The 72,089-nt window shown below is 38.0% G+C and overlaps 1 protein-coding gene across 17 annotated transcripts; it reads right to left on the reverse strand.

Annotated features, from left to right (window-relative positions):
- Positions 1-19,410: 19,410 nt before the first annotated feature.
- On the reverse strand, positions 19,411-53,386 carry CYSLTR2 (cysteinyl leukotriene receptor 2). 17 transcript variants are annotated; one of them, XM_036228582.1, is made up of 8 exons: positions 52,902-53,237; positions 50,272-50,351; positions 40,804-40,997; positions 34,993-35,158; positions 31,742-31,802; positions 30,283-30,333; positions 26,130-26,250; positions 19,411-23,652 (listed from the first exon to the last, which is right to left on the reverse strand). In XM_036228582.1, exons 7-8 carry the CDS (start codon positions 26,147-26,149, stop codon positions 22,626-22,628), a joined length of 1,047 nt encoding a protein of 348 aa, XP_036084475.1. In that variant the 5' UTR covers positions 26,150-26,250; positions 30,283-30,333; positions 31,742-31,802; positions 34,993-35,158; positions 40,804-40,997; positions 50,272-50,351; positions 52,902-53,237; the 3' UTR covers positions 19,411-22,625. The 17 variants fall into 17 exon arrangements, 15 of the variants coding, with proteins under 15 accessions (XP_036084475.1, XP_036084471.1, XP_016020707.2 ...); XM_036228578.1 differs by having other exon boundaries at positions 31,645-31,802; XM_016165221.2 differs by lacking the exons at positions 26,130-26,250; positions 34,993-35,158 and adding an exon at positions 23,914-24,013.
- Between the last annotated feature and the right edge of the window lie 18,703 nt (positions 53,387-72,089).

Genomic DNA, 72,089 nt, shown 5'->3' on the forward strand with positions numbered 1-72,089 from the left:
GCAAATAAGTTTACAGACATAGAAATACACGGCTTAAATGACAGAGAATTCAGGATGACACTTATGAAAAAACTCAATGAGATCTGAAATAAATTATAGCAACAATTTCAGGAATTGAAAAAAACAACTAGATGAACAGAATGAGTTCTTTAACAAGAAGATTGACACTCTCAAAAAGAACCAAATAGACCTTCTGGACATAAAGAACACACTGCAAGAGTTGAAAAATGAAATATCAAGCTTGGAAAATAGAGTCAACCAAATGAAGGATAGGATCAGCGATATTGAAGACAGAAGTCTAGAAATAAATCAGAAAAAAAAGAGAGAGAAAAACTGAAGATGACATATAATGAAAGAGAAATAGAAGAACTAACTGATATCATCAGGAGAGAAAACATAAGAATAATGGGAATTACCAAAGCCGAGGAAAAGGAGCAAGGACTAGAAAGCATTTGCAGACAAATAGTGGATGAAAATTTCCCAAATCGAAGGAATGAGCTAGAGCTTGGAATTCAAGAAGTTAACAGAACACCCATTTATCTCAACCCAGAAAGGCTTCCACCAAGACACATTGTATTAAAGTTATCTAACATCAATGACAAAGATAGAACTCTCAGGGCAGCCAGGGAGAAGAAAATGGTAGCATATAAAGGAAAACCCATTAGATTATCATTGGATTTCTCAGCACAGACCTTAAGCCAGAAAGGAAAGGAACCAAATATTTAAACTACTAAGTGAAAGGAATTACCAGCCAAGAATAATGTATCCAGCTAAACTCTCCCTTAGATATGAAGGAGAAATAAAAACCTTTCTGGACATATAAAAATTGAAGGAATTCTCCTCTACAAAGTCCGTACTACAGGAAATACTGAAAGGGGTCAGCTCACCTAAAATAAAATGACAAAAAAAAAAATACATAATTAGGACTAAGGTGACCAGCACACTGATAAAAGCAGAGGAGTGCAACCCTTACTAAGAACAGGGCATTATAAGCTTAAAATATGAAGAGATTTGCTATAGCAATATAAAAATGAATGTTCAGCATACATAGGGACAAATTGAGAGAACAAGAACAAAATGGGAGGATTCAAAGATCCAAATTCGCAAAGGAGAATAGAGATAAGGTACACTCAGAAGAAAAGGGATAACTGTGTGTGTGTATATATATATATATATATATATATATATATATATATATATATATATAACTATACTTTACATATACGTAATGGCAACCACATGCCAAAGACTCAGAACCAAAATATATAACATAAAACAAGAACCAGAGGGAAAACCCACAAAAGCCAACCAAAAAAAAACAAAAACAAAAACAAAAACAAAAAACAAAAAAACCCCAGAAACACAAAGGCAAGGAAGCAATGGAAACACCAGCTACCAGAAAGCAAAATGATAAAATGGCTATAAGAAGACCTCATATTTCAATAATCACCCTAAATTTAAATGAACTGAACTCGCCTATAAAAAGGCATAGAGTTGCACAATGGATTGAAAAACAAAACTCAATCTTATGCTGCCTCTAGGAGGCACATCTCAGCTCCAAAGACAAATATAGATTCAAAGTGAAAGGGTGGAAAATGGTATTTCAAGCAAATGGCATTCAGAGAAAAGCGGGAGTAGCAGTACTGATATCAGATGAAATAGACTTCGAAAAAATAAAAATGTAAAGAAAGATACTGAGGGGCACTTCATAATGAATCATGCACCCAAAAGACACAACACTTAATAATATCTGTGCTCCCAAACAGGAAGCCCCAAATTATATAGAGAAATTACTAACAGAACTAAAGGGAGAAACAGACCAAAACACTACCATAGTAGGGGACCTAAACACCCCACTGTCAGATATAGACAGATCATTCAAACAGAAAATCAATAGGGAAATAACATCTTTAAATGATGCATTAGACCAACTGGATATAATTGACATTTACAGAGCCTTTCATCCCAAAACAGCTGCCTATACATTCTTCTCTAGTGCAAATGGAACATTCTCAAGGATTGACCACATACTGGGACACAAGTTAGCCTCAACAAATATAAGAGAGTTGAAATCATACCAACCATATTCTCTGGTCATAATGCTTTGAAACTAGAAATCAACTGCAAAAATAAAGTGGAAAGAACCAAAACAAGAATGAGCCCAAATAAACAATCTAACACTTCATCTTATGCTGAAAAGGAAGAACAAATGAAGCCTAAAGTCAGCAGAAAGAAAAAAGTAATCAAAATTAGAGCAGAAATAAATGAAATTAACAACAACAGCAACAACAAACAATAGAAAAAATAAATGCAACAAAGAGCTGGTTCTTTGATAAGTTTAATAAAATTAACAAAGTCCTGGCTAGACTCACTAAAAAAAATGAGAAAGGACATAAATAAATAAAATCAGGAATGAAAGGGGGAATTATGACAGACACTGCAGAAATTCAAAGGATCATATAAGAATAATATGAAAAAGTATATAACACCAAATTTAATAACCTAGAAAAATGGACCAGTACTTAGAAAAATACAACCTTCTTAGACTGAATAGACCAATCAGCAGTATGGTAATTGAAACCATTGTCAAAAACCTACCAAAAATTAAAAGTCCTGGACCAGATGGCTTCACCAGTGAATTCTACCAAACATTCAAAAAAGTCTTAATACTCAGTCTCCTCAAAGTCTTCAAAAAAATTGAAAAGGAGTAAACACTTCTCAGCTCATTTTATGAGGCCAATATTACTCTGATACCAAAACCTGGTAAAGATAACAGAAAGAAAGAAAGAAAGAAAGAAAGAAGAAAGAAAGAAAGAAAGAAAGAAAGAAAGAAGAAAGAAGAAAGAAGAAAGAAAGAAAGGAGAGGAGGAGGAGGAGGAGTGATGGAGGAGTGATGTTAGTGTGTAGGGTTCATTAATTAATGACACGCATCCTCACGCCCTCAAACTCATAAGAAAGCACCGATACGAATGAAAGAAAAGAAAGAAAGAAAGAGAAAAGAAAACTACAGACCAATATCTCTCATGAACACAGATGTAAAAATCCTAACCAAGATACTAGGAAACCAAATACAGCAACATATTAAAAAGATTATACACCACAACCAAGTGGGCTTCATTACAGAAGCACAGAGATGGTTCAACATACGCAAATAGATTAATGTGATATACCACATAAACAAATTAAAAATAAGAATCATATGATCATATCAATAGATGCAGAAAAAGCCTTCAAAAGATACAGCATCCATTTATGGTCAAAACACTTAATAAAATCGGTATAGAAGGAAAGTATCTTAACATAATAAAGGCCATATATGACAAGCCCTCAGCCAACATTATACTTAATGGTGAAAAACTAAAAACCTTCTCTCTAAGATCAGGAACAAGGCAAGGCTGTCCACTGTCGCCATTGTTATTCAAAATAATATTGGAGGTCCTAGTGAGTGTAGTCAGGCAAGAGAAAGATTAAAAAAAATATCCAAATAGGAAATGAAGAAGTCAAACTGTCACTATTTGTGGATGACATGATTTTCTATATAGAAAACCATAAAGACTCCACAAGAACACTATCAGAAATAAGCAAATACAGTAAAGTTTCTGGATACAAAATCAATGTTCAAAAATCTATAGCATTCCTATACTACGATAATGAAGCATCAGAAAAAGAAGTGGAAAACACAATTCCTTTTGCAACTGCAACAAAAAGAATAAAATACCTACGGATAAATTTAATGAAACATGTGAAGGACCTATATAATGAAAACTATAATACCTTATTAAAAGAAATCGAAGAAGATGCAAAGAAATGGAAAGATATTCTGTGTTCTTGGATTGGAAGAATCAACATAGTTAAAATGACCATATTACCTAAAGCATTATACAGATTTAATGCAATCTCCATCAAAATCTCATTGGCATTTTTAAAGAAATAGAACAAAAAGTCATCAGATTTGTATGGAACCACAAAAGACCCCAAATTTCCAAAGCCATCTTGAGAATAAAGAATGAGGCTGGAGGCATCACTCTGCCCAACTTCAAATTATACTACAAAGCTATATAGTAATCAAAATGACATTGTATTGGCAGGAAAACAGAAACACTGACCAGTGGAACAGAATTGCGAGTCTAGAAGTAAGCTCATATCTATACGGGCAAATAATTTTCAACAAAAAAGCCAAAACATACAATGGAGAAAGGAATACCTCTTCAATAAATGGTGCTGGGAAAATTGGAAGGCCACCTGCAAAAGAATGAAACTAGATTGTTGTCTATCACCACACACCAAAATTAACTCAAAATGGATTAAGAACCTGAATATAAGACCTGAAACAATAAAACGCATAGAAGGAAACATAGGAATGAAACTCAAGGACCTGGGACTTAAAGAGGATTTTATGAATTTAACCTCAAAGGCAATGGAAGTAACAGTAAAAATAAATGAATGGACTACATCAAACTAAAAAGCTTCTGCTCAGAAAAGAAATTGTCAACAAGGTAAAGAGACAGTCATCTCAATGGGAAAATATATTTGCAAGCAATGCCTCCGATAAGGGCCTAATACCCAAAATATACAAAGAGCTCTTACAACTCAATAACAACAACGACAAAAAACAATCCAATCAAAAAATGGACAGAGGATCTGAACAGACACTTGTCCCTAGAGAACATACAAATGGCCTACAAACATATGAAAAGATGCTCAACATCGCTAGCTATTAGGGAAATGCAAATCAAAATCACAATGAGATACCATCTCGCACTTGTTAGAATGGCTATAATCAACAAGACAAGCAATAACAAATGTTGGAGAGGATGTGGAGAAATAGGAATCCTCACACACCGCTGGTAGGACTGCAAATTGGTACAGCCACCATGGAAAACAGTATGGAGATTCCTCAAAAAACTAAGAATTGATCTACCATATGATCCAACAATTCCTCTACCCTACTGGGTATTTACGCCAAAGACTTGGAAACTCATTTCCAAAAAGATATTTGCACACTGATGCTCATAGCAGTATTATTAGCAGTGGCCAGGGCATGGACGCAACTGAAGTGTCTTACAATAGATGATTGGCTAAAGAAGCTGTGTCATATGTGTACAATGGAATATTACTCAGCCATAAGAAGAGTTGAAATAGTGCCATTTGCGACAGCACGGATGGACCTCGAGATAATCTTGTTAAGCGAAATAAGCCAGACTGAAAAAGTAGAAAATCACATGCTATCACTTATATGTGGAATATAAACCTAAAAGCAACAAATGAACAGGACAAACAGGGACTCGGGAACATGGACAATGGACTAGTGGTTACTAGAGGGTAGGGGGTGAGTGAGGATGGGAGCCGATGAGGTAAAGGGAGTCAAATATAGGGGGTAAGAAGGGGAAGGTGAAGTGGGTAAAGGGGATCAAATATATGGTAGCTGAAGGAAACTGGACTTTAACTGGTGGTAATCACACAATAGAATATTTAGGTGTCAAATTATAATGTACACCTGAAAATTATATAATTGTATTAACTAATGTTACCCCAATAAACTTAATAAACAAACAAACAAACAAATAAACAAATATTTCCTGCGAGATGACTGTGCCCACCTTGGTTTATATACAGAGGACAGTGGTATTTAGATTAGAGCATCTCAGAAAGCCCATAAAGGCTGTTAGTTGTATCTTCCATCCAATGCTTGAATGTTTCCCTTTCGACTTACAAATTATCTTACACACACACACACACACACACACACACACACACACACACACACACACTGAGCTGGAATGATTTTTGGTCCCTCTCTCATTATTATTGTGCCTTATAATATTTCAATTTTTCTGGCCCTGTGGTTTGATGGGGTTCATAACACACTATATCAAAATATGGTACCTTAACATGTCGACTATTTCTGGCTGAGGGAGTTTAGAGAAGGGTAGAAGCAGAAAGGTCGCTCTGACCCTTCCCTCCCCCCTTCTCTCCTGAAACAAGTTATAAAAATGTAACATGATTTGAGCACCTACACCTACCCAGTATTTTGCTAGTTGCGTTTACATATGTTATGTAATCTTTACAACACCGTGAGGTATTTTTTAATATATTAAGTTTTACAGATTATAAAATGGAAGCTTTGAAAGATTGCCTTCCTTGCCTGAAGACTCAGGAGCCAGAGTTCAGATGCCGGTCTCCCAGAGCTTCCCCATTGCACTGAACTGCTTCCAAGAACCTTAGCCTTGAGTCTTCTGTGTGACCCAGAGCCTCATCCTCACCGTTCTGTAGCTTTCTCTATCTTGCACCCATGTGGTAAAATAAAAACAAACCAACACAAAATAAAACCCTTCATCTTTGGTTTTAGGTTATGGATTTCACCATCCCTAAGAACAGGTTTAACCAGGTTTGGGCTACTCTTGATTTTTAGCACACAGTTTTGATAGTCTAGCCTTTATCTTTTGAAATTGTGGCTTTATTCCCTTATCTCTGGAAGTTACTAAATATATTTACATAAGAAGCTGTTTATAGATTTTGAGAGGAGGTTAAAGAGACCCAGAGTTGCTTTGAGTCATAAAGACTTTGGCTTTCATGACATCAGTTCTTATGCAAAGAAGATCAAAGTCATTTGTTCCAGGAGCCCCCGCAGGGCATCTGGAGGAGTTCCAGGATGCTCTCCTCTCCCTCATTACAAGGGCAAATGCCGACTTCCCGACTTCTGAGCTTCCTTCTGTTCAGCACTGCATAATCATTGCAATCTTTTAAGTAGGAACATGAGCATGTCCTATATTCAGAACAGTCAAAATAGAAAACTTTAAATACAAAGAGAAGGCAAACAAGGGACTGACTCATCACGAAATAAATATTTGCTTTAAGTAAATATTCACTGACCATTTCATTTGTGTGACAGACTTCCTTAAGACATTCAAAATTTAATTTGATTAATAAAATGTATATAAAATTCTATATGTATACGGAATACTTAGTAGCATACGATAGCATGCATTTGACTTGTGTTTTCATATTTTATATTGTCCTCATGACTACTTAGCAAAATGGGGCAAAATCATTCTAATGTTACAGACGAGAAAACTGGCAAAGAGAGCTAAGTCCTTTACCCAAGGTCACATAGCTGAATAGTGTCAGAGCTGAGGCTAGATCTCATGTCATGTGATAACTTGTTAAAACACTCTTTCCTTATTAGCGCATATCTTTTCAGTTTATATTTTCCCTCAGATAGTTAGGAGCTATTTTGGAGTATATTCAAATTTGAGATGAAAAACTGTTTTTATAAAATGATTTGACCTTACAAAGAGGGTAGTTCGAGATCTGCAAGGTTCTGGAATGAGGATAAAAAAATGTACCCCATCAGGATTACTAGAGATAGTTTTAAAAAACAGGTGATCAGTTCAGACTACAGATATATTCAATAAGAATTTCCAGGTATGGGTTTGTTGGTTTGTTTGTTTTTTAAATCTAAAGAGTTGATGCAACCAAAACTGAAAAGCACAAGTTCAAATGTGTCCAGAGTGAGGCAATCCGAAGACTGGTGAAAAGAGTTAGACTTTCAAAGCGAATTGGCTCCTGCGCTCAAAGATTTATGCCATTTCCTTGCAGCCAAACCTAATAAAATTATTCTGTACTCATCTCCTTTAGCAGAGAAGAGAGGATGAATCATATGCAATTGAAGACGATTAAGAATAAATTCTATTTAATTTTAGGACTCGGTTCTATATTCATATGGAAGATCTAGGCTTTCTGTTACTTCTAGAGTGATGTTCCTCATACATGGATGGCTCTAGTCATTATACTGCTTCCCTCAGAACTCTTCTGTGGCTCCCCACGGCCTCCTGAATTGCAGCACTCCTGTTCTCATCACATTCACAGCCCTCCATCGCCCCCTGCCCCTGCTCTTCTAGCCTTTATGCATTTCTACGCCCCCTCCAGGCATCTGTATGTCCACCAATCTGCATCGGAGTGCTCACAGTTTTCAAAAGACACTAGATTGGGGCGGAAGTCTTAACAATGTGCCTCAATTGAAATTCTATTCTCTTTTCCTTTCCTCAGTGTCTTCCTACTAAATTCTGCCCGTTCTTTAAGGGCAAATAGCCAAAAAACTATTTCCCACAAAGCCATCACTTGAACTAAAATTCTTTCTTCTCTGTGCTCTGCTGGTGGTTCATCTGTACCTCACTCGTAACACCCATCACTTTCTGACTTACATCTTAGTGTTTGTGTATGTGTTTTAGGTCCTTTGCTAGACCTTATCTTACTCATCTTTACACCTGTAAGGGGCCTAGCATAGTATCTGATTCATAACCAGTGAGTTCCCAGTGAAATAACTTGTGGAATTGAATTGAATCGTAGTTCTTGTATTTTGGAATTTTATTCCAAATAAAATTCTGAAGGCTTCCCTTAAAAGTCTTGCTTGTGAGAAGATGAAATTCTTTTCAATTTCTTCATCTTATAGCCAGCAAAAGAAGTGAAGTGTAAACTGTTGTGCGGGGGGGGGGGGGGGGGGGGGGGGGGGAGGGCGGCGGGCGGCTGGAGAAACTGGTCAGGCCACTAAGGTTGACAAAGGATGAGACAGCAGGGGAAAGACAACCTTTGTCAGCACTACAAATCAGTTGATACCAAGATATTTAAGCTTGAGAGCACAATTCAGTGGTGGTACAATTCTCAGAAAATCTGCTTCTATTCACTGGGATCCCTGGTTACTGGATGAGTGAAATCAGGCTGAACTGAACTGCCAAAAAACAGAAGCTGGCAAAAGGTAAGCAGAGCTTGAGAGCTCAAAGAAATGGATCGGGATTCAGTCTATGGTACTAGCTGAATGAATCAAAGAACAAAAAGAAACAACAAAATCCACATAGGTGCGTAAATGAAAGTTTGTTTGAAGGAGCAGCCGGATATAGAATGAAAACCAAGAGACCGTGCTGTCACAAAGCCCAAGAAAATAGTTACAGGTGTAAAGTGGTTGACTGTTTCCAATACAACAGAGATCGTGGAAGATGAAGCTAAGGAAGTTGAGGTTAAGAAAGGGACCAGATCTGACAACATGGTAGTCATTGGTGACTTTGGCAAAGCCAGTTTGAGTACAATGTTGGAAACAGAAACTAAATTGCAGGGGATTGAAAATTGTGCCACAGGTTTGTACTAAATTTGTAACAAAATCCTAGAGCAGAACCTTACTGCCTTTCTTACAAAGTAGCTGAAAGACTTATATTCCTGACATTTGAAGGTAGATATTCCTTAAGTTCTCACGTAATAAAAATGATGTAATATTAATTTTTAAGTGCACTGCAGAGTGCAATATAAAGGGAAAAAATCCAGAGAGGTCAAACAAAGTAAAAATGTGAACTTTGAGAAATATAGGAGGGCCTAGAACCACTTTTACCCTGAGGGCGTTTTTTAAACCACAAGGAGCTTTGTGATGATTTGACAACTTCTTGGAATGAAGGAAATTGGTGATAAAGCCTAGGTCCCGCCCAAAATGGAAAATCTAACAGATAACCCTTTGTTGTATAAAACACCACCCCAAGATTTAGTGGCTTAAAATAATGTATTATTACATTATATGGGTTGACTGGGCTAAGCTGTGAAGTCCTCACTTGGGGAGACTCCTGGGTTGAATAGCCAGAAGAGGTTTTAGTCATCTGAAGGCTTAGCTGTGACCCAGGAGGGCTCACTCACATGGCTGGCTGTTGGCTAGGAGCTCAGCTGGGGCTATTAACCAAAACGTCTTCACATTATCTCCAGGTATCTTGGTCTTCTCACAGAAACACAGTTGAATTCTAAGAGGAAGCATCTCAAGAGAAATGTTGCAAGAGACTCAAGCAGAAACCACAAGGTTTGTTATAACTGAGCCTTGGAAATCCCCGAATGTCACTTCCGGCTGTATCTTATTGGCTAAATAAGTCATTAAGCCCTGCCCGGATACGAGAGGAAGGGATTTAAATTCCACTTTCTGAGGTGATGAAGAGCATGTACTTACTGGCAGAGAATGAATCAATGGTGACCATTTTGGGAGATCTACTATACGCCTGAATAAAGCTAGAATGATATAAGCTCCACTTTCAGGCTAAGGGTATATAAGCAACAAACATCATACAGGAGAGAACAGAAATGGACCTTACTTGTCTAGACCCTTCCTTCAGGTGAAGGTGGAAAAATATATCTCCTAAAAATTTTGAATAACAGACTGATTCTTGGCAAAGTTATGACCAGAATTTTCACTATCTATGTGGCATAAAAACAATCAAGTCCTGAATTTAATTTAATGTGGCCCCAGGATTGTAATGTATCCAAGAACCTTACAGAAATAAATATAAAACTTCTCTGGAGGAAAGTCAACATAAGCCTCAAAATATTTTTTTTTTCCACTGATAAAATCCTAAAGAACAGGGGCCCATAGTCAAAAATCAGAAAACATATCAAGTCATGGCGAGAGGCAGCAGAAACAACAGATAGCAGAATTGTACTTGCAAAGACTTCACGACTTATTTTACACCTATATTTCAAGAAATGAAGAAGAAGCTTGAAGAGATCAGAAAGAGCAAGATACTGTAAATTACAACCATGTCACTTTGAAAAAACACATTTCTAAAAATGAAAAGTAAATAATTGAAATTAATAATGCAAAACTGGGTTTAACAATGAATCCAAATCAGAATAATTAAAAATAAATCTCTACCTCAACACTTCATAGTAATATTCCAACACACACACACACACACACACACACACACACACACCACAACAAAGAGAAGATCTCAAGACTAACGAGACAGAAGATGAACTCATCTCTGAAGCATTCTCATACCATAGTGTAATGTAGTAGATAAAATTAGAAGGTAGTGCAGTGGCAAATGTGGTTGGTAAGATTGTGAGCTCTGGAACTACCTGATTTGATTTTAATACTGGCTCTATCACTTACAATTACATTTTTTCAAATTAATTCACCTCTCTACGACTCAGTTTTCTCATCTATAAAATATGATTAATAATATAAATTTCTTATATTACATGAAAAAGTATATACATTTTTTAGAAGAGAGTCTAGCATTAATAAATGCTAGCTGTTATTATAAAGGAACTGGATAGCAGATTTATCACCAGCAACAATAAAAAACAGAAGCTAGTCAACCTAGTTATCAACTTAGAATTTTTGACTTATTAATATATTTATCTTTATCTTTATTCACTATAAATTCTTGCATTTCAGACTGTTCGTCTGTTATCATTTTTCTTTTACCAAAAGTACACCTTTAGAATTTCCTTTTGTGAAAGTTCATTGGTAAAGTTTGAACCCCTTTAGTTTAAATAATATATGAATCACAGTGAAATATGAAAACCACAGTGAAATTCATTTAAAAGCCACTAGGGTTCAACAGGCTAAAAGTCTGATCATCTTAAATGCTTCTAAGGAGGTAGATACGTTGCTGTCAATGGTATTAATGTGTAAATCTAGTTTATTTATTTATTTATTTTTGGCAGAGGACTTGAACAGACACTTCTCCCTAGAGAACATACAAATGGCCTACGAATGTATGAAAAGATGCTCAACATCGCTAGTTATTAGGGAAATGCGAATCAAAACCACAATGAGATACCATCTCACACCTGTTAGAATGGCTATAATCAACAAGCAATAACAAATGTAGGAGAGGATGCAGAGAAAAAGGAATCCTCACACACTGCTAGTGGGACTGCAAATTGGTACAACCATTATGGAAAACAGCATGGAGGTTCCTCAAAAAACTAAGAATTGATCTACCATATGATCCAACAATTCCTCTACCTTACTGGGTATTTACCCCAGAGACTTGGAAACATATCCAAAAAGATATTTGCACACTGATGCTCGTAGCAGTATTATTTGCAGTGGCCAGGGCATGGAAGCAACTGAAGTGTCCTACAATAGATGATTGGCTAAAGAAGCTGTGTCACATGTGTACAATGGAATATTACTCAGCCATAAGAAGAGTTGAAATAGTGCCATTTGCGACAGCACAGATGGACCTCGAGATAATCATGTTAAGCGAAATAAGCCAGACTGAAAAAGTAGAAAATCACATGCTATCACTTATATGTGGAATATAAACCTAAAAGCAACAAATGAACAGGACAAACAGGGACTCAGGGACATGGACAATGGACTAGTGGTTACTAGAAGGTAGGGGGCGGGCAAGGATGAGGGATGTAGATGGCCTAAAGGGGGTCAAATATAGGTGGGTAGAGGGAAGGTGAAGTGGGTAAAGTGGGTAAAATATATGGTGGCTGAAGGAAACTGGATTTTGGGTGGTAATCACACAATCGAATATATAGGTGTCAAATTATAAACGGGAAAATTATATAATTAACCAATGTTATCCCAATAAACAATAAAAAGAAAGCAGTTTATTTATTTATTTTTTAAACTTTAATTAGTTTCAGGTATACAATACATTGGTTAGACATCTCTATATTTTGTAAAATAATCCCTCCCAGTTGCTCCCTCGCCTCCTTGACCCTCTAAATAGCCAATGTATTAATGCTAACTGCATTCCCTATGCCGTGTTCCCCATCCCTGTGACCATCCATCGGCTACTAATTTGTACTTCTTTAACCCTTCACACATTCCCCCAGCTCCCCAAACCCTCGCCCCTCTGTCTGTCATCAAATTGTCTACTATATTTGTGAGTTTGTTTTTGATTAGCTTGTTCTTTTTATTCTTTAGATTCCGCGTATAGGGGAAACCATATACTGTTTATCTTTCTTTCTCTGATTTAAATACTTTCTAGGTCCATCAAAGCAATAATTTTTTCCATCCCCTTCCTTTTCAAATGTAGGGGTCTTGTTTTCTAATCCTTTCAGCCATTCTATCTTTTGATTGGAGCACTTCATTCTTTTCCATTTGAGGTACTTATTGATAGCAATGTAGTTGTTACCATTCTTATTCCTGTTTCTGATACATGTTTTTTCTTCTTAAAGAAGTCCCTCCAACATTTCCTGTAATATTGGCTTGGTGTTGATAAATTCCTTTAGCTTATTTTTGTCTGGGAAGCTCTTTATCTGTCTTTCAACTCTAAATGAGAGCTTTGCTAGATAAAGTCTCCTTGGTTGTAGATCATGGGTCTTCATCCTGTCAAATATTTTCTGCCAAGCTCTTCTGTCCTGTATAGTTTCTTTTGAGAAATCAGCTGCCAATTATATGGGTGTTCTCTTATAAGTAATTATTTGTTTTTATCTTGCTGCTTTTAATATTCTTTCTTTGTAGTTAAACTTTGGCATTTTAATTATGATGTGTGGGCCTCTTTGGATCCCTGACTTTTGGAATTCTGAGTTTCTTGGGGTTTTATGTCCATTTCTCTCACCAGGTTAGGGAAGTTTTCCATCATCATTTCTTCAAACAGCTGTTCAAGTTTAGATTTTCTTCTGTTATGCCAATCAGACTAATATTTGAAGACTTAATAGCATCTTATATCCTCCTTAAATTATTTTTATAGCCTTGGCATCTTTTTTCTTGCTGTTCTGATTGAGTGTCCTGATTGGCGTTCCTGTCCTCTAGACAGGGCATGTGATCCTCTTCTTTATTCACTTTGTTTATTCCATTTAATATACCTCCCATCGCAGATACTGTGTCCTTCATTTCAGACTGGTTCTCTTTTATAATTTCCATTTCTATTTTTATGTTTTTTATCTCTTTATTGAAGTTCTCATTGAATTTATATACAGTTCCCAAAAGTTCACTGAGCATCTTTATAACCAGTGTTTTGAACTCAGCATCTGTTAGATTACTTGACTCTATGATATCTGGATCTCGGTTCTGTTCTGTCATATGGTTTCTTTGTCTTTCCATTTTGGCTGCCTTTCTGTGTCTATTTTTATGTACTAAACAAAGGTCCTAAGTCTCCTGGTCTTATTAGTGTGGATTTGTGAAGTAGATGTTGAGTGGCGCAGTCCTGAGAAAGGTTCAAATTTAGCCCGAGCCTCTACCCCTCTGGGGCCACCTGTTAAGATTAGCAAGCAATCCACAGATGCTGAACTTATAGTTACCTCAAAAGGCCACACCAGAATCCAAGGCTGCCTCCAGTGTGAGTCTCAGCAAGGAGCACCTGACTCACTGAGGATACACCTGAATGTGGCTTGGGTGGGGCCATAAGTTGGGGAAGGCAGGGTTTCAGGGAATCATCTGGGTGGAGTGAACTCTGTTATTCATTTTGATGACGTCACAGCTATGGCTGCGCAGTGTCTCAAGCACTGGTGGGGGGAGGGCTCAACAGGGAACAATGAATATTACCCCATACTTCTGTACAGAGCAAGTCTCACCTCAGCCCTAACTCCGACAATGTCTCCTTGTAAGTTCCTGGTGCCCCGTGCGTGCAGCCAACTCAGCCCTGGTGCTCAGAGTGAGCAGGTCTATCACTGCAAAAATCCGCTTGCAGACATGGCTCCTTTAAGAAGCATCGGCTGCTGCTGCTGCCACAGCCTTCGTCTCACTCAGCCTCTCGGAACCAGGCAGCCCCGCGTCCTTGCCCTGTCCTACGTTCTGCCGTTGCAGGATGATTTCTTGAATTTCTCCCTACTTGTATAGCTTGTTTATCCCAGGCAGTTTTTCCTTGCCTCTGCTCCTTGTTTCCATCACAACTTTGATTTGGTTGCCAGATGGATGAACAGAGCCTCTATCATTTCTGCCATTTTTTCCCTCCTGGGTAAAACCAGTTTAAAAAAGAGTTACCTAGAAATGTTGATCGTGAAACATTCCAAAATGTATAATCTGGAGAAGCTTTTACATGTGTACACTAAAAGACGAGTATGAAACTATTCATAGTAGCATTGTTCCTAATAGCTAAAATCTGACAATCCTCAAAGTCTCCATCAACAGAAGTATGGATAATTAAATTGTGTTACTCTCATACCAGCAGTAGTATCGTGACTGAACCTCAAAAAGACAAAACTGAATAGAAAAAAAATAGTTTACTATATTATTCCATTTATAGAAAGGGGAAAACATGCCAAAACTAAATAATATTTTGCTTAAGGATGCATTTATGTGCTAAAAGAATCATTAACACAAAATTCAGAATAATGGTGCCCTCTAGAATCAGGGGTGCACAAAAGAATGTGTAGGTACTAATAATAATCTATTTCTCAGGCTAAGGAGTAAGAACAGAGGAATTAATTTTATTCTTCTTCAATTTTTACATTTTTGTTTGTATGAAAGATCTTGTGACTAAGGAAAGCAACATGCTTAATTTTAAGAAAATAAATGTATATTAGATTTAAAGCGCACATCCTGCAAGGCTAATGGGAAATTCTGTCTTGGTCATTACAAGCGTTCTCCAGTTTGAGAGTTATAAAACTGTTTTCCATAACTTGAGGGTAATGCAAAGATCCTGAGATACTGCATGAGAAAAGCACAGCAGGGCGGTTCCTCTGGTCAGCAGCCACTGTCCGCACTGGTCCACCGACCCAGACCGCAGGTTCATTTTCTGTCCAGCCTGGTATGTTTACCCGTGCTTGGAACACAGAGCTATTTGGGGACAAGGGAACGGGGGAGAGGCTAGAGGTCCCTGGGCCTAGATTTCAGTCTCCTTAGCACATCACACAGCTAATCTTGTGTGTGTGTGTGCGCGCGCACACATGCGTGCGTGTGTGTGTGTATGTTTTTCTCTCTGAGGATTCTTAAGCCAGTGCCATACTCTTTTTACTTATTAGAGATTTGAAATACATGTTAAGGTTTATTATTGTTATTATTATTAGTTTCAGGTATATAGTACAATGGTTAAACATTTACATAGCTTATGAAATGATTCCCCCTAATTACTTTAGCACGCATTTGGCTCCATACATAACCTTGACAATACTATTGACTATATTTCTTTTTAACAAGATCTTTCTCATTATATTTCTCCTTGTGGCTTTTATTAGCCTTAAGTAGCTGCCTCTATCTATTTTGGGATAAAATATCCTCAGAATAAAGATCTTCTATCACCATATGCCCTGGGATACCTACCCCCACCCCAATTCTCTCCTGACAGGGTCCCTATTTTCAAGCTCTTTTCCAAAAAGAAAAGTGAATTATCTATAGAAATCCACCTTCCTTACTAATTTTCCATCCTAACCCTTCTTTGGCCAGTTTGACATCATCTTTACTAAAGAATAAATTGCAAATCAGCTTAAATTTAAAACAGAGAATTAGTGATTTAAAATTGTTACAAAAAATATAATGGTATTCACTTGGTAGGTCCCTTCTGAAAAATCGCAGTTCTAGTATCATAATTCTATTAAAGTTTACACAACAAAAATCCTTTCTCTCAGTTGAACTTATGCACTTGCTTGAGGGGATACTAATATCTCAAACAAAAAGAACTGTTACTAAAACTTGGGGACGCACGTGACTTTCACTTTGGTAAATAAAGAGTTCCATTTTATTTTCTTTCTCAAGGACAAAATTCTTCACAAAATGAGAAAATGAGATGCTTCACCTTGGCTAGAAAAAGGAACAGTCTTAGAATTCCAGTCAGGATGGTGGCGTAGATAAACACTGTGCTTGCTTCCTCCCACAACCACATCAGAATTACAATGAAACTACAGAACAGCCATCTTTGAGAACTGCCAGAAGAAGCCACGTGAAGACTGGTAAGAGATGTGAAGACACAAAATGGGAAGGTCCCATACCTATGATGCGACAGTTAAGAAAAGAGAGGATATCTTGGCTGCAGAGATCCCCCACTGAAGAGTGAGGTGTTTCAGCCCTATACCAGCCTCCGAAGCCTGGAAAACTAGTGCAGAGAAGTGAAGTCCCCATAACTTCTGGCTGTAAAAACCATGAGGGATTGTGGCTTAGAGAACTGTGGCTGAGTGAGACAGAGGTCTGCTGGGGAGCCAGGCATTCCTCTTAAAAGGTAGCACAGACTTACTCATTGACGGACTCACCTGCTCTGTTGTCCAGAGCTGGGGCAGCACCTTGAAAAGCACCAGGAACATACGGGGAGAAAATAGACTGGCTTCAGGGCAAGGGCTGCAAGGGCAGCTTTATCCAAGACAGAAGTGCTGGTAGAAGCCACTGTTTTTTTGTTATTAAGCCTTCTCCACATCCAGCCTGTAGGTGCAAGTGGGTTCCAAGTTTGAGTCTCTAACAATCTAGCTAACACTGTTGGCCCCACCATAGCGATTTCCTGAGACCCCAAATCACCAATTTGTGGGCTAACCAAGTTTTTTATAATTGTTTTTCCATACAAATGGTCTACCTTGGTTAATAGTGTGGACTTTCCTAAAATCTTTCAAAGGTTTACAAACTCCAAATAAGCAGTATGCCCCATATATCTTGCGAAGTGGCTTGAAGCCCAGTATCAGTGACAGCCAGCCTTGGTTCACAACTTAGCCTCTCCCGGGAACCTCCGAGCCCAGCACAAGTGACAATAATATGAAGATTTTTTTTTTTGTACTTCATATCAGTGGCTCCTGGCAGGGCACAGGCAATAGCTGTACTTGGCCTACACCAGATCCCCTCCCAGAAGGCCCCAGAATCAACAAACCTGGTGGCCACCTTAAGCCTACACCAGTACACTACCCAACCACTTCCATAAACAACACATCCAAAGGGCAAACTTAGCATGCACCACAGCCCCGGTGAAATAAATCCTACTCTGCAGGATCAGCCGCTGCACAAACAGATCCTCCACTCTAGTCAAGGCCAATCCTCACAGCCAATCGGTCTGAGGGTCTCCTATTAATGTACCTATTAATGTACCAACAGCAATAGGATCAACTACAACAGAAGAGCACACGCAACCCACATACATAAGGGAGCTATCCTGAGCAACTGGCTCAAGTGACCAGGGAGGCTGCACCGCTGGGCCCCACAGAACATCTATTGCATAAGTCTACTCTACCAAGACTGGGAGATGTAGCAGCTCTGCCTATTGCATAGAAATCAAAGCAGGTAGGTAGACAAAATGAGGAGACAAAGAAACATGTCCCAAATGAAAGAACAGAATAAAACTCAAGAAAAATAACTAAACAAAATGGACACAAGCAATCTACCAGATGCAGAGTGCAAACACTGGTTATAATAATGTTCAATGAACTTAGGGGAAGAGTAGATAAACTCAGTGAGAACTTTAACAAAGATTGAAAACAAAAAAGAACCAGTTAGAATTGAAGAATACGGTAGCTGAAATAGAGAATACATTAGAGGGAATTAATAGCAGATTAGATGAAGCAGAGGACTAAACCAACAATTTGGAAGACAAGGTAGAGGAAAACACCCAACCAGAAAAGCAGCAAGAAAAAAGAATCCAAAAAAAATGAGAATAGTTATCCTCTGGGATAACATCCAGTGTACCAACATTTGTATCATAGGGGTACCAGAAGGAAAAGAAAGAGAGCAAAGAATTGAAAACCTGTTTGAAGAAATACTGACAGAAAACTTTTATAACCTGGCAAAGGAAATAGACATACAGGTCCAGGAAGTGCAGAGAGTCTTAAACAAGATAAACCCAAAGAAGCCCACACCAAGACACATCATAATTAAAATGCCAAAGTTTAAAGATAAAGAGAGAATCTTAAAAGCAAGAGAAAACAGTTTGTTACCTACAAAGGAACTCCCATAAGACTGTCAACTGATTTCTCACCAGAAACTTTGCAGGCCAGAAGAGATTGGCACGAAATATTCAAAATGATATTCAAAATGATAAAGCAAGATGACTCTACACAATAAGGCTACCATTTAGAATTGAATGACAAATAAAGAGCTTCCCAGACAATAAAAAGCTAAAAGAGTTCATCACCACCAAACTAGTATTATAAGGAATAGTAAAGGGATTTCTTAGAGAAGAAAAGGAAAAAATTAAAAGATGACAAATATGATTAAGAAAATTCCAATAACTACATACCTATCAATAATTACTTTGAATTAAAATGGATTAAATTCTCCAATCAAAAGACATAGAGTGGTTGAATGGATAAGAAACCAAGATCCATATATATGCTGCCTATAAGAGACCCATTTCAAATTGAAAGACACAAAGAGATTGAAAGTGAAAGGATAGAAAAAGATATTTCAAGCAAATGGAAATGAAAGAAAAAAAAAGCTGGGCTAGCAATACTTATATGAGACAAAATAGACTCTAAAACAAAGGCTATAACAAGAGACAAAAAAGGATCCAGCAATTCCACTTCTGAGTGAATGTGAAGAAACCCAAAACACTCATTCAAAAAGACATATGTATCTCTATGTTCATTGTAGCATTATTTACAATAGACAAGATACAAAAGCAACCTAAATGTCCATTGATAGACGAATAGATAAAGAAGAGGTAGTACATATATACAATGGAATATTACTCAGCCATTGAAAAGAATGAACTCTTGTCATTTGCTAAGTGAAATAAGAGAAAGACAAATACCATATGATTCCACTTACATGTGAAATCTAAAATAAATAAATAAATAAACAAACAAAAAAACTGGAAACAAACTCAGATACAGAGAATATTTTGATGGTTGACAGATGGGATGGGTGTGGAAGGGGTTGTTGAAAAAGGGAAAAGGATCAAGATTTGAAAAAAAGCCAGTTGCAAAAATAGTCATGGGTACGTAAAGTACAGCTTAGGGAATATAGTCAATAATATTTTAATATTATTAATATTACTATTATTGTGGTGTCAGATAGGTACTATCATGACTTATCATGACAAATTATGTATCATATAAATCATGATACATGACTTATCAGGGGTGATCACTTTGTAACTTATGTAAATGTCTAATCACTACATTGTACAAAGGAAATTAATATATTATATGTTAACTGTAATTGAAAAATAAATTATTTTTTAGTTGTTTAAAAAGTTAAAAAAAAAGAAGTCTTAGAAAAAGGGAAGTCTTCAAGCCCCTCCACTGCCTGCCCCACAACACACTCACACTACAGACTTAAGGACACTAGTAACTCACAACCCCTGCATTATTGCTCATCCGAAGGATCATGATTGCTCTTAGTTATTCCCAGCTCTGTCTGGGCTCTTAACCTTGGGGAATTGTTGAGATTTCTAGTTGCAATGTGAATATCCCTATGACTTTACAATCTAAACTCATATTTTAGCTGTCATCCTTCTTCCTTAAGTGTTTCGTTCCTCCCACCCTTCCTCGACTTCTGAGCCTATTGCTTAGGTACAAGCTACACCCAGCATGGATGCCTGGTTGGCTGGCGGTTCTCTTTCCACCTCACTGCAATGCAGAATGTGGTTTCTGCAAGCCCTGTCGCACCTCTCCCTCAGCTAAGATTTTAGTGGTTTAACCCCACCTCTAGCCCCAGATATAGATTCTGAGCATTTTCACTCAGAGCAACCTTTTCTTCCTTGGTTTAACTTCAGAGCTGGTGTATAATCTGATTAGGTAGGATTAAAAAGAAACGCAGGACTTTTGTTAGTGATTTGAGTAGGCAATATCTTCTTTCTTCTCCTGGATACAAATAAAGAATCATGTGGCCTCAGGATGCTTGCAATCCACTTGTCCCCATGAAGGGGTTTTGCAGTGGAACAAGCCAATGCCTAGAGGGGTACACTCACAGAACTCTGGTTGAATAGAGCCTCAAGTCCAAGTCTAGCTTCCTTTTGTATGTTTCAGTAATATGAAATCATAATTGTTTAAGCCTCTTAGAGGTGGATTTTCTGTTATTTGCAACCCCAGGAGAGGACTCTCCTAACTTGGTAGGGCTGAATGGGCATCCCTCAGAGCCCCAAATCTAAGTCTAGTTTTTTTCCTCTTTTCCTTTCTGCTGTCAGCATCCAATTTTCATTTCAAATGGCTTTTCTCCACCTGCCCCCCCCCACTTTAAAAAAAAAAAGATTAAATAAATTTTTATTTTTATTTTATTTCAGCCTTATATATTCACAAATCAGAGAGTTAAATAGTTCTTAAAAGAAAAAGAGAAATCACCACCCTATATTCTCACCCACAACTTCTCTCCAGAAGCAGTCCCTGTTAATTCTTTTCACTGTTTCTTCTGGTCTTTAGTTCCTATTGTTAAATAACATTTTTATACAACTATTCATCATTCTCTAGGTTTAGTTATTATGCATTTTGGGGGGGATGGAAGATGGGAACTTAGATATCTTACACCCTTTCTTCCCCATATACAAATCCTCTCCTTCATTTCTTGAAAAAAAAAAAGTATTTTGCAATTTATATCATTCTCTATACAAATATTGCTCACAGTTAAGCCACATAGTATACTATTTCCTTTTTTAAACAAGTTTCTGTTCCCCTTGTTTTTAATAATTGCTTTGTATTTTCACTTGCGTCTTTTTTTCACTAGTTTATCCTAAGTTCTCCAAGAAAAAAATAAATGCCTCCAATGTGTGCAAATTAGTTATTTTCTTCTTTTTCTGCTGTGTACCAATATCTTGGGAATTCTTTTCACCTTTCTCTTGTGATGGATTCCTTATTTCTTAGATGTCATGTTTTACTCTACCTTAGTTTAATCTGTTATTTTGGAGGAGCTCATCCTCCAGTAGGTTTCTGATAAACCTAATAGATAATCTTCTGATAAAAACAGCAAGGGTCATAAAAATGTTGAGACTTGTCATACTGAAAATGTCTATCCTTTCATTCATTTGTTGGTGTTTTCCATGTCTGGGCCTTTCCCTCCAATGTGTAGTAGTCATTGATTGTTCATAATTAAGAGTTTCCAACAAGGAAATGGAGACTTGTTGGAAATGGAGACTCCAACAGGTTAATCTCTGTGAGTGAAGGAGCTTAACTGCAGTGTGGGCTTCCCTGTCAAGTAGGCAGGCCCTGACTTTTGTGTTGGGGAATTCCCACCAGTCTGTGTCTGTTGGTCTTTCTTCTTGGGTGGAGAGGTTTCTCCATAGGAGCATCCTCCAGGCTCCCCTCTTAACAGAATATGAATCTGGCATCATTCTTGTTGCTAAGGGAAGGGCTCTGGGGCTCTTGCTCACCATGAGGACTTTCATTTAGTCTCTCCCCAGCTGAAGAATATCATCTCCCTCCCATGTTTCACTGTGCCTGGGGTCAACAAATCCAAAGGGAAAACTTTGGTCTTCAGTCTTCTCGTGAGAGTGAGGAGGCTTAGGAGCCTGGTTGGAGAAGGGAACACTTATTTTGACTTTCAACCAAATTTCCTGGAGGACTGTAGGGAGAACAGTCGGAGAAGCTCTTGGCACAGTCCGTCCAGCGTGAAGAAAGCATTCAGTTGCTGGTGATACAATGGTGATAATAGTTGGTAGTCTCCTGAGCCTTGTTTTGGTGAACAGAAATGATCCCCTCCCACTATCTTGTGCTTTTCCTTCTCTTGAAAGGAATGCTACCTTACTTATGTTTTTACCAAAATGTTAATAGAATTTCAGGGGTATAGCAACCTCTGCAACTTGTCTTCCACACCACTCTCTCTCTGAGGGGCCAACCAAACCCTTAGAGCCATCTCCTCTATTCTGGCTCCCATCCTAATAGATTAACATGTAGGACTGAAAAATGCAGTGACGTTAGTCTGAACCCAAATCATATCAAGTAAATGTTGGGAATCAACCTTGTTGGAAATGGTGTAAATACATGCTCATTTGGAGACTACGTGTGAATAAAGGCAGACGCAAGAACACAAGCACAGGCCTTACCTAATAACCCCTTCCATTCTTGTTTCATTTTTTAAACCACACACAACCAGGAAAGCTGTACTTTGTCTTCTGTGAATGGCCTTTTCTGAATGCAGACCTTAGTCTCTCCTTAAAATTCTCCCCAACGAAGTAATAAAGCAAAGGGTTGAAGCAGCTATTTGCTGCCGCCAAGGCCAATGTGATGATCACGGCCTTATGCAGCCTTTCTCTGCATGTGCCCGCTTCCCACACAGCCAGGTGGAAGGTTCTCAGTACGTGATAGGGCAGGAAACACAGAAGGAAGATGATCAAGGCAATGGCGATGGTGGTCAGTGCCTTCCTATGAGAAACTCGTAGCCCTGACTCTGGGACTTCCACCTTTAACAAGGCTCGAATGATCAGCAGGTAACAGATGTTGAGTGTGCAGAATGGCAGCAGGAAGCCCACCACCAAGGAGATGTAGTTCATGGTCTTCAATTTAACAATTTTATTTAAATTCAGCTCCAAGCATAATGTGACATTACCCTTCTGCTCAGAGCCACTGTTCAGAAGCACTGTTGATGAAGTCATGATAAAGATCCATATGATCCCACACAGAATCCAGGCACCTCTGATGCTGGTGACATGGAGGAACCGAAAGGGATGAACAGTTGCTAGGAAGCGCATAATACTCAGCACGGTCAGGAAATAAATGCTGCTGTACATGTTGACATATATGGAGTAAGACATAATCCTGCAGGCCAGGTCCCCAAATATCCAGTTGGAGCCTCTGAGGTAATAGTCAGCTCTGAAGGGCAGTGTAGTTATAAACAAGAGATCTGAAATGGCCAAGTTTAGCATGAAAACATTCACAGACGTGGACTTCTTATAAGGCTGCAGAAAAATATATATGGAAAAGCCATTTCCCAAGGCTCCCCAGACAAATATTATCAGATACACAATAGGATAAAAGTCCCTCTTGAAGTTTTCATTTGTGCAATTCTTATAGCTGTTGTTATTGCTGAAGGTGCCATTGGGTTCTATTTCTGACGTAGATATAGATGAAGGCAAGGACATAAGTTTTCTCTCCATGCTGGATTAAAAACAAACAAACAAACAAACAAACACAAAACGTTACTTTCTGCTCACTGTTTACATCTTTCCAGGTTTTAAGGAAATAGGGAGAAGTACTAGCTTTTCTTTCAAGCTTGAGTTAACGCATATCAGCTTAGGCTTTACTATACTTTTTGCTATATTTCATGATAAATTTCTAGAATGTAGAATAAACACTAATTTATTAATTAAATCTGAAGCCTCAAACTTGGGGGACTTTTGGCCTAGTGCCCATGCTTACCTGAGTGCCCTGTAACATGGCAGTCTAAATCTACTGGGCAGCAGTTTTCTGATCAGAATCTGCTGATGACAGAAGGAAGTGGTACAACATTTTTCAGGTGCTGAAAGAAAAGACCTATGAACCTAGAGTCCTATATCCAGCAAATATATCCTTCAAATATAAAGAAGAAATCAAGACAATCTCAGATGACAGAGAACTAAGAGAATTTGTTGCCAGCAGATCTACTTTAAAGAATACTAAAACAAAGTTCTTTAAACAAAAAGGAATCAATAAAAGTAGGCTTGAAATATCAGAAAAGAAGAACACGATAAGCAAAAATACGGATAAATGCAATAGGCTTTTCTATTTTAGTCCTAGTTACATTTGATGATTGAAACAAAAACTATAACACTGTTTGATGTGGTTTCAAAAGGGTGTAGAGGAATTTTTAAATATAATTATATAAATTGGAGAGGATAAAGGAACATCAAAGAGGTAAGGTTTCCACACTTTACTTGAACTGGTAAAATGATAATGCCAATAGACTGTAGTAATGTAGGTATAATGCATTACCTAAAGCAGTCACTAAAAAGCTATACAAAGAGATATACTCAAAAACCTTAGAGATAAATCAAATTAGAATTCTAAAAATTATTCAGATAAACAACAGAAAGGCAGGAAAAAGTTGACAATACAAATGGAAAAGAAAAAAAGTCCGAGTTGTTCCTAACAAATCAATAATTACATTAAATATAAAAAGTCTAATTATACTAATTAAAAGACAGATTGGCAGACTGGAGTATAAAAAAATACACATATGACCTAATTATATGCTGTCTCCAAGAAACTCTCTTTAAATAACAGTATTGGCAGTTTGAAAGTAAAAGGATGAAAAAATATGTCTTGGAAACATAATCAAAGGAAATCAGAAGTTGCTGTTAATATCAAATAAAATTTAGACAAAGAAAATAACAGAGACATAGAGGATATTATATAATGATAAAAAAAAGTTTATTAACCAAGAATACATACCAATTCTAAATGTATATGCACCAAGCAACAGAGTTGCAAATTATGTGAAATAAAAACTGATAGAATTGAAAGGAGACATAAATAGAAAAACCCATAATTATAGTTGGTAACTTCAGGACTCTTACTCAACAATTGATAAAGCAACTAGACAAAAACTCAGCTGGGATAAAGAAAAACTCACACACATCATCAACTAACAGGACCCAACTGACATTTATAGACATGCCATTCAACAACAGCAGAATACACATTCTTTTCAAATGCCCACAGAATATATACCCAAATAAATCACATCCTGGGCCATGCAGCAAACCTCAACAGATTTAAAAGAATTGAAACCATACAGAGTGAGCTCTATAAATATAATGTAATCAAATTAGAAATCAATATCAGAAAGATGACAGAAAACTCTACAAACACTTGAAAACAAAAACATACTTCTAAATAATCCATGGCCCAAAAAGAAAGTCTCTAACAAAATCAATGAATGAAATGAAAGTACAACATATCAAAATTTGTGGGCTATAACAAAAGCAGTGCTGACACGGAATGATATAACACTACGTGTATACATGGCAAAAGGAAAAGTCTTAAATCAATCATCTAAGCTCTCATATCAAGAAGCTATAAAAAAAGTGAAATAAATTGAAATCAAGTTAAAAGAAGGAAATAATAAAAATAAGAGCAGAAATCAAAGAAATTAAAAACAAAAAAATAGAGAAAAATCAATAAAACAAAGATCTAGTTCTTTAAAAAAATCAATACAATTGAAAATTTATAGCAAGATGGACAAAAGAAAAAATAGAGCAGACATTAATTACTGTTATTAGGAATAAAATAGGAAACCATTATAGGCACTGTATATATCACAAACATAAAACTGTCAACTTTAGGGAAGTGGACCAATTCTTCAAGAAATACAAACTATCCTGACTCATCCAATATGAAATATATAATCTGAACTAATAAGGAAATTAAATTCTTAATTTAAAACTTTCAATAAAGAGATCTCCAAGTCCAAATAGTTTCACTGGAGACATATACCAAATATTTAAATAAAAATTAACATCAATTCCATACAACAGGGGTCCCCAACCTCCAGGCCATGAACTGGCACTGGTCTGTGGCCTTTTAGGAATGGGACCACACAGCAGGAGGTTAATAGAATAGCAGGCAAGCAAGCAAAGTTTCATCTATATTTGCACCTGCTCCCCAGTGCTAGCATCACTGCCTCAGCTCCACCTCAGATCATCAGGCGTTAGATTCTCATAGGAGCACTGGTCCCTGATGCCAAAAATGTTGGAGACCACTGCCATATAACATCATCTGGAAAACAGAACAGGACAGTGCACATTTCAATTTATTTTGCAAAGCTAATGTTACCCTGATATCAGAACCAGACAAAGGCAGCATAAAACAAAGAAATAAAAAACCCACAAAAGACTACAGACCAATATTCTTTATGAAAATGGATGTAAATTCTCTTAGGAAATAGAATTCAGCAATATACAAAAGAATTTTACACCATGACCAAGTAGGGTTTATTCCATGGATTCAACACTGGTACACTGACTATTTTTAAATAATGAACTAGCCTTGAACCCATGGAAGAAAAATCACATGATCACATCAATCAATGCAGACAAAGCATTTGACAAAATCCAATAGCTAATTATGATCAAAACTCTCAGAAACAGAAGAATAGAGGGGAGTTCCTCAACTTAATAAAGATCATTTCAAAAAAACCCTGCAGCTAACATATTAAATGGTGAAAATGTGAATGCCTTATTCCTAAAATTGGGAACAATGCAAGAATGTCTATCTTCACTGATCTTATTCAATATAGTTCTATAAGTTCTAGCCAGTGAAATAAAGCAAGAAAGGAAATAAACATCATACGAATCAGAAAGGGGGAAATAAAATACTCTCCATTTGCAGATGACATGATTGTTTACATAGAAAATCACAAAATCTACACAAAAGAAGCCCTAGAAGTACAAGTGGATTTAACAATGTTGCATAAACATACAAAAATCAATCATGTTTCTATATATACTTGCAGTGAACAAATGGATGCACTGAAATTAAAAATACAGTTCCATTTTCAATTATCCAAAAATAAAATGATATACTTGTATAAATCTAATAAGACATTGCAAGAGTTTTATGCTAAAAACTACAAAATGTTCATGAAAGAAATTTAACTTATATTCAATGGAATACATACCATGTTCATGGATTGAAAGGTCAACAGAATAAAGATATAAGTCTTCCTCAAATTGATATACAGGATTAATGCAATTCTTAATAAAATCTGTTTAAGGCTTTTTTTGTGTGGACATAGACGAAATAATTCTAAAATTAATGTGGAAATGCAAAGGAACTAGAACATTTTGAAAAACAAAATTGAAGTGATAAGAATCAGTCTACCCAATTTCAAGGCTTACTTTATGGCTAAAGTTATTAAGACTGTGTGCTACTGAAAGGATAGACACATCAGTCAGTGAAACAAAATAGAGAACCCAGAAACAGATTCACACAAATTTGCCCAACTAATTTGACACAGGTGCAAAAGTGATCTGACAAAGCAAAGATAGTCTTCTTGGAGGTGCTGGAACAGTTGGTTATCCGTAGGCAAAAGAATGAAACTGGACCTAAATCTCACATTTTATACAAAAATAAACTAAAATGGATCATGAACTAAATGTAAAATGTAAAACTATAAAATTTTAGAAAAATAGACATAGGAGAAAATCTTTGAAATCTAAGGCTAGGGAGAGAATTTTAGACTTAACAACAAAAATGTGATTTGTAAAGGAAAATAGATAAATTGACTTTGTCAAGATGAAAGACTTTTGTTCTGCAAAAGGCCCTGTTAAAATTGAAAAGACAAGCTATAGATTGGTAGAGAATATCCACAAACCAAATATCTGACAAAGTACTGGTATCTAGACTATATAAATAACTCACAAAACTCAATAGTTAAAAAACAACAACAAAAAACAGTACAATTAGAAAACGGGCAAAGGACGTAAAGAAATATTTTAGATGGTTTATAGATAACAAATAAGCACATAAAAGTTGTTCAACAGCATTAGCCATTAGGGAAATGCAAATTATAACTTCAATGAGATATAACTACATACTTATCAGAATGGCTAAAATAAAAAATAGGGGCAACACCAAGTACAGAGAAACTGGATCTCTCATACATTGCTGGTGAGAAATCAAACTGGTACGGTCTCCCTGGAAAACAATTTGGCAGTTTCTTAAAAAACTAAACATGAAAATACCATATAATTCAATAATTTCACTCCTGAGAATTTATCCCAAGAAAGTGACAATGTGTGTCCACACAAAAACTTGTTTATAGAAGATTTATTTGTAATAATCAAAAACTGGAAATGAACCAGATGATTAAATAATTAAACTTAAATAAAATTTTAAAAATTCAATGCTTAAATAAACTGAGGTGCGCAAATACCGTGGAATACAACTAAGTTATGAAAAGGAGTGAACTGTTGTTACATGCAATAACTTGGATAAATTTCTAGGGAATTATGCTATGTCTGAAAAAAAAAAGCCACTCTCAAAAGACTATATCAAGTACTATTCCATTTATATAACATCTTTGAAATGACAAAATTATAGAATTGGAGAACATAGATTAGCAGTCACTAGGAATTAAGAAGGTGTTGGGAAGGGAGGAAGGTGAATATGGCTATAAAAGACCAGCTTGAGGAATCTATGTGATAGGAATGTTCTGTATTGTAACTCTTAATATCAATATCCTGGTTGTGATATAACCCTATAGTTTTGTAAAGTGTTACCATTGGGGAAAAGGGTACAAGCAAGTGATTTCTGTCTTATTTCTTACAACTGCATGAGAAACTATAATTATCTCAAAATGAAAAGTTGAATTTTTTAAAAAAGCAAGTGGTTTAAGCTGGATACCCTAGGGATGGTGGGAAAATTCCATCTGGAAAGAATTGCTTAGTTCTTATGTTTCGGGCCTCTTTTGTTGTTGTGAAAGGTCCCTTTTGCTACACACAACATTCCTCTCCAACTTGTGCACACTGTATACCCGAAGAGATCACCCCTAGGAAGATGGATGGGAGAAGGTGTAACAGAAGCTATTGCAATTAGTAACAGGTGTGTTTCTGGTGGCTTTTGGCTGGAGGACACTGATGACTTGGAGTTTCATGGGGATTCCTGGGAAGTCCTTCCTGCTGTGAACAAGTACCTCATCTCAGTGATAGTGTGCACATCTGTGGCCCCTGCTCATGGCTGGAGATAAGTTCGCACTGTGCTGAGCTCTTATATTTTATTGAGAACATTCAGCAGATTGTATTTTTTTTTCCAGAGTTAAATCCTCTGACACATTTTAGTTACTGATGAGATTTGTAAATCTGGCAAATTGCAACAATTGTTTTCTAGCCTTCTCACACCCATTCTAGTTTGTCTATTGTCTTAAGTGCTGTTTGTCTATCAGAGGAAAAGTCTACAAGGAAAGAACAAGCAAAGGCCCCCCGCAGTCCATCCTCCAGTTGCCCCAGGGGCTGAGGTCGAGAGTAGCATTCCTTGGACAATCTTTGTCCTTCAGATAAACTTTGTGTCGGGTCATCATTTCAAAGCTTAGAAAGACTTCCACTGTCTTGTTTTTGTGACCCTGAGAACTGTTTTCTTTAGTTTGCTCAGCCCTAATTGGAAACAACTGACCTTTGTCCAAATTCCAGAGACAGAAATTCATACAAGCATCATCCTTTTACCACTGTGGCTCTCGTGGGGCCCACGTTGCCTAAAACTGCACCTCTTCCAGGCCCAGACCTGTTTCACACTGCTTTTCTCAGCTTTCACAGCTTTTCTTACTGCTATACAGACATGTGCGCTTATCCCTACAACTGGCACAATTTTACCAGAGACAATTTGGAATTGCAATGGCCACGTTGGGGAACTTTTGACATGATTTACTTGAGAGGCATTTAAAAACAATAAGAGAAGAAGCTTACAAAGGAGTTTGTCTAAAAAAGAGATTATTTTGTTTAGTTGGTGATAGCCCCCTCCTTCACTTCCATACTTTAGGGATTAATAAATGCTGGCTTTTTAATCAGAGTAATTGGTAAAATTCTAAAGGACTTAAATCAATTTTAATGTCACTTTGTTTTGTGTGTATATTTCAAAATCTGTTTTTCCAGATATACACTTTATTTATGTTTCCAGAGGAAACATAATTACCCTTTTTCAGTGTTGATGTCATATTCACATGAACCAGGCTGCCTTTTCACTTTTTTTCAATTCTTCTTCTCTTTTTCTTTCTTTTAAGAAACTAACAATTACTTGATCAAAAGAGTCACTCACTTTTTATGTGCACGTCTAGGAATATCTAGTCCAGATAAACAGTCCAAACATCTGAAATAAAGAAAGAAAAAGTTATTAAGATATATTTCATTTTGTGAACACTAAATATTTTTTCCATTATGGGTTTTATTATTATAGTTGTGAGAATAGAAAAAAGGGCATTAACTTCAAGTTAAAAGAGGATAATGTTTGTGGCTCGATTCAGCATCTTTAAAAATTTAGTTTAACATATAAAACTATTGTCAGCACAATATTTTGGTTTGTATGGACCAGATTTAAATTTTTTTGATTAACCTGAACTTTCTACTTATTAGTTTTATGAGTTAAGTAAGATTCCACTATTTCTATGACTTGTTTAAATTTAAAATTATACACATAAGAGTATATCGACTAAAACGAATGCTAATGATAAATGCCATTGTAGTCAACTACAATGGGTGATAATAATGAATGTCTTTTTAAAGGTTTAATTTTATGAAATTCTTACATCGTTATAAATCATAAGGATTTAATGTGTTAACCAAAATTATAATTTTCTGATCCTTAACTAACTTTGAAACCTTAGACAAATGGTTAGTTAATAAACCTTTGGATGTGTAAACAATTTCTGAATAGGAAACATACAAAACACTGGTCACTAAATATAATTATCTTATCTGTTAGAAAGTCAATAGATGAACAAAATATGGAAATGCTTTTGAATTACATCATATGTTTATATATCAAAATTATTTAAACGGAATGAAATAAATGCTGGTAGACTGGAAAAATATCTAAGTCATCTAAATAATTCTTCATTTTATCTGCTCTAACATTTCTGTGCTTGAAGAAAAGGAAGGTTGATTACTTTGGTAAAGGATGATCATATGAATGGTTAATACAGAGAAATACAAATCTATATTTGACAATGAATGTGATTTTCTATTTGTTTATTAGAAAAGCTAAAACAGTTTATTCAAAAAGTGAATTTAATTTGATGCACACATTTTATTTAATAGATTTAATTTTAAACACTTTAAATTTATTTGCATATTTATATATTTTAGGATGCCTAAAAGGATATGTATAAGTGTATATTAATAAATCCTTTACTGCAGACTGTTACATGAATGTACAAAAAAAATAAAGTTAGAATTTGAGTCTTCTTAATATAAAATAATTAGGCTATTTTATGCTCATATATATTAGTAAGATTTCTTTTTGTCAATAAAATATTCAGTTAACTCACAGTGCTTCTGACATGGTTTAAATTAATTTTTTAAAAGATTTCTTGCTTTTTTTTAAAGTTAAATTCCTAATAATTATTGTTAATCACTATTTTTACAATGTTGTCTATATTATTTCTTGAGTCTAGATACTTACAATTCATATCTTGTCTCTTCATACAATTAGTTTTTATTCTACTTTTTCAAATTCAGACCCCAAATTCAAAACGAAGCTATTAATATGTCTTTTGTACCTAAATTAACTTCAGGTTTGCTACAGTGGCCAATAGGTAGCATGAGATTTGTTCCTTCATCCTATAAAAGGAAAGACAATGAGAATAATTAGATTTCTAAAAATCATTTGAATTTTAATTAATTTAAAATTATTATGAAAGCACTTTGGTTTACCAAACTTAGTAATAAAAAAATTGATAAAGTACAAAGAAAGTCAATTTTGCTAAGTTAATTACACCTAAGTAAAATATACTAACATAAAAATTTTTCAATAATTATGTACTCCTTAAGTTAAAAGAAGCATGCTCAAGTTTAAATACAAAGATTACTATAAATAAATGAATCTCAAAATACTTCTTCCAGGATTCTAGTTTCACAAACCCTTTTTCCTTTTCTGTCATAACAAGCGGTGAACAGGAAGGGGGGCAGGGTTCTAACCCATTACATGGGAGCCATCAGAGACCATTGTTTATTTTAGCCTTTTGTTAGATCCAGTTGCCTCTGCGTAACCACCTTGTTTAAGAGCTATGGAAACTACAGCAAGGCTTGTGGAAGCCTCAGGTCAACTTAATTAACTTAGTTCTAGGGCTTCCACTAAATTAATAGTTTCTCTGCTGTACATATACTCTTTATTGTTAGAAATAACTTAGGACGTTTTTAGCTAATCACCTAACATCCTATGCAATGTTGTTCGTTTCCCTTCTAATGTCACCATTCGTTGTTGTAACTCGCTAAGCCCATTCTATCTTCCTCTGTAGAAAAAGATGCCCATGATTGGTTGGGAGGCATTCATACCTTGTATGGACCTTCTAGATTCTCCCTTGGTTACCCCTGATTTAATTTTGTTTGTTAATTGTTCATACTTAAAAAGAAAAAAAAAAATTGTCAAGCAATTAGGCTATGCTAATCACTGACCTGAATTTACTCTGAAATAAAATAAGTTCAGTTGGCTAAATTAATTGTCTTTACACAGACTTGCAAACTGTCAAAAAAAGATAAAAGAACAAATATTTATACTGACACATGGTATATCATTTTTGGATTCATTCATGAATTTAAAATGCTTTAGAAATAGAGTTTTCCTGACACTACAAGAAACCCTATAAAATAGATGATGAATTAAAGACATTTGAGATGTCACTTAAGAAAAGAGAAATAATTTGGTGTTTTCTCAGACCATAGCCACTGTTCTGAATTTAACTGAGTGCTGACAAAATTTAATAATAAACACTTCGAAATGTAAATTTTTTTTCTGCATATCCCTTCTGATAGTTGTTTCCCTTGTATAATTAATCCCAAACTTTAGCCTTTAAATATTGTATGGTGAACCTAGAAATACCAGGTGCTATGGGCGTTAAAAAAAAATTGTATGGTGATCCCACATCAACAAAATCCTTCTGCTGAGGTCCTCACCACCCTATCAGCAAAACCTAACTCTTAGGAGTGGGGACAAAGATCAGGCCCGTCTTGGATAAAAATAATTACTTTATTTTCTTCAGAGAAATTCTAGCCTGCTTTGCAGGACATGTTTGACTCCACCGAAGGAATCTATCCACCTCAAGTGACTTCCCCAATCCCTATAAAGGCTCAAATAAAGGAAAAGTCTCATTCTTGTTGTAATAAATGATCCGTAAATTCCCAATTCCAACACAGACCTTGCCTCACTAAGATATTTCTTATGTGGACACCAGGCTTATTCCCACATGCCATACACTAATTAGACTGTGTGTTCAGGATAATTGTTAGAGAATTTTAGAGGTTTGAACTATCACTCCTCCAGCGACTCCTATTTCCCTAAAAAGAATACACAGAAACCTCTGAAAAAAGCAAGCACAAACTAATTGGGAGAGCTCACAGAAAGGATAACTGACTTCCAGGATGCAGACTGTGCAAGCAACTATGACCAGAGTTGATACAATGTGACTGAAAAGGATCACTCAAAACTTATCTTCGACCTTGGCAAAAATTATCAATTATACAACTTTTTATCTGGAAGCAGACAAAAGTTCTCTCCTGATCAAACTCTAGTCAGGCTCCTCTGAGCCTTCCTCTTGGCTACTATTCCATCTTGTTTTATAAAGACGTGAATAAAACATTAAGATAGTTTTTAACAGCTCAAGGCCACATCTAGGATGACTCTAAATCCCCTCCCCCTTTATATATAGCTTGAGAAAACTCAAGGCTGTCAAAAGAATTTACTGTTTGTTCCAGCCAACATATAAAGATAGGGCCCCTGTCTCCAAGACTCTGTGAGAAGGTGGGAGGTTAACTTCTATAAGGATAATTTAGCAAATCCAGATGTACTTCACACAGACCAACCATCCCTTCAAATTTTTTTTTTGTAATCTTTTGCTTCTCTGACTCAACCGAGCATCTGTTCAAACCCCTCCCTGTTCCCTCGTTCTCCATTGAAAATATAGTTACCTCTATAAAAATCGAAGTTGAGTTCAATTCATGTTGGATTCTTTTCTCTATTGCACTAGTATATTACTGAATAAAAGCTGTGATTCTCACTTTAATGAGTGTCCAGCTTTATCTATGAAAAATCCTAGGTTTAAATGTAAATTTATGGAAGGAACTCTGGGAAACATGGTGGAGTGAGAGACGTCCTCAGATCTCTCCCTTTGAAATGACAATAAGCTGAACATCTAAAACTCAACAAAAAAACACCAAAACTGCATACCAGCACATCAGAGCATGGGATCTGTACATAAGAGTTACTACAAGTCAGAACCCCAGGTGTTGGGCGGTGAACTGGGAGAAATAAAGAAGCTACCTCTTGCAGTTGGTACTTCCTATAAGAGGAGAGCAAGGAGAGAAGGAGCAGCAAGTTCCTTGAACAGCCCAGCCTGGGAAAACTGTGAGTTCCCCGGGGCTGGCGGCAGGGCCCAGTCATCAGGACAGAAGGCAGGGAGGTGGGACGGCAGAAAAACAACAGTTGATGTTTGCTGGCCGTGGTTGCAGACCTAGGCTGAGCCGCAGCCTCCAACTCCCAACCCAGAGGGCCCCTCCCACAATACCCTCCAAGACCAAACATCGAGGAGACCCAGGGGAATCTGAGCAAATTCTGCATAGACTGAAGCTGCCTCTTGAAGTCTCTGGAGCTCCCTGGAGGAGGCAGGGGAGCAGAGAATGTGCAGTGACTTCCCTGAACAGCCCTGCCTGGAAGTGCTGTGAGTTCCACACAGCCGGTGGCAGAGCCCAGTCATCAGGGCAGAAAGCAGAGAAGCAGGACAGGACAGCAGAGAAAAAACAGTTGATTTTTACTGACCTGGCTGCAAATTCAAGGCTGAGCTGGAGCACCCAACTTCCAATTTAGAGGGCCCCTAGCCCCATACCCTCTGAGACTGAACACCACAGAGCCCCAGGGAAATCTGAGAAAACACTGCCGATACAGACAGGGACTGAAAATGAGGGTAGCGAGCGTGATCAAAGATCTACAAGAAAATAAAAAGGCATTATTTAGGCTTTATATAAAGCAATCCAAGAGGCTTAGATGCCACCTACTGGAAAACAAAAGAAAAGCACCTTCTTTATAATAGGCCAAAGAGAGACCTTTATGTAATAAACCTTCTTTCTGGAAAAACAGCAGAATACACTTCCATTAATGCCCAGGTGGAGAAATAGTCCATTAAACACCATAAAAAACCAAAGTGACAAGGCATCCCAGAAAGAAAGAAAAAATCTCCAGAAAATAAGGTTACAGACGTAGAAATATGAAACTTAAGTGACAGAGAATTCAAGATGGTACTTCTGAAAAAACTCAGTCAGTTCCGAAACAATTCATGTCAACAATTTCAAGAATTAAAAAACACCTAGATGAGCAGAACAAGGAGATTGAAACCCTCAAAAAGAACAGAATAGATATCCTGGAGATAAAATAAACAAACAAACAAAAACGGTAAGAGCCGAAAAATGAAATAGCAAGCTTGGAAAATGGAGTTGACCAGGAGGAAAGAATCAGTGATATCAAAGACAGAAATCTAGAAATAAATTAGAAGATGACAAATAATTAAAGAGAAATAGAAGAACTAGCTGATATCATAAGGAAAGGAAACATAAGAATAATGGGAGTTACCAAAGCCGAGGAAAGCAACAAGGACTAGAAAACATTTTCAGACAAATAGTGGATGAGAATTTCCCAAATCAAAGGAATGAGCTAGAGTTTGGAATTCAAGAAGTCAACAGAACACCCAATTATCTCAACACAAAAAGGCCTTCACCAAGACACATTGTATTAAAGTTATCAAAAATCAACGACAAAGATAGAATTCTCAAGGCAGCCAGGGAGAAGAAAATGGTAACATATAAAGGAAAATCCATTAGTTATCATCGGATTTCTCAACACAGACCTTAAACCAGAAAGGAATGGAACCAAATATTTAAACAATTAAGTGAAAGGAACTACCAGCCTAGAATAATGTATCCAGCTAAACTCTCCTTTAGATATGAAGGAGAAATTAAGACCTTTCCAGAAATACAAAATTGAGGGAATTCTCCACTACGAGGCCTGCATACAGGAAATACTGAAAGGGGTCAGCTCTCCTAAAACAAAATGACTATACACACACACACACACACACACACACACACATATATGTATACATACATACATACATAATTAGGAGTAAAATGACTATAAGGCAAACAGTAGCAAAGGAGTACAAACTTTACTAAGAACAGGGCATAATAAGATTAAATAATAAGAGAATTGTTATAACAAGATAGTAATAAACATTCAGCAATACATAGGAACAAATTGAGATAACAATGACTGTAAAGGAGAGGATTCAAAGATCCAAATTCACAAAGGGGAATGGAGATAAATTATGTGCAGAAGAAAATGGATGACTGTGTATATATATATATATATATACACACACATATATATATAGATGACTATATATATATAAATGGATGACTATATATATATATATATATATATATATATATAAAACTATCCTTTACATATTCATAATGGTAATCACACACCAAAGATCCAGAACTGAAGTATATAAGATGAAACAAGAAGGACCAGAGGGAAAACCCACAAAAGCCAACCAAAATAAAGAAACAGAAACACAAGGACAAGAAAGAAATGAAATATCGAGCTACTAGAAAGCAAAAGATAAAATGGTTATAAGAAACCTCATATTTCAATAGTCACCTTAAATGGAAATGAACTAAACTCACCAAAAGAAAGGCCCAGAGCTGCAGAATGGATCAAAAAACAAAACCCAATTATACGCTGCCTCCAGGAGACTCATTTCAGCTCCAAAGACAAATATATACTCAAAGCGAAAGGGTGGAAAATGCTATTTCAAGCAAATGGTATTCAGAGAAAAGTGGGAGTAGCAGTACTAATATCAGATGAAATAGACTTCACAATAAAAAAGGTAAAGATAGATACAAGGGACACTTTAGAACAATAAAGGGAATCATGCACCAAGAAGACATAACACATTAATATCTATGCTCCCAAACAGGGAGCCTCAAAATATATAAAGCTATTACTAACAGAACTAAAGGGAGAAACAGGCCAAAATGTTATCGCAGTAGGGCACCTAAATACCCCGCTGTCAGATATGGACAAATCATCCAAACAGAAAATCTATCGAGAAATAAAATCCTTAAATGATGCATTAGACCAATTGGATATAATTGACATTTACAGAGCCTTTCATCCCAAAAAAGATGCATTCTTCTCTAGTGCACATGGAACATTCTCAAGGATTGACCACATACTGGGACACAGAGATAGCCTCAACAAATGTAAGAGGATTGAAATTTTCCAACCATATTCTCTGATCAGAATGCTTTGAAATTAGAGCTCAACTGCAAAAAGAAAGCAGAAAGAACCATTGATACATAAAGATTAAACAACATGCTACCGAAGAATGACTGGGTCAGAGAAGAAATAACAAGAGAGATCAAGAGGTGCATAAAAATTAATGATAATGATAGTACAACATTTCAAAATTTTTGGGACACAACAAAAGTGGTCACAAGAGGAAAGTTCTTATCATTACGGGCCTATCTAAAACCAAAAACAAGCCCAAATAAACAACCTAACGCTTCATCTTAAAAAACTAGAAAAGGAAGAACAAATGAAACCTAAAGTCAGCAGATGGAAAGAAATAATCAAAATTAGAGCAGAAATAAATGAAATGGAAAACAAAAAAACTGTAGAAAAAATAAATGCTACAAGGAGCCGGTTCTTAGAGAAGGTTAATAAAATTGACAAAGTCCTTGTTAGACTCACTAAAGAAAAAAGAGAAAGGACATAAATAAATAAAATCAGGAATGAAAGGGGAAATACAAAGGATTATATAAAAATACTATGAAAAAGTATATAACACCAAATTTAATAACCTAGAAGATATGGACCAGTACTTAAAAAAATACAATCTTCCTAGACTGAATCAAGAACTGGAAAATCTAAATAGACCGATCAGCAGTATGGAAATTGAAACAATCATCAAAATCTACCAAAAAGTAAAAGTCCTGGACCAGATGGCTTCACCAGTAAATTCTACCAAACATTCAATGAAGATTTAATACCTATTCTCTTCAAACTCTTCTAAACATTAATGAAGTGTCAGAAAAAGAAGTGGAAAACACAATTCCTTTTGCAATTGCAACAAAAAGAATAAAATACCTAGGAATAAATTTAACGAAACATGTGAAGGACCTATATAATGAAAACTATAACACCTTATTAAAAGAAATCAAAGAAGATACAAAGAAATGGAAAGATATTCTGTGTTCTTGAATTGGAAGAATCAACATAGTTAAAATGACCATATTGCCTAAAGCATTATACAGATTTAATGCAATCCCCATCAAAATCTCATTGCCATTTTTAAAGAAATAGAACACAATATCATCAGATTTGTATGGAAGCACAAAAGACCCCGAATTGCCAATGTCATCCTGAGATAAAAAGAACGAGGCTGGAGGGCATCACTCTACCCAACTTCAAATTATACTACAAAGCGACAGTAATCAAAAAGGCATGGTACTGGCAGAACAGACACGTGGACCACTGGAACAGAATCGAGAGTCCAGAAGTAAACCCATACTTATATGGGCAAATAATTTTTGACAAAAAAGCCAAAAACATACAGTGGAGAAAGGAAAGCCTCATCAATAAATGATGCTGGGAAAACTGGAAGGCCACCTGCAAAAGAATGAAACTAGACTGTCGTTTATCATCACACACAAAAATTAACTCAAATAGATTAAGGACCTAAATAGAAGACCTGAAACAATAAAATATATAGAAGAAAGCATAGGAATGAAACTCAAGGACCTTGGACTTAAAGAGGATTTTATGAATTTGACCTCAAAGGCAAGGGAAGTAAAAGCAAAAAATAAATGAATGTGACTACATCAAACTAAAAAGCTCCCGCTCTGCAAAAGAAATGGTCAACAAGGTAAAGAGACAACCATCTGAATGGGAAAATATATTTGCAAGCGACACCTCTGATAAAGGCCTAATGTCCAAAATATACAAAGAACTCATACAATTGAATAACAACAACAAAATGATCCAATCAAAAAATGGGCAGAGGACCTGAACAGACACTTCTCCCTAGAGGACATACTAATAGCCAACAAATATGCGAAAATACACTTAACATTGCTAGCTATTGGAGAAATGCAAATCGAAACCACAATGAGATACCATCTCACACCTGTTAGAATGGCTATAATCAACAGGACAAGCAATAACAAATGTCGGAGAGGATGTGGAGAAATAGGAATCCTCACACACTGCTGGTGAAACTGCAAATTGGTACAGCCACTATGGAAAACAGTATAGAGGTTCCTCAAATAACTAAGAATTGATCTACCATATGATCCAGCAATCCCACTACTGGGTATTTACCCCAAAGCCTTGAAAACCCATATCTGAAAAGATATTTGCACACCAATGTTCATAGCAGTATTATTCTCAGTGGCCAGGACATGAAAGCAACTGAAGTGTCCTACAATAGATGATTGGCTAAAGAAGCTGTGTCACATGTGTACAATGAAATATTACTCAGCTATAAGAAGAAATGAAATACTGCCATTTGCAACAACATGGATAGACATTGAAATAATAATACAAAGTGAAAAAAGCCAGACAGAAAAAGTCGAAAATCACATATCACTTATTTGTGAGATATAAAACTAAAAGCAATAAATGAACAGAACAAACAAACAGAGACTCATGTCATGGACAATGGACTAATGGTTACCACAGAGTAGGGTGTAGGGGATAAGGGTGTAGGTAGATGGGGTAAAGGAGGTCAAATATAAGGGGTTGGAGGATGGTGAATTGGGTAAAGGGGATCAAATATATGGTAGCTGAAGGAAACTGACCTTTGGTGATAAATACACAATAGAACACAGAGATGTCAAATTATTATATATACCTGAATATTATATAATTGCATTAACCAATGTTACCCCAATAAACTTAATAAAACTATAACTAAAATATAAAGAAAGAAAGAAAGAAAGAAAGAAAGAAAGAAAGAAAGAAATAAAGAAAGAAAGAAAGAAATGTAAATTTATTAGGCAAAGTGTCATGGGTAATGACATATTCCTTAATATCTTCTTAGCTAGCCAAAGAGAAAGAAAATACTACTGTTACACCTGTATAAACACTACAGAATAGCCCATGCCTGGTTTGGAGAGTGAGGAGAAAGCTTTCTGGAAATCAAGAAAGAACAGGTGGTTTTGGGGGGACATCTTTTCATTGTCTGGGTGTGAAAGTCTGGATCTCTGTCTTTCAGAGTTTGTTATAACAACTAATAACCACTTTTGTTCCTGGAAATCCTGTTTTCTTGAATCTTACCCCCAACTACTTAAAAGAAGTACAAATACTATAATAATTCCTAACATTTTCTTTCTGAGACATCCCAGTTTCCTGAGGTATGCCTTCTCCCTTGATACAACATCAGTAAACCCTACTTTGTTCAACTACAGGCACGTTCTTAATGGACTTGGACTAGAAGACAATGACTGTGAGAATCCAAACAATGATCTAAAGAATAAGAGATAAGGTAAAATATTAGTTAAATTAACCTACCCAAAGAGATGCTTTGTGAATACATTTCTGACAACGAACGGATGCTTTTCAATTCTCCCTCAGAGACCTATATGAAGATGCAACTCAGAAAACATGACTAGCATGTAAATGATGTCAAAAAAGGAAAGTTTTTTCTTCTTTAATTCAGCACTTCCTGAGGCATCTTCCACAGAATATGAATTCCATAAGATGCTCTGTAAAAAAAAAAAAAAAAAAAAAGGCTTCCATGTTCAAATCAGCTTGAGAAACAGGTCAAGTTCTAACTTCCTCCCTTGGAGGTTCATAATGCATGTTAAAGGCCCTGTGGGGGTCCTGCGGGGAGGGAAAGAAACCTTAGTTATATATAGTATCCCTCCATTTTTTTGACTCTGAAACTTTTTTTCACATTAACACATTCTACTATCCCATGGGACTAATGTTCTACACGATCTTACTTAGGAAATGCTGATGTTATTATATAATCTATCTGGAAGATGATTTTGATAGAAGAGAAAGAGTACCTAATGGGTAAATTACCATCTTTGAACATCATTATTTTATTTGTACAATGGAGATTGTATTAGTTTCCGAGGGCTGCCTTAACAAAGTACGACAAATTGGGTGGCTTAAAACAACAGAAATTTATTCTCTCATAGTTCTGGAGGCTAAAAATCTGAAATGAAGGTGTCAGCAGGGCCATAGTTCCTTCAAAAGCTCTAGGGAAGAATTCTTTCTTGCCTCTTCTAGCTTCTAGAGGTTACCAGAAATCCTTGGCCTTCTTTTCTTTCTAGATGCATCACTCCAATCTCTTGACTCTGTCACATGGTGTTTTATTTCTATATATTCACATCATCCCACTATGTATTCAGTGTCTTTGTATCTTTTTCTCTTCCTAAAAGACTACCAGCCTTTTGGCTTAGGGCCATCTTATTCCAGGATGACCGACTTCAACTAATTACATCTACCAAAATCCTATATCCAAATAAGGTCACATTCACAGTTACCTAGGGTTAGGACTTGGACAGTTCTTTTTGGGGGACATAACTGAACTCACAACAGTGATAGATAAAATCTATTTCATAGAGTTGTTGTAAGGATTAAATGAAAAAGAAAAAGAGTGCTTCACAGAGTACATAGTACCAGGTTAAGTGTTCCCTAGCTGATTCACTCTCATGAATGAATGAAGGAATGATCTAGCTTCAACGTCTGTCACCCTACTGACCATGGGGATGAGTCGATGATTTCAGTTCTCACATTCATATGAAGTGTAAAAAGTAGGTTCCTCTTGATGTTTGCTAGAAAATCATACTCTACAGAAACATTAATTGCTCTCAGATTATTCTAACATGTTTATAGTGAAAATCTTTCAAGACCACTCTACTCCTTTGATCTGAATCTATTTTTACCAGGGAACTTTCTGATAACACATCATTTTAGTCAGGCTCCTCTGGAAAAGTGGACCATTGATCATAAACTGGAAGATTCCAATAAAGGGAAAGTAGAATCAATCCCCCATTACAAATGTACAAATCATAATTCTGGCTTAAAAAGTCATCCTGTGTGAGTTTGATTTGTGTTGATTTCTTAAAGCCTAGGAGTAGAGTGACAAGACGAAATATCTTAGGTGCAGAGCTGAGGGCCACATCCTATTTCTGAGATGACCCCAGGGCCTTAGTGCTGATTACATGGCTAATGGCTCTTTGCTTTTGATCTGTCTCAATGATAAATCTAAGCCTTCTAGCTTGGGTTATAAAAAGAATGGCAAGCCTATTTTCTGGGATGAGGAACACATACTCTAAAGCTCAGGAGACAGGTCAAATTTGCAGATACAGTACAGGGAGATAGTCATGAAGACACTGGAAGTCTGTAAGTCTGACTTGGGAAAGGGAATATCTCAAAATAATAAAGAAAAAGATGGACTTTAAACCAATTTTATAGTGTTCGTGTTTCTATTGATTGGTAGGGCAAGGACAGAAGGCTCAAATCCTAAATCAAGAAGTACAGTGTTGAAATATTAGAGGTTGTACAGGCAGCATGCGCAAAGTTCATGAAGCAAACATGGAGTTAGATTAGCTACCACAAATATGTGTCATCTCTCGATGTACAGAACATTGAAACTAGGGTTAACACACAGAGCCTGGGGGATAGGAGACAAGGCAAGGGAACTAGGACTGGTATGTGACCAGCCAAAGGAATTTTCATGGAAATGTTCCATTACAAATGGATTTTTTGAAAAGGACAGAAACGTGTACCTATGGCCATACAGAAATTCTTTAGTCTTAAAGAGACTGACTTTGGTGCCAGGATTCTGATAGAGTCTTAAGGAAAGCTTATATCTAAGAGGCCAGGGAATGTCGGGGGCTGTTTTGACTAAGATGGCTGCTAGGCCGAAAATGGCTGCTCAGCAGGGCTTCCCGCCAAGGCCACGTAAGCCTCCCGGATGTATCTGCCTCGCTTCCCGCCAAAGGGACTTTTCGCGGGTCTTTTCGCCCGGCCCCTTTGTGTTACACAGTATCTCCTGACTGCCTCTGGCCAATCAGCGCCGCTAACGCAACATCACCCGATCACGCCCTATATAAGCCTGCAGCGAGCCTTAATAAACGAGACTTGATCAGAAAGCCTGTCTTGTCTCCATTCTTTGCGTCGTCTTGTCTCCCTCCCCTCCCCGCTTTGTCTTAGGGGTCCCTGTTGACTGTCCCGCGGGCCGGGACAAGGGAAGGGTCTGAATTAGCATAAATAGACTTGAAAGTAATCAAGTTCTTAAAGTTTTTGACCACGAAGACCATCATTCTCCCGTCTTAAGACCAAAAGGGCTTGTGAATTGCAATGATAAAGGCAGCATGAGGTGTAGCAAACCTTCAGGGACACTGTCAGTTACAGATGCAGGAGGAAAGTCCCTTATCATAGGCAGAGCATGAAATACAGCAAGTACGACCATATACAAGAGGTCATCCAAAAAAGATGGGAACAGGGAGTCCTTGAGCAACCAGGAAGGAAGGCAGAACTCATGGGGATGTCAGTCTATAGGCAGCAAGATCACAGGTGCTCCCCCACCGTCAGCACTGACTGGGACTGTGAGCGTGGCCACCAATGTGCTCACCTTCAGTTCTCAGATGTGAGCCTGTGACCTGCCCTCATAACCTGGAACTGAGGCACTCAGACACACTGACACAGACATATCTAAGAGCAGCAAGCAATATGCAATTAGACAACCAGCTGCCGTGACATTGCAGCAAACCACTGAAGAACAGTTAATCTTCTGGAAAATCAAGGTTGGTGAAGTCTACATCATCTTGGCAAGGCATTAGTGATAGGATTTCATGAACAGCAGTCTTGAGGGAGAGAGCAGCTGCACTAAACCTGTCAGCACCTCGCTGGAAGAACTAGTAGAAATGTCACATTGGCAGCCTCCCTGATTGCTACTAGGTGATGTTCTGAGTCCTCTATTTGGCCACTGTCTCTGGGCCTTCTAACTCCCACATTGAAAATCCTTTTGGCAAACTGACATCAGGGCTCTTCTCTGATCTCAACAGCCACCCTCACTGTCCCTCACTTTAAGCACCCTAGCCTTGGCCAAACCTCCCTAAGGGTTCTAGGAAAGGACACTTCCACTATCAGCCAACCCCACCTCCACCTCCACTTTCACCAAGTCACAGATGCTTATGCATTCAACAAGGAGCAACAGTCAACCTATATTGCATTTACTCTGTGGTAGCACAGCTCTTTTTGTATATTAACTCAATCTTCGAATAGCCTTAGGTACTCTAAATTGGTCATTTTATAGATGTTTTCAGTAGGTGGCATCTAAGCCTCTTTGATCCTTGCTTTATATAAAGTTCTAATAATGCCATTTTTTCTTACAAATATTTAATCCCTCTCGCTACCTTCAGTCTCAGTCCCTGTCAGTGTTAGCAACAGTTTCAGTCGGGTTTGCTCAGATTCCCTGGGGCTCCGCTGTGTTCGGTCTTGGAGGATATGGGGGAAGGGGATCTCTGGGTTGGGAGATGGGGGCTGTGGCTCAGCCTCACATTTTGCATCTGCAACTGGTAATAACCAACTGTTGCTTCTCTGCCATCCCCAATTATCTGCTTTCTGCCCTGATCACTGGGCATTGCCAATGCATGGAGCTCACAGCTCTCTCAGGCAGGGTCATTCAGGGAACCCACCTCACCTTCTCTCCTCCACCTCCTCCTGCAGGGAGCTCCGACTGCTAGAGACAACTTCTTTGTTTCTCCCAGTTTATTACTCAACTCCCGGAATTCTGACCTGTGGTAGCTCTTATGAGCAGATCCCTTGCTCAGATGTGCTTGTGTGCAGGTTGGGTATTTTTTGTTGAGTTTTAGATGTTTAGCTTATTGTTGTTTCAAGAGGAAATATCTGGAGGCATCTCTCACTCCACCATGTTTCTGATGTCACTCTATCTAACAACTTTAGAACATAACTTGGATTTCAACAACCAGAGTTAGTGCATACTGTAGAATGGCAAATAGAACATTATTTTTAAGGTTCATAGAAAAGATCCCACAAAAGAGTTGGCATAAGGTCATAGGGCCAAATCTGCCCCAAACTTGGGGATCTTGGGCAAGTGATTTATCTTCTCTGGACCTCAGTTTCTTTATCTGTAAATGGCTTAATGAATGCATCTCACATAGGCGAACACTCACCAATGTGAACTGCTATGATTAAACCTAAAAATTGGGCTTAGATAAATGATTATGTGAAAAGGATCTCAGGCATTAGCAAAAATATAAAAGCAAGAGCCGAGAGATGATTTCATGATTAAAAATAGTGAAAGGCATGACAGTGAAGCAGGAAAGCAGTAGAAGTGCAGCAGATAGGAGTGCAAACTCTGGATCCGAGTCTTGGTCGCTGCATTCACAAGCTCTTCACCTTGGGCTGGTGACTTTATCTCCCTGTGCCTCAGTTTCTTATCAGTAAATTGGAAATAATAGTAATAATACTCCCTACTTCACAGCTTGTTGTGAAGATTGAGTGAGAAGACATAGGCATGGCACTGAGGTCAGGGCTGGGACCAGAAAAAATGTGTATATTAGGTAGGTGCTGTTATTGCAAAGGCTCACCGACTTAGCTCCCCAAAGTCGGCAGGGAGAATACAACCCTCTGGATTAGAAGATTCTACATGTTTGTTCCTCAAAATTTTTGAGGCCTCAGACTGCTAAACTATTTTGCCTCCCAAAACAAGGAAGTATCATGAATGCCTAGTTCTTGAAATCCAAGATTACTAGTTTAGCTCGTAGTTGGAACTAGCCCCAAATGTCATGGTAGAAACATAGAGCTTTGTAGACCTTCCTGGCCTCCTGGGAACAGTCTTAGGCTTTCAGGATTTTTTCAAAGAACTAAGGTAAATTAAGTTCTTGGAGATTAAACAGAAATACATATTAAAATAATTTAGATCACGATATCTTTTGAATAAGGAACTGGGCTGGTCTCCCTGGCTTCCAGAATAAGTGGGGGAAGGGGAGCAACCACTCAGCACCCAGTTCATGGAGTCAGCACCTTGGATCATTCTGCTACTCCAATCCCTCCTCCACCCCATCTCCCCCAAATTTCCTCGAAGTGCCCAAATGTGCAAGTCACTTCACACACTGCCAAGCTAATGATGCTTTGTCTTCAGAATATTATTTACTTCCCCGTGTCTCATAACTGTGAAGTCAGCACCTTGGGCCCATTGATGAAAGGGAAACTTGGAGATCCCTTAATGAGTAGGCATTCAATAATATTTCTGGCTCCCGAAGTTCCCTGAGGAGGAAATTCTTCAATCTGCTTTCTCTGTATTACAGAGGTTCTCGTTGACAGTGCTGGGGCCCAGAGGGACTTCTTACCTAGAGTGCTGGGGCCTGATAAATCACCCTACAGGATGAGTGACATTTCCCTTTCAGGGTCTGTGCAGAGTTTTATTGTCTCATTTTCGTCCTCTGATTAGGACTCCACATTTAGATGTTGCAAAGCTCATAGGGCCCTCCTCTCACATCCCACCCAAATAGTGCCTGACTCTCCCTGGAGCTCAGCAGACAAAAAATTCAATGTGTTGCTCACAGGATTACCACAAGGTCCTAGAGTAACCTGAAGCCCCTAAAGAACAGCCTTGGAACTGGTTTCTTTTCCCTCAGGGGTAGACCTGTGTGAGATCTTGCAGCAAAGGCAGGAAGGCTTTAACAAGCAATCATAACAACAGGCAGAGAATCCCTGTGGGGGACCAAGTGCACTGAGCAGGTTCTCCTTTGTAATGAACTAATCTTTTATAAGCAAACTTTGTAGCCCCTCTTCACCATCTCTCCTCAGATGCCTCAGGAATCCACCAGTAGGAAGAGGGATGTTTATGATTGGTTGGTTTCCCTGACTTGCCTGTTGACTAAATTCCAGAATGTTCAGAGGAAGTTCAGAAATCCCCAAAATAACTTCTGAATTCTGTGAACTTATTTCTATGTTAGTTTTCATGACCAGACATGCCCTCTGTTACTAAGTTTTCTAATTAGAGCATTTTCTTGAAATCATTGTAATTAGGCTGGCAGTCTTTCAACAATTTCTCCCTGCCGCCAATCCATATGTGCCCTTCAGCTTGGGTCTGCCACCTTCTGCTTCCAGCACTTTCCCTGACTCCTGAGAAGATGGGAACTAAGTGAGTCTTCTTTGCCTAGACTATGCTAATGGGCCTTCTTGAACTATTGCCCAATTTGGAGGTAGGCCTGGATATGCCACATGCATCAGCTGTGGCCTTCTTCCACTAAAAGGAGAACTTTGCTCAGACCACAGAATGTGTGGTAAAATGACATCCACCACCAGACAGTGCCTCCGGAAGATGTATGTTGCCAGAGCCACTGTTACAGCAAAGATCTACATGGGTAGAAACTGACAATTTGGAAAGTTCAGGTGTGACCAAAATATCAGATCCTTTAAGTACCTGTGTTGGGCTGATGGTTTAGCAATAGTTGTCTTATTTTTATCCTTCCCTGATAAGATTTCTCCCTCTGTTTGCTTGATTGGTCAGTTTGCACATTCTCCTTTGAAGCTTTTTTCCTTGAGAATTTCCCTCTGCAAACACCCCTGAAAATTGGAGTCATTTCACAATTTCGTTTTTTCTTGTGTTATTTGGAGGAACAAATGCTCCTAGAGGACAACTTATCCCCAAGGATGTAACAGAAGCAGAATCCTAGCAGACTGTTGGCATCCAGGCACATAAGGTTGCCTCTCTTTGCCTCCAAGAAAAAGATGCATGGTATTATTGCTGACATCCTCTTCCAACCTCTGTATTTGCTAAATCCCCTTGTTTCATTCTCTAATATTCTCCAAAAGCTAGTTTTCCTTCCATATTCATTCTAACCATTAATACTCAGCCACCACAATAAACAAACAAATGCACATTCAACACAAAGAGAACTTTTACCATGTAAGGAGAGCTCTGAGGACCTAGAAGTTATGACTTCATTTTTTCAAGCACCCTGTCTTTTCTCTGGCTCTCATCATTTTTCTCACCTCGTCCTTGTTAATAGAACATATGAACCTATGATGCTGATTATGAACTTAATTTTATAAAACTATCTCGACTTTTTTTGTCATTTTTCCAGTGCCCTTCATCATTGTATTAAGGAAGACTGAAAGTATCTATTATTAACCCAATTTCTGATCTAAGTAAAGGTGCAGGATCATTCTGCATTTGAGTCTCTGATTCCCAAGCCTTCCAATTCCAAAGATAGAAGAATAAAGACATAAGATCAACAACTTCTATCTCAGAGGCCATTGCCTAACTCATTCCAATAATCTCCTAGAGATTGTGTCAGCATAAGGATGCTCCTTGTCCACAATCAAAGTAACTAAATGACATGACTCAGAGGCTTTCCCAAAGCCCATTTATTCAAATTAAAACTTCCTCTCTTTCTCTTCCCTCCTACCTAGGATTTCATATTTCGCCATTAAACTCACTTCTTAGAGCAAAAGAATTATTTACAAAGGTAGCTTGTTAAACATCATACACTTCCTGGAATGATATAGAGGCATTCTGATAACATGGAAACACTTAGGGAGTAAATCCCAACAGGATCCAAATCCTGTCTCTACACCTTGCCAGCTGTGTGAGCATCAGCAAGTACTCACCCTCTCAGAGTTATAGAGGACCAAAAGAGGCAACACAGGCAAAACCCTCCTACACAGCTGCATTGAGCCTGGCACATCTTATGTATCCAATGCATTATCATTCCTGTTGCAACCCTGTATGTTGCCAAGGTAAGGAACATCCAAGAACTTTTTAGAATGGGAAGTATGTAATACCTGTATAAGGTAGGAAGAAACAAACCTATAAGGAGAGAATGTTTTCATATGTCTGGAAAATTTGAAAACAAGGGGAATTGCTGTGGGAAATGCCCTAGGTAGTTGTCAGTAGCCTGGGGGCAGTGGGCATCTGAACCTAAGAAGAGAGGGCCAGGAATAAGAGCAAATTGTTAGCATTCCTCCTCTCTCAGACCATCCTGCTGCTCAGTGTCTCCTCTGAGGATGACCTGGTCTCATTACCAACTTGTCTCCACCAGCACCTCTTTCTGTCACATGGCTCAGCTCAGGGCCGTTCAAGTATGAATGTCGTCTCTAACCTGAGAGATGGAGGACACAATCTCTCGAGTGACTCCAGCTTCTACTCTTGCTATTTTCATTCATTCTCCACACAGTGGCCAGAGTGATCATTCCAAAATGATATTTCTGGCCATGTTACACTTCTGCTTAAAATCTATCATCAGCTCAGAATAAAGTTCAACTCCAGGCTTTTCACAATTTGGATCATGTCATCTAGCATCTTCTCTCCCCACATCTTCCCTCAGTAAACTCCAGCCTCATGAAACTTACTTCAGTGCCCTAAACATATTTAGCTTTCTCTTGCCTATTCACTCTAGGCTCCAGCTCCTTACCTGGCTATCTCTTACTCGACCTCAGGTTTCTTTCTAGGTATCACTCCTTCTAGAAAAAGCCTTCTCTGACCCCTCCAGTTTTGGCTAGCTGCTGCTCCACCTGCTCTGGCAGCCTCATGGGCTTTCTGTCCTCACACCAACTCCATGGAACAGCAACTAGCTCCTGTCTATCCCCACCCACCTGTCTGTTCGCCCTCTGACAGCAAGAATGGAGTCTCACTTGACCACTGCTGTGTCCCCAGGTCCTAGCACAACATGTAGCACAAAAACATACTCAAATAAATGACTGATAGGTGAAATAATTAAACTATTATCCAACCCATTCACTTATGTATCACAGTAAATATCTTTGAGGGTGGGGGTGGGGGTGGAAATTCTTAATGGTCTTTTGCAACAAAATGATGTTAATGCATTTTTCCTCACAAAGTTTCTGTCTCTGAAATTCAAATCTAAGGTCTAGGGACAGGAAAACATGGGTGCTAGGGAGCTGTCACGAAAGGGACCCAAATGGTGCTCTATTTTAAACATTGTAGGAAGTTAACACTATATGTCTGAGAGTTGCAAATTGTCTTACTCTGTGCCAACAAGCTCCTGGTAGGGATCTGTATCCGCTACAGCTAACGAAAGGAACCGCCTTCAAACCTCTCAGAGAATCTGTAAGAGAACCACATTATTCTTAAGGTAAGACTCAAAATAAAAGAAATCAACTTACCTTAAGGAATCTGTGATGCCTCCAAGTACTCTATATACAATCGTGTTTTCTGTACAATAGGTGCAAACAAGATAAAATGCTGTCTCTACAGCCTCACAAAACAATAATACTTATATGGGAAAGTTTTCTTTATGATAAAAAAATGTTATTTTTATAATGTACATTAGAGTTAATAATCACTGACTAGATTCCTTTCAATTCACCCAGCTTAGGTAATCTTTAAATTTCCAAAGAAAATAAGCTCCTCTCCTCTCCCCTTCCTTCCTCTCTCTTCTTTATTGTTCTTCTTCAGATCTGTTTCCCCTATTTTTGAAACCTCTCCTTGAAACACTATAGATGTAATTCATTGTGAATTAATTTATTTACATCTTCCCATTTATCCTTTCTTATTAGTTTATATTTTTCAATTAAAGTTGGTATTCAGTATTATTTCAACTTCAGGTATACAGCATAGTGGTTAGACATTTATATAATTTACAAAGTAATCCCCCAATTAGTCTAGTGTTTACCTGGCACTGTATATAGTTATTACCAAATCATGGACTATATTTCTTATGCTATCCTTTACATTTTGATTTAGTCTTAACTTATGCCATGTGCTAGGTTTTCTGTGAGGACTCTATCCTCAAGCATTTTAGTCCAGTACAAGGATGAGACCCTCACATAAGTAACTCCAATGCAAAGAAGGCAGTGGTCAGCACCCTGAGAAAAGCATAGAGACAGTGCTGGGGGCTCTGACAAGGATTTGATAAGGCCCTATAGCAAAGCTGAGCAACTCAGCAAATGCTTGCCTTTCTCTGCATTATCCACCTTGGCTGCTGCATTAACCAGAGCTCACTGGATAATCACACAAGCCAATTATCTTCCACGCTTAGCTTTGGAGGACTAGCATGCCTCAGATGTCTGGTGTGTAAAATGAACTAGAAAAGCAGGAGGAGTCTTTGAGCCTGAAATACACATGAGATTCTAAAAATGCTCAAAGTGATCCTGACACATAGCAATAAGTACATTGCAAAAGTACAGAATCTTTCTTTCAGAACAAGTGTTACTTAGATGATGGGGGCACCCCATAAGACCCCAGGTGGGTAGGGAGGCAGAATATTAACAGATGTTAGGCCTAATTTTGATATATTCAGAACATTCTGAAGCTTTGATGCCTCAAACTTTTAACTACTAATGCACGGGAAACAAATACATTTCTTTAAGGCAGGAGTTCCCAACCCCCGGGGATGTGGACTGATATCAGTCCATGTCCTGTTAAGAACCAGGCCACACTACAGCAGGTGAGCAGTGGGCAAGCCAGTGAAGCTTCATCTATATTTGCAGCCGCTTCCCTGCACTAGCAACACTGCCTCAGCTCCACCTCAGATCATCAGGCATTAGAGTCTCTTAGGAGTACTGGTCTCTGGTGCCAAAAAGGTTGGGCGCCACTGCTTTAAAGCATTTGTAAAATTGAAACTCTCAAGTAGAATATCATCTCAAGAGTTTATGTAGTTGAGGTGGATGATAGAAATTTCTAAAAATCTTATATATTTCCCACAAATTACTCTTACATTTCTGAAAAAGACATTTGGGTGGCTTGTCTGAAATCGTATCTCTCTTTCCCTTAATATTTATTACTCACTGGTGTGTGTCAGAGACAGGAAAATTTTTCAAATTACTTAGATCAGCTATTATTATGTTGGCCACCTATTAGAACCACCTGGGAAATTTTTGGAAAAAAGAAAAGCAAAAAACTGCTACAGATGACTGACTGGTTTATCTTTAAAAGTGAAGATTCCGTTTTTCTAATTTTCTAATCTCCTCAAGATCAGGTCGAATGTGCAGCTAGAATCGAGAACCACTGATCAAGATCTCAAAGGAGTAATAAACATATTATAAGCATATGCTCTCACACACTCTTTCCCTTTCATTGTTCCTCTGAGTAAAACAAATGAAATCTACATGCTAAATTTAAACTCCTCTCCCTCCCAAAGAAAGACCCTGAACGGAAAGAATACATCTTATGTAATAAAATGATCCAGTCTGTGAAAACCAAGAAAGATGTTATATGACCAAAAATGAAGGCATAGTAAAGTGTAGTAAATCTCCTCCATGTATTACTATACAACAATTTTAAATTTCAATTATGAAGAGTTTATAACCATGTGAAAAAACTTTGTGCCCTAATAGAAAAATATAAATATAAATATATCCATACTATATGAACACAAGTATGAAAATCAAACTAAAATTATGTATAGACATACAACAAAGAATAGAAAAAATATCTCTGAAACATTAAATAGAGGCTATTTTAGCTGTGGTTTTTGCTTCCTTCTACTTTTTTGTACTTTCCTAATATTTTTTTAAACTGCTATGTATATGGTAGAAAAAAATTATAGTAAAAGAAAAATAATTTACCATTCAAAAATCATTCTTCTATGTATGAAATGATTAGCAAGGCATAATTTTCAACAATGAATTAACAAAGCAAAGATAAAAATGCTCACCTGAAGGTTTCTTTCTTTCAGCTGCTTGGCTTCTGTCTCTTCTACCTCTCTCCTGTCTTCCTCCTCCACATAATTCAGCTTGCTCATTTAAAAGAAAAGTGAAACAGCAAATCGTTTTATGAACTGCATCAGCCAATAGCAAGAGAATAAGGAACTTTTTAGTCAGTGGGCCATCTGTGCTTTATATAACTTGGTATGGGTGTTGCTGCGGCTTCCTTCTCAAAGGGAAAGATTTCCAGTTAGGAACTACACCTAATGGGAAGATACCCGATTAGCCCAGACTCTCTAATGACTATTTTTATCAGCATCTTTCATAACAGATCGAGGAGACGTGATGGGCTAGAGTCAGGAATTTTAAGTGGCTTTTAGTTCTCTTAACTGTTTTTTTGTTTCCATGACAACAATAACATCAACACTTTAGCTTTAAGTGTATAGCACTTTAAATCTGTTTAGAGCATTTCCCATCTCTCACTTGCTTTTTCAACTTATTTGCACTCAGGCAGAGGCCTTATCCATTTGGCTGAAAATGCTCTGTCAATGGTAACCAATTGTTGCAGAAAAGATCCAAAATTAGACCAGTGAGAAATCAAGCAGCACTTGGAAAGTTGGAGAACTCAGGTTTATTATGCTGGTGGTCCCAGAGGAGCTGGTGCTCTGAAGATCTGGGCACAGAGCTCAGTTGCAACACTCCTTATATAGACCCTTTTGGCACTAGGTGATTGGTTAATTTGTCCTCAGACCATTACTAAGGGGCGGGAGTTGCTGCGGTTGCAGGTAGGTACATCGTGTTACAAAGGACAGGAGTTGCTATGGGTTACTAGCAGTTACAAAGTGTTACAAAGCGTGGGAGTTACTAGGGGGTACAAACAGTTATATTTGTTGCTTAGACAGATCAAACAAAAGGGAAGGTGAGTCTTTAGTCAATTTCAAGCACAGCCCATGCAGCAAGCATATTTACATAAGCAGAACAGAGAACCCATTAGCCTTTTGAATGAAAATTCCTCTTCACAATGACCACATTACTGCTCATGTAAAAGCTGCTTTCTCAGTCTTCATCTTCCTTCCTCAAGTTTTATACTGTTCACCAATCCTACTTTCTTGAAATTTTCTCCTCATTTCTCTGACTTTCCTGGTTCTTTTTCTACCCCTTGAGTTATTTCCTCTTTGTCTCTTCTTCCATACATTTTCTAAATGTGAGCTTGCCCCAAAAGTCTGTCTTTTTACCTTTTTCCACTATATTCTCTTGCTTGTATCTACATTATCCACATCCATGGCCAAATTTAATATGGCCAAAACAGAATTTTTTCTTCCCCTCCCAAGTACACATTCTTTTACCTACACCATCAAATCAAATGACACCACAATGGTTTAGCCAATAAATCCATCTATAAACCTAGAAGTCATTTTTAACTCCTCTTTTTCTCCCATAATCAACATCTAATCAAACCAATTCCTTCTGTTCTACCTGCAAAATATGTCCCGAATCCAATCATTTCTCACCTCTGTCACCCCCATTAAAATCCTCATCATTTCCAAGATAGTAACATTAGGCAAGAAATAAAAGGCATACAAATCAAAAAGAAAGAAGTAGAATTATCTGTTTTCAGATAATATGCTCTTAAATGTAGAAAACCCTAAAGATTCCATAAAATAACCTGTTTGAACTAATAAATAAATTCAGCAAAGTTGCAAAATATAAAATCAACAGATAAAAATCCATTGTATTTCTATACACTAACAATGAACAATCCAAAATAGAAATTAAGTAAATAATTCCGATTACAATAGAATAAAAAAGAACAAAATACTTAGGAATTAACTAAAGAGATGAAAGACTTGTACACTGAAAACTACAAAATATTGCTGAAATAAAAAAGACATCAATAAATGAGAAGACATCTCATGTTCAAGAACTGCAAGATATTATTAAGATAGCAAAACTACCTAAAACAATCTACAGATTCAAATGATCCCCATCAAAATGCCAATGATTATCTTTCAGAAATAGAAAGATATATCCTACAATTCATATGGAATCTAAAGGGACCCCTGAATAGTCAAAATAATCTTGAAAAAAAAAAGAATAAAGTTGTAGGACTTATACTTTTTGATTTTAAAACTTACTATAAAACTATAGTAATCAAAACAGTGTAGTCTTGGCATAAAGGCAGATATATAGCCTAATGGACTGAATAGACAGCCTAGATATAAATCTTCACATATATGGTTAAATGATTTTTGACAAAGGTGCTAAGATCATTTATGGAAAAAGACAATATTTTCGAAAAATTATTCTTGGAAAACTGGAAAACCACATGCAAAAAAAAAAAAAAAAAAAAGAAGGAAAGAAAGAAAGAAAATTTGGATCCTTACCTAACACCATATACAAAAATTAACTCAAAATAATCAAAGACCTAAAAATAAGAGCTAAAACTGTTTAGAAGAAAACAGGGGGGAAGCTTCATCGATTAGACAATGATTTCTTAGATATGACATCAAAGGTACAAACTTTAAAAGAAAAAATAGATAAATTGTACTTCATCAAAATTAAAAACTTTAGTGCATCAAAGGACACTACCAACAGAGGAATAAAGGAAATCCACAAAATGGGAGAAAATATTTGCATTATTAATATTACATAATATCTCATGAGAGATTAATATCCAGAATACAAATAAGACTCCTACAACTCAGCAACACAAAAACTGGGCAAAGGACTTGAATAGACAATCTTCCAAAGAAAATATACAAATGGCAATAAGCACATGAAAAGATATTCAACATCATTAATCATTAGTGAAATGCAAATCAAAAACAATGTGATACCACTTCAAACTCATTAAGATAGTGGCTATTACAAGAAAAGAAAAAATAACAAGTTTTGTCAAGGATGTGGAGAAATCGGACCTTTGTGTATTGCTGGTAAGAATGTAAAATGGTACAGCCACTATGAAAAACAGTATGGCTATTTCTCAAAAAATTAAAAATAGAATTACCATATGGTGCAGCAATCTCATTTCTAAGAATACTCCAAAGAATCGAAAACAGGGTCTTGAGGAGATATATGTGCACCCATGTTTATAACAGTATTAGTCACAATAGCCAAAAGGTGGAAGCAACCCAAGTGTCCATTGATAGATGAATGGATTAAAAAAATGTGGTATATACATACATACGATAGACCATTATTCAGCCTTTAAAAGGAAGGAAATTATATACTACAAAATGGATGATCTTTGCAGATATTATTTTAGGTAAAATAAGTCAATCACAAAAAGAAATATTATATGATTGCACTTATATGAGGTATCTAGAGCAGTCAGATTCAATAGAGACAGAAAGTAGAAGGGTGGTTTCCAGGAGGTGAAGGAAGGGGTAAATGAGGAACTATTGTTTAATGGGTAGAGAGTGTCAGTTTTATAAGATTAAAAAGTTCTGAAGATAGATATGGTTGTACAATAATGTGAATATACTGAAGTGTACACTGAAAAATAGTTAAAATGGTAAATTTTATATTATGTATATTCTACTGCAATTTTTTGAATTAAATAATTTAAGAGGTAATTGGAAGAAATGAAAAAATGCTATAGTAACATCCTACCTAATGGTCTTCCTGTTTCCCACCCGTGCTGTTCTGCAGTCATGCCATTAAGGATTAAATCAGATGATGTCATTCTCCTACTTGAAGCTCTCCATCTATGTCTCAACTTTCTTAGAATAGAAAAACCTTATCATGGTCTACAAAGGCTTGACCTGATCTGCCCCTCCTACGGATATGTACAAATTCATCTTTAGCCACAAATACTTTCCTGCTCCTCTTCCAGGCACCTATACTAGAGTGCCCTGTCCCCTCACTCCCTTACTTCATTCAGGTATCTGCTTAAATGCTGCTGCCTCAGAGATGACTTCTCCAACTTCCGTTTCTAAAAGAGCAACCCCTCCCGCACACACACACATACACTCTACCCCCTTAACCTGTTTTATTTTGCTTTGGAATGCTTATCATTATCACTACTTTCTACGATAGCATATATTTGTTGGACTCCTATATTATATGTTTGTATAGACTTCTCAGACTCCTCGGGGTTCTGGCTGGAACATGGCCACCTCAAAAGTCTGCAGCTATCCTTGTTCTCATCCCACTCTTTGCTCCTTCTTATATTATCAGGAGCCCCGACCTAGGTTCCTATATCCTGCGGATGCTCCAGTCTTTCTATCCATATCCCCACCTCTGAAAACGGCTATTCTTGGTCACCCCTAGGGCATAGAGCCACACAAATGGTATGCTCTGACAAATCTGGGGAAAAGGTCACACAGCCCTTGGGGACACTTGGTTGGGGAATTCTTAAGTATCTCAAGCACACTATAGACAGCAGAGTGTTTGGGGGTAAGGCGCGGGAAAGGGAGTGCCCTCCTAACTGAGGTGCCTAGGCCAATGGATCCTCATGTCCAAGTCTACGAGTGGTCCAGCCTTCCTTTTCAGATCAGTCTTCCTGTTGGTGACTTTCTTGTTCTTTTCCCATGTTCTAGTCAAACTGAACCATTAGTTCATCTCCAAAAATAAAAACCACTATTTTAGGACCTGAGGGGAACATGCAATGGTAAGGAATTTAGTTATATTGGAAAGAAAAGAGCAAATGCTTCCTTGAAAATAAACGAGAAAAGCTTTGTTTGTTTTACTTGTTTGTAGTTTGTTTGCTGTTATTGTCACAGACCTTAAACATCATCACAGTACATATGAACAAATGGAGGCTCAGGCCTGTTGAGCAGCTTAGTCTCAGTGCACAGCTAGTTAGTTACTAGGACCCAGGGCAGGGATGTGGAAAGCTGCTAACAATTCACAATACCTGCCCATCTTACCCCTCTCCACTAGTGTCCTCTGCTGGCCCTGAGGCCATAGGATAGACATCCTGGCTTCAGTCACACCCTCGTCCTAGGCCTCCTCCAATCCTGGAAACTATTGACCCCAGTGTCCTGCCTCAGCCCTTCTCAGCCCTGATCTGACCTGGTGCCAAGAGCTGAACCTGTGACTCTTTCCTCCTCCCATTGATAACTCTTACAAGTGACAAAAATCTTGAAACTTGGGGGAAGTGAAAAGTACTTCTCCCTTGAAAGCTCTGGGCTGTGTAAAGATGAAGAGGAAGGAGGATCCTAGAACCTTATGCGAATGCCCCCTGACTCTCTGGCAATGACCGCAGCCAGGACAGTACGGTGATCTGACATTTTCACCACAGAACTGGGGGGAGGGTTGGTCGCAATCTATGTTGCTTCTTTTTGGAGCTGTGGAACAGGGGCCAGGGCCAAGGCTACTGCTCTGAGAGCAGGTTCTTCCCAGACCCGGACTCTGTTTCTAATATCTGATTAACCAAGAAGTGTGAAGAAAATTCAACCCTTCACTCCCAGAGCTAACTCATGTGTATCAGGTTTTCAGGGATCAAAACAAGACTCTTTTCCAGAGTGTTAGAAAGACAGGCAAAGGAAAGCCTCTTTTTTTTTCTTTACCTCTGAATCTGTAAACCTCAGGGGGAGGACAAATCTCTTCAACACTTTATTTTTAGAACAGCCTGGGGTTTCTAAGCACTCTACAGGCAGTAACTTCACTGAAAAGTACCTGTCAGAAACTCTTTCTTTGTGATGGCATAAAGAGATGAAATTTTATTTTAGTCAGATTTCCCATCATGGAGAATGAAGTCATTTGTTTACAGTAGATAGGGAGAGGTCGATGACTTTAAAAAGAAGATAATCCTGAGAGAATAAAGAAATAAATCAACACTTTTTCCAATTTGTTTCTCCTGATGACCTTGAGAAAAACGAAAAATGGCCACATGTTTCCAATATGCAGTGTACAGAGAACTTCTCTGGAACTCCCAAGGGCCTGCAGAACATTAAAACATGACGTCCAGGTCTAATTCTGAAGATCTTAAAGTTTGTTCCTGGATGACAAAGTGAATTAAGGAGAATCGGGGCCCAGTTTCTTGTTAATTATGCTAAAGCACTAGTCACAGAGACGTTTACTCAGATTTTTAGAGAAATAAGCTTGAATCCAGCAAGTACATCCTTATAAACACAAATCCGGGATCTTAAAAAATTCAGAACTTGAACTTGAAGTTGCTAGGGCATCAGGGAGAGCAGCTTATTTTTAAAGCACAAGATTAATCACCAAGAAAGAAGTCAATGTGAGTCATATTTCTACTTGGGTCCTTAAGAAAGGAAAAGAATAGAAGCAAAACGTGAAAACTCATGAATTTAGAAAGCACCACTTTTTTCTGTGCAGTAGCGCCTATTGTGCAATCAGACCATAAAAAAAGAATAACCCAGTGTAGTGGACTGTATGGTGGCACCAAAGATATGGCCACATCCTAATCCCAGAATCTGTATATATTACCTTATGTGGCAAAAGCTGTGGCAGAGTTAGGGATCTTGAGGGAAAGAATCTGTCCTGGCTTTTCCAGGTGGGCCCAAACCGCTATCACAGATATCCTTTTTAAGAGTCATGGGAGGATGAAATCAGCTGTAATTTTTGAAGAAATGCTCAAAGTTTATTCCTACAAGATGTAGTGAATTAAGAAGAATCAGGGCCAGTTTTTTGACAGACCTTTGACAGATCCACACAGAGAAGAAGACCATGTGAAATGGTTAGAGAGATTTAGTCATGAGCCAAGGAACATCTGAAGCCACTAGAAGCCAAAAAAGGCAAGAAGGATTCTGCTAGAGCCTTCAGAGTGACTATAGCCCTATCAGCACCTTGATTTTGGATTTCGTGACTCCAGACTGTTAGGGAATGAATTTCTACTGCTTTAAGCCATCGAGTTTGAAGTAATTTGTCATGGCAGCCCCAGAGAACTCATGCACCTACCTTCTCTAACCATGAGGACCTAAAATTCAGGGGAAAGTAATCGGTTGCCTTGAACCATTTAATAGGTTTAACTGATCTTCAGGGGGCATATTCTATTTCTATTAAAATAAAAATCCTTTTATTTTGATATTTTGATTTTCAATCTCTCATGTTTAATTTTCTGTTCAAAGGAACAAACAACTTAGCTTCCCAGGCAGTGCTGGCTCTCTGAAGAGGAGCTGAGACCAGAGTGAGCATTAATGACCACATCAGTCCTGTCCAATCAAAGCGGCACCTCCTTCTAGCACATACTTCGCAAAGTGCCATTTGAATATGTTGAGCAAATGGGGGAGGAGTTGCCAAGTTAAGAATTCTAATAGGAGGTACATGAGAATGAGTATCCGGGGACTCCAGGTCTCGACCTTGACACCCTTTGGGAAGAAGTAGGTCCATTTCCCCAGTATGACTTATTTGGTCTAGGCAGAGCTCTCTCTGTGAAGAGCATCAACATGGAGATGTGGGCCACGGTTACCTCCACGCTCTTCACTCCCCTTATCTCACCTTCCCCTTTCAGACTTTCCTCTCTAATACTCCTAAAATTTCTTCTGCCCATCCTAGGTCTTTTAGAAGAAACAAACAGTTGTCACTTAGGATAAATTAGTACCTAAGAATGCAGCAATCTGGAAAAGGACCACAGAATTAGAGCCTCGACAAAATGCATGGTACAGAAACTAAACTTACTGGTTTAGTTTCCAATCCGTAACTGCTCGTCATTCTCTTATGACTTTTTCCAATCCTGATGGTGGTGTCCATAGCCCTGCTCGACTGGATCTCAGGGTTCTTTCCCTGCCCTCCGTGGTTTCAGCCCTGGAGTGACAGCCATCTTCACTTCCACCTTTGCCTGAGGTGGCAAGTGCCCAGGTAAAAACTCCAAAAAGAGTCAAGAGATAGTCTGGTCTGATCTCAGCAGGCTAGCTGTGTGGTCTTGAAAATGCACTGGAGGCCTTCTCCATAGGGGAAGGAGAAGGAAGGAGAACACGACAATAAGTAACATGAGGAATTTCTGGGCTTAACTTAGTTTCTTTGCACAAAAAAATCAATCATAGTACCATTCCTCAAAACACAACATTTTAGGGCATTCCCTGCTAGACATATCTCTATACTGTTGTTTGTTCATTTGTTGTTTCCTTTTTTGACATAAATTTGCATCTTGCTTTTTTGCACTAACACTTTATAACATTTTCCCATGTTAGTATAAATATTTAATGATTGAATTCTATTCCATCAACAAGGATACATTATAGTTTGGAGAATAAACTGCTTTAATTGTTATTTTTTTCCCCTGATACCTGAAGCTTTTTGCAAATTTGGAGTGACTGTTGTGGATGGCTCTGAGTTAGTTTCAATAACAGAATGTAAGGTGGGAGTTTGTAAATATAAAGTTTAACATGGCAGATGATGGATGAAGGACCCGAGAAAAATGTCATATGAACTACAAAAATGTTCTAAAGAATGTCCTGTTTTCTCCCTTCCTTGGGTCAAGTGGAAATTTGAGGTTAGAGCTTTCAGAATCATCTCAGGGAGAGGAATTTCCCAGATCTCATACTCTGTGGCCAAGCTCAGGGCCAGAGCACCCTCTCCTCCCCTTCGAGCAAGTCCCACCTAGTTCTGGCAGAGCCCACATGTGGCAGGAATGGCAGTATTACCTTGTCTTCCCTCTGGGTGTGGCCAGCCCAGGCACTGCCTACTGACGGACGTTTAAGCAGCAGTCACAATGGCAGCGGGTGGTGGTCTGATGGCCTGCTGCCTCTTCTGTAGACAGGAGAATGACTCAGCTTGAGCAGAAAATCTCAGGGACATTTGGGAAATAGAGGCATGGGGAAGGTTGGGGACAGGACAGGAGGGAAGTAGATAGGTTGGAAACAAATTGTCACCAGAAGAACATTTTCCAACTAGACCATTTCATATGGTTCCTCTACCACTGAGTCTCCAAAGGCCACTGGGCCTGTTTACCTTGCATTGCTGCCTCTCCCCTGCTCTGCTCTCTGTGGGGTGGGGCGGGCCTCACCCTTAAAGGCTGCATAACTGACACTCTTAGGTCTACCTAGCTTCTTGCATTAGTGGAAGGTGGAGTGTGGAAGGGAGAGAGAAAGAAGCCAGGGTATTTCTTTCCATCTGCTCTTTGGGTGGCATTTCTGATGGCGGCTGTGTCTCCTCTGTGACACCAGCTCCTGCTTTTGCTGGGCAGCCCCTGAACTTGGGGAAAGCCATGTCCTCCCTCTTTGTTCCTGTCGCTCACCTTGTTACTGGCCTCTTGCCGTCTAATCTCTGTTGCCTCAGTCCCCCTCTTGGTCTCTCAGCTCTTCCATCACCTGTGCAAACCACCCATTTTAAATATTCAGAGTGGGTTCTAAGTTCCTGGTTGGTCTCGTGCAACTATACCTTCAAGGCCTGAGTGAGCTGAGGAATGAGCTACTCCCTCCACCTCCTCAATCCATGAGGGTCACGTGTTCACCACACTCAAATGTTCCAAAAGTCAGCTGCTGCCTGCCCTTCACATGCCAGATATATGACAGTCACTGCCACACATGTAGCTCATATAGCCATTGCAGCAACTTTCTGGATATTGTCAGATGGGACAATATCTAAATGATAAGGAGCCTGCATTTCAGAGATCCTGAGTGATTATGCATCTTCGTACCATTAGTAAATGACAGGGATACAAACAGTAGATTCTTTGATATTATAAACCTATCCCACCCATATTAGGGAATTTCTACTTCCTAACAGAAAGGATGGATTCCTCTTAGCATGGCTGAGCACTTTCATGACTCTCACATTCATTTGGCACCATTGTTTCCTCAGTTTGGCAGGCTTCTCTCCATCTTAACAGCCCTGAAGATGCCTCTTAAACTAGGCATGCTCAGTAGAAGGGGCACAAGATGAAGGCCCAAGAAAAGAGTAACACAAAATGTATCATGCACATGAGTAGCTAACGAATACTTTGAAGTTGCATTAAACTGGAGACTTCAGAATTTCACAGAGCCCAGGAAATTGCATTATTTCAGCCAAGTCATTAGAGAAGTCCCAGGCACCAGGCCACTTAGGAACCACCCAGATAAGTCAATTCACTTTTCTTCTAGCAGATGAGCCATGAGACTCCTGTTGAGAACAACACAGGACACAATTAGCCCTGCCCTCTGTTCTGGCGGGGTAGATGCTGCAGAGGGAAAGGGACTCTGCCCAGGAAACCGGCCAGGCCCCGTCCTCGTGGGTGGAGTGAGGCGGGTTGGAAAAGGAGTGAGTGCTGCAGAAAAACAAGCAGATGGGCAACACGCAGTGAAGAAGACATTCTGAAATCCGAATTCCACACTCCAGGGATGTCAGTGTTTATAAATTCCTTCATCTGTTGAACATAAAAAGACTCGTCTGTTTTGAACATGTTAAGTAATTAGGAGCGTGGAAGGATGAAACCCCAGGAAACTTGATAGGGTACATTAATGAACCAACTTGCTGTAAGGCTGCTGTTTTCCCTCTCTGTATAGAGTGGTAGAAAAGAGTAAATGAGTTTCTCCTATGAGCCCAAACAAGAACACTTTATCTGTCTCTGTAGCCCCATTGTCTATACAGCACCGACATAGTAGATGCTCAATAAATGCATGTGTATGGATAAAGAAAGGAATAAAATAATCTTGCCACTTCAAGAAATACATCTCCCTTCCTTCATTCTGCTTTCTATCCATTTGCTCAACAATCATTAAGCAGAGGAGTGCCAGGCCCTGAACTGGATGAGAGTCTACTACGACACCTAAAACACAGGCTCCACCAGCAAGAGGGTCACGACCTAGTAGAGGAGGCAGGAGGCAAACATTCCTGAGTACTCGTGATGGGGGGCTCCTGGAGGAAGAAACAGTCAGTCCCAGGGCCCAGATAACCCAGCACATGCCTCCGTATAAAGAACAATCTTCCTGGGTATAGGATTTCAATGAGGTGGCTCTTTCTTGGTCAGCAGCAGTCCCTAGTGAGCCTCACCAGTTGCCGGGGAAGAGGGGGCCGGATTTCCATCCCACTCCCACTGGGTCCCAGGCACAACCGGCACTACTGTGCTGACTGGCCTTGGTCAGCTCTCCTTTCTGAGGGAGAGCATATCAGGGAAAGCTTCTTAGAGGCAACAAGCCAGGAACTGATTCTGGGAGAGAAATGAATGTGTGTGTGTAGTGGGGGCCTTTGTGGCAGACGGAATCTCAGAAGAAATGTCAGGTACTCTGTGGGGAGCAAGAGACCAGCCTGGGCTCCAAGCCAAGTCACCATTTGCAGCTCTGTGTGTTCATGCACACTACTGACCCTTTCCCAGGCTCTTTACTCCCTGGGAAACAACAACAACAACAATGTAGCAGCCCAGTAGCATCCGCTGAAGATTAACTGAGTGCACGTGAAGTGCTCAGCACAGGACCTGATAACACAGTATTGTGCTAAGTTTTGGGAGAGATAAATTGATTAAAATTTAGAGCCTACCAGCAAGGAGCTTAAAATCTAGTAGTTCAGAAAAGACACACAAAAATTATACTTCAGGTAGAATGTGAACATTTCACAGAGGAAACAGATAAATTTAGACTCCTGTAATTTTGCTTAATTGCTAGGCAGGTATGATGGTTAATTTTATGTGTCAACTTGCCTAGATTATGGTGACTAGTTGTGTGGTCAAACACCAGTCTAGACGTTGCTGTGAAGGTATATTTTAGATGAGATTAACATTTAAATCAGTAGACTTTGAGTAAAGCAGATTATCTCCCATCCTGTGGGTGGGCCTCATTCAATCACGTGAAGACCTTAAGGGAAACACTGAGGTTCCCCAAAGTAGAAGAGATTCTCAAGGCTGTAACATAGAAACCGGGACTGAGTTTCCAGCCTGCTGTCCTGGAGAATTTGCACTCAAGACTATACAGTCAGCTCTTACCAGAATTTCCAGCCTACTAGGTTTTTCAGCCTGCTATGTTTTTCAAACTGGCCAGCATCCACATTTGTGAGCCAATTCCTTAAAATAAATTTCTGCATGCATGTGGATGTGGATATGTATCCCATTGGTTCTGTTTTTCTGGAAAATAAACTAATAGAGCAGGATTTGGGAAAGGTTTTGGGAAACTGTAACATGGGGCATAAATTTATGAGCACTGAGTAGAAATTATTATGCACAGGGGAAAGATAGATTAAAAACTGTTCTTTCTGGGGAATACAGATTCATAGGATTTTTAAATGGAGGCAGAGGATGGATAATTACCAAACAGACAATTCAACTCATGATTTGCAACTTTATGGTTTGTGGTTCCCACAGTCAGTGCCACATTGCGTTACAGCAGTCTTTTCTGAGACTCTACAATTTCATACAAACTTCACAATTCACTTCACTGACAAGAGTAGGCAAAGCTATATATTGCTGTTTGGCACTAGCGGAAGCTATGTCACATTTTTATATGTGATTTCTGTTCTCTCTCCAATTAGATTATAAACTTTCCTAGGTACTCTCAGCATATGGCCTGCCATTCTAAACACAGTAGGTGCTCAGTGAATGTTGGTCAAATTGACTTGAGTTGAATATGTCTTCCCGTGGACCTTAGATTGCTGCATTAGAGTATATAGTCAACCCTCCATATACACAGGTTCTATATCTGTGGATTCAACTAACAGCAGATCAAAAATATTCAGAAAAAAGTTACATTGTTGCTGACATGTGCTATTGTAGTTAGGCCTATGATAGTTGTCTCTATACTAAACATGTACAGGCATTTTTTCATGTAATTTTCCCCTAAACAATACAATATAACAACTATTTACATAGCATTTATACTGCATTAGGTATTATAAGTAAGTTAAAGATGATTTGAAGTATATGGGAGGATATATAGATTAAATGCAGATCCTATGTCATTTTATATGATACTTGAATGTCCGTGGATTTCGGTATCTACGGGGGTCCTGGAACGAATCTCCCATGGATTCTCAGAGGTGACTGTATTAAACTCTCACAAATGGCAGCATTATGGGCAGACCCAAAGGGATGGGAAATAATTTAGGAACTGCTTGCTCTTACCGCTGTTTCTTCCCCTTTCTCCATCTTCCACACACATCACTAAATCCCATTCCTGTTCCCAGTTCCCCTCTGTTCCTGGCCTCGTGCCCAACATTTAGTCAATAATTACCGAAGACAAATGGGATTTACAGCTCAATGCCTGGTGGGAGAGAAGACGAACAGAACTCCAGCCTCTTGATTTTTCAGCCTCTAACTCCAGTGGTCACTTTCTCCACCCCACCTCTGCTGTCTGCCACCACACATACAGCCTCAACTCTATCTTCACCATTAAACACACCGTCTTTAAATTACCTGTTTCAAACATACCGCTCATTTTTGGCAACCACCGCCTTATCTCCCGATTCACTCACTCAAGTTCTCCCGTTCCAGCTATACTTTGAACTTGCAAGGCCCACTAATCCCGAGTACACATGTGCACACAGATGCAAGTGCACACACACGCACCATACGAAGGGCCGCTCTATCAACTCTCTCTTTTCCCAGCTTAGAGCCCCAGGCCAGCACTCTAGCCCCTCTCCTACTAAACCCCTCTCTCACACCACTAAGTTCACCTGGCAAAATTCCAACCTTAACTTAACCTAAGTTTCTGCTTACTTCATGCCTGCACCCCAGCAGCCCAAATGAATGAAAATAATCAAACAATCCTACTGCTTATTTTTGACTATAAATTTATGGTAGCTCTTAAAGGGACACTACAGTTCTCTACAAATCCAGTTCCCGATCTCCAAAGAGACTATCTGGCAACTTCTCCTCCCTCCTCAAACTTCCAAGAATCTTCTTTTTTCACTTTAGCTTATGCCTGTCTTGACATCTTGAATGCAGATGCTGCCTTGGATTACAAGGATAAAGAACACACTGTGATGCCCTAGAGTGAGCTGTGAGCATGTGTATCATTCAGGGTCCAGGCTGAAAACCATTTCGAACAAGCAAAGTTTAATATAATGAATTACCAACTAGTCATAGGGGGTTGGGTACGAAAAGGGGTAAAATAGAACTTTAAAGAATACCTGAGGACTGAGCAAGAGTAGACAAGGAAGGAATAAATTTGAAAGGTGAAGGAGGGCTTGAACATTGTTGAAAAGGGGGTGTCTGCAGCCCACCAGAGGTGGTAAGGTTTGCCAGGTTACCTTAGACTAGTTACCTCAGAGGTGATTCACAGCCAGTAGAATCAAAATTGGCAGGTAGGAAACTGTGGGCCAAAACTGGACAGTGAGGGCCATGAGATGCCCCACATTCATGTCACTGGCAGTCACCTTGGAGAAGCAAAAGGAAGAGAAGAAACGCCATAACCAAGAAGAGATCCCCCTTCTTACTGCAATATTTCTCCAGCACCATCTACTGACAAAGATAACATCATGCCAACTGGCGAAAGAAAAAACACAGGGTCCAACTCCAGTGCCACAAATGAGGCAATAAAGGTTGAATTTAGAGATTGGAGGCAAAATCTGTATTGGTTTGCTAAGCTGCCTTAACAAAACAGCACAGACTAGGGGGCTTAAACAACAGACATTTATTTTCTCACAGCTCTGGAGGCTGGAAATCCAAGATCAAGTTGTTGGCAGGTTTGCTTTCTCCTGAGGCCTCTCTTCTTGCCTAGCAGATGGCTACCTTCTTGTTGTATCATCACATGACCTTCTCTCTCTGTGTGTGCACATATATCTCATGGTGTATCTTGCTCTTCTTAAAAGAACACCAGTCATATTGATCAGGGCTCCATGCTTATAACCTCATTTAACTGTAATTACCTCTTTAAAAGCCCAATCTCTGAATATAGTCATATTGGGAATTTGGGCTTCAACATATAGATTCAAGGAGAACACAATTCAGTCCATAAGACAGGAATAACGAATGGTAACAACTACATTCCTATCAATAAGTACCTTAAATGGAAAAGAATTAAGTGCTCCAATCAAAAGATAGCGTGGCTGAAAGGATAAGAAAGCAAGATCCCTACATATGAAAAAAAAAGGGGATGGAAAAAGATATTTCTTTGAGGGACTTAGAAGGTATTTAAGTCAGACAAAGATAAACAGTATATAGTTTCACTTATATGCAGAATCTAAGGAATAAAAAGAACAAACTAATCAAACTAATTAAAAGCAGACTCACAAAAATAGTGGACAATTTGGTGTCAGATAGAGGGGAGAGGAATTTGGGGACCTGGGAGAATAGGGTGAAGGGCTAAAGAAGTACAAATTAGTAGCTGATGGATGGTCATGGGGATGGGGAACTAGGCATAGGGAATGCAGTTAGCATTAATACATTGGCTAGGTGGAGGGTCAGGGGAAGGAGGGTGCAATTGGGGGGATCGTTTTATGAACTATATAGATGTCTAACCAGCATACTGTATACTTGAAACTAAATAAAACAATAAAATAATAAAATACATAAATAAAGGGAAAATATCAAAAATATGAACAATAAAATGGTAATAACTACATATCTACCAACAATTACTTTCCATGTAAATGGATTAAATGCTTCAATCAAAAGACACAGGGTGATGACACAGGCCTATCTGAAGAAACAAGTAAAATCCCAGATAAACAATCTGATATTACATCTTAAAGAACTATAAAAAGAAGAATGAATGAAGCACAAAGTCAGCAGAAGTAAAGAAATAATAACAATCAAAGCAGAATTAAATAAAATTGAGAACTAAATACAATAGGAAAAATTAATGTAAAAAAAAGCTGGTTCTTTGAAAAGAACAATAAAATTGACAAACCCCTGGCTAGACCCACCAAGGAAAAAACAAAAGCCATAAATAAACTCAGAAAAAAAAGAGGAGAAGCTATAACAAATATTACAGATATACAAAGGATTATACAAGAATACTATGAAAGATTATATGCCACCAAATTCAATAACCTAGAAGAAATGGATAAGTTCTTAGAAATATAAAACCCTACTACAGTGAATCACAAAGAACTGGAAAATCTAAATAGACCAATCAGCAATAGGAAATTGAAACAATCATCAAAAACTTACCAAAAAGTAAAAGTCCAGAATCAGATGGTTTGACCAGTGAATCCTACCAAACATTCAGAGATGACTTAATACCCATTCTCAAACTTTTCCAAAAGAAGCGGTAATACTTCCTAACTCATTTTATGAGGCCAACATTGCCCTGATACCAAGGATAACATAAAAAGAAAACTACAGACCAATATCTCTGATGAATACAGATGCAAAAATCCTAAACAAAAAACTGGCACATCGAATACAACAATACATTAAAAAGATTATACATCACAATCAAGTGGGATTCATTCCAGGTGTGCAGGGATTGTTCAACATACACAAATCAATCAATGTGATACATCACATACACAAAATAAACGAAAAAATTACATAATCATATTGATAGATGAAGAAAAAGCTTTTGACAAGTTACAGCATCCATTTATGATTAAAACACTTAATGCAATGGGCATAGAAGGAAAATACCTCAATAAAATAAAGACCATATATGACAAACCCTCAGCTAATATTATATATATTGGTGAAAAGCCAAAAATTTCCCTCTAAAATCAGGAATAAGACAAAGATACCCATTCTCACCACTCTTATTCAGTAAGTATTGGAAGTCCTAGCTAGAGCAATCAGGTAAGTAAAAGAAATAAAAGGCATCTAAATTAGGAATGAATAAGTCAAACTGTCACTTTTTGCAGATGACATGATTTTCTACCTAGAAAACGCTGAAGACTCTATCAAAAAACTATTAGACAATAAACAAATAAGTTGCAGAATACAAAATCATTGTTCAAAAATTCATGACATCCTATATACTAACAATAAAATTTCAGAAAAAGAAATGAAAAAATAAAGATTTTGCAATTGTAACGAAAATATTAAAATACCCAGGAATAAACTTAAAGGAAGTGAAAGACCTATACACTGAAATGTATTTCTATACAAAGAAATTGAAAAAGACAAAGAAATGGAAAGATATTCCATGTTTATGGATTGGAAGAATCAACATAATTAAAATGGCCATATTACCCAAAGCAATATGGAGATTTAATGCAATCCCCATTAGAATCCCAATGGTGAGATTCAGCAGAAACATGGCAGAGTGACAAACATTCCCAGATCTCTCCCCTTGAAACAACAATAAGCTGAACATCCAAAACTCAACCAAAAAACACCAAAATTGCACACCGACACACCTCACTGTGGGATCTGCGCATAAGAGGTACCACAGGTCAGATCCCCTGGTGTGGACTGGTGGACTGGGAGTAATAGAGAAGCTGCCTCTCACAGCTGCTGGAGCTCCCTACGGGAGGAAGGACAGAGGTGAAGGCGCAGCGACTTTCCTGAACAGCCCTGCCTGGAAATGCCGGGGCTTGTACGCAGCGGACCAGAGGGCCCAGTTTTCAGGGAAGAAAGCAGAGAAGTGGGGCAGGACTGCAGAGAAACAACAGCTGATTTTTACTAGCCCTGGCTGCAAAACTGAAGATGAGCCACAGCCTCCAACCCCCAACCCAAAGAGCCCCTCCCCATACCAACAAAGACCTATCACGGCGGAGCCCCAGGGGAATCTGAGCAAACCCCTACCGAAACTAGGGATCCAAGAGGTTTAGACGCCACCTACTGGAAAACAAAAGAAAAGTGCCTTCTTTGTAGCAGGCTAAAGAGAAACCTTTATTTAATAAATCTTTCTGGAAAAACAACAGAATACACTTCCATTAATGCCCAGGTGGAGAAATAGTCCATTAAACATCATAAACAACCAAGGTGACAAGGCATCTCAGAAAGAAAGAGAAAAATCTCCAGAAAATAAGCTAACATCATAGAAATACGTGACTTAAATGACAGAGAATTCAGGATGGTACTTCTGAAAAAAACTTAATAAGATCCAAAACAAATAATATGAGGAATTTAAAAAACAACTAGATGAGCAGAGCAAGGAGGTTGAAACTCTCAAGAAGAACAGAGTAAATATTCTAGAGATGAAGAACACACTGCAAGAGTTGAAAAATAAAATAGCAAGCCTGGGAAATAGAGTCAACCAAATGGAGGAAAGAATCCGTGATAGCAAAGACAGAAATCTAGAAATAAATCAGAAGGAATAAGAGAGAAATCAAAGAATGAAAAATAATGAAAGAGAAATTCGAGAACTAGCTGATACCATCAGAAGAAGAAACATAAGAATAATGAGAATTACCAAAGGTGAGAAAAAGGAGCAGGGATTAGAAAGCATTTTCAGGCAAATAGTGGATGAGAATTTCCCAAATCAAAGGAATGAGCTAGAGTTTGGAATTCAAGAAGTCAACAGAACACCCAATCATCTCAACACAAAAAGGCCTTCACCAAGACACATTGTATTAAAGTTATCAAAAATCAACGACAAAGAATTCTCAAGGTAGCCAGGGAGAAGAAAACGGTAACATAAGAAAGAAAATCCATTAGTTATCATCAGATTTCTCAACACAGACCTTAAACCAGAAAGGAATGGAACCAAATATTTAAACAATTAAGTAAAAGGAACTACCAGCCTAGAATAATGTATCCAGCTAAGCTCTCTTTTAGGTATGAAGGAGAAATCAATACCTTTCTAGAAATACAAAAATTGAGGGAATTCTCCACTAGGCGGCCTGCACTACAGGAAATAAGGGGTCAGCTAACCTAAAACAAAATAACAGTAACAACGAAAATATATAATTAGGAAAAAGTGACCATCAGGCAAATAGCAGAGGTGTACAATCCTTATTAAGAGCAGGGCATTATAGCTTAAATAATAAGAAGTGAATTGTTATAACAAAACAGTAATGAACATTCAGCATACATAGGGACAAATTGAAACAACAATGACTGGACGGGGGAAGATTTAAAGATCCAAATTCGCAAAGGGGAATGGAGATAAGGCACACGCAGATGAATATAGACGACTGTATATATATATAACGATTCTTTACATGTTCATAATGGTAACCACATCCAAAAGATTCAAAACTGAAGTGTATAATATGAAACAAGAAGGATCAGAGGGAAAACTCACAAAAGCCAACCAAAATAAAGAAAACAAAAACACGTAGACAAGGTAGCAATGGAAACACCAAGCTACCAGAAAGTAAAAGATAAAATGGTTATAAGAAGATCTCATATTTCAATAATCACCCTAAATGTAAATGGACTGAATTCAAAAATAAAAAGGCACAGAATTGCAGAATGGATCAAAAAATAAAACCCAACTATACGTTGCCTCCAGGAGACACATCTCAGCTCCAAAGATACGGACTCAAAGTAAAAGAGTGGAAAA

Source organism: Rousettus aegyptiacus, unplaced genomic scaffold (assembly GCF_014176215.1).
Source record: "Rousettus aegyptiacus isolate mRouAeg1 unplaced genomic scaffold, mRouAeg1.p scaffold_m13_p_11, whole genome shotgun sequence".
In the NCBI taxonomy this organism is placed as follows: Eukaryota; Metazoa; Chordata; class Mammalia; order Chiroptera; family Pteropodidae; genus Rousettus; species Rousettus aegyptiacus.

Bases quoted from the DNA above. Each gene is read 5' to 3' on its own strand.
- CYSLTR2 (XM_036228584.1), bottom strand. From the start codon at position 26,149: ATGCTAGCACTGGGGAGCAG. The intron at 23,653-26,129 runs GTGCAAATATAG...TTTTTAATCCAG, and splicing joins ATGCTAGCACTGGGGAGCAG to CATGGAGAGAAAACTTATGT.